The sequence below is a fragment of the Cherax quadricarinatus genome, chromosome 44, assembly GCF_038502225.1.
Source record: "Cherax quadricarinatus isolate ZL_2023a chromosome 44, ASM3850222v1, whole genome shotgun sequence".
NCBI classification, from domain to species: Eukaryota; Metazoa; Arthropoda; class Malacostraca; order Decapoda; family Parastacidae; genus Cherax; species Cherax quadricarinatus.
Window position 1 is genome coordinate 13,823,522 of NC_091335.1, and position 68,888 is coordinate 13,892,409.

Genomic DNA, 68,888 nt, shown 5'->3' on the forward strand with positions numbered 1-68,888 from the left:
TCAAGGGTGATGGACTGATTACATCGTCTTCAAGTCTATTCTATCAACTTTTCTGTACTCGACTGAAGAAGCCTACTGTGTAGGCGAAACGTTTCGAACTAAAGATACCTAACTGCTGCATATGTGTCTTATCTAACAATGCTGGGTTTATACTGTTATATATACAGTCCTGCGTGGAAATTAGCAGTTTCTTTTACTTACTAAAACAATTCAAATGCAAATAAGTAGAAATAGCAATTTAGAGAAAATCATCAACTTTTTATGATAATCTTGTACAGGCAGCACACTCCACCAATATTCAATACACTCAACCTACTCACCATACAAAACATCCATACTTATTACTGCACCTATTACATACATAGAACACTCAACTCTGATATTAACCCTCCCCTCAAACATCTCCTTGCCAACCTCAACAGAACACATGACCATAACACAAGGCACAGATCACTCTTTGATATTCCTCGTGTCCATCTCACGCTATGCAAAAACTCAATGCACATAAAAGGCCCTAAAATCTGGAATTCATTACCTGTAAATATAAAAGAAACACTACCTGTTTATAAATTCAAGTCTCTTCTCAAAGATCACTTACTCACCCAAAACCAAATAAATACTGAATAACTGAACCTTATAAATTGTATATCTTAAATGTTTCTCACAATTATATCACATAAATGTTAAACCTAAAACCCAATCTAACTTTATTATTTTTTAAATACACTACCTAACAGAATACTCCGTTCTACTGAATTTACAACAATGCATGCAACCATATGACCTGTCTTTGTAATACTCACTTGTGCTTTATAGTAATCTGTTTACATTAAAGTTTTTCACTGATTTCATCATTGCTTAGTTAATCTTAAGTTAATTTTAAGCCAGCCCGTAATGCTATGCATAGTATAAGTGGCTTTGGCATGCTGCTCTTATCTGTATTTTTTTGTACCTCTGTATGTGTGCTCAAATTATAAATAAATAAATAAATAAATAAATAAATAAATAAATAATAGGGACGAAAAAAAACAATAATTTGTGAGCACTGTACGATAATTTTAGTGAAACACTGAGAGCCGTCTGGCAGCCACACACGTGCAGGAGCTCCTCTACCTCGTAACAAACTGTTCCTCTCCTGAAGTAGAAGCAGGAGTTCTACCCTAGGACACTGCTGCCACAATATCCATATTATTTTAGGGTACAACGTTTGTTCGCTTAGATTTAATCAGTATATCAGCTGGACTACAGACGTAATGTCGTCACCTGCCATTATAGTGGACGCTGATAAAAAACTTGACTATTATTCTAGGTTAATTTACGTATGAGCTACTACTGTATATAAGAAAAAAAAGCTGAACTTGTGTAATGAACCTTAATATAAACTTAATTAAACCTTAAAAGTAGTGGTTGTATAAATATTCGTATAATTGTTGTACCACCCCTCCGGGTTTAGCGTTTGATTATAATAATGAGAAGTATATTATGATTATTGATAATATTTTAGCTAAATGGATGCTAATTATAAGTTCATGGTAAGGCTAATCAATATACTTTGCATAATAAGAGGCTTTATATAAAGTTGTTATGCATGTTAACTTAATATCACTTGTATACAATTCTTCATGTTATAGAAATAGTTGTTTGTTATAGTGAAACGGCCATAATAAATGCGTCATTAGTTATTCTTGTGTCCATTTACTTAAAGAGGTTCAAGTAGGTATTGCCAGGTATCAGGTGAAGTCACCGACACTCACTTATCCCAGCAATAAGTTCGGTAACTTGGTAAAATATAATTGTGTTACCCAACAACAAAATTTAGGCTTATTTTTAGGTTAGATTATGTTAGAGTAAGATAATGGTTTGCAACTGCTGCTTGGTCCACTGGATATTAATTATTGTTTGAATTTTAAAAAATTAAGTTGATTTTGCAGTTGAGATAGTTTTATATTATACTATAATAATAAAAAAAAACCGAACCAAACCAAACTTACCAAACTTAACCATTTGCAGTATTATTGACTTTCAATAGAGCCTTACAGTGTATCAAATAATATCTGTATTAAAAGATCAAACTTAAAATGTAATCACTTTGAATGCATAACTACTGTATTTGTATGAGTTCTAAGGAATAATTTTGATTATAATCTAACCTGGACCATCAGAGTGACTGGTGTTTGCTCACATTCAGCCAGTGCATGATCCTACTCACCATGAAGCATTGGTTGGCTCGGCTGTGATGTGCAACGAAAATTAATAGTATACTATTTTTACTAATCTCTCACTAAAATTCTGCACATGAAATACTGTACCTATTCTGTGGTGTTAATAGGTTGTATGTGTTTTAAAATGTAAACTGATACTCAACTTATGGCAAGTTGTAGTTGATAAAATTAGCATAAGTTAATGCTTGAGGAAGAGGCTGTAAAACTGACAAGCTGTTGAAAAGATACAGTTGGTATTGCTGTCATAGAGCAAAATGATGGCTCTTAACTAGAGGTTAGAACCAGCATAAATAAATGAGTTACTACTCTCCAAGCTGAATTGTTTTGTTTAGCTCTTAACTCTTTCTGATACACCCTGCCGTAATCTCATTTATTGTCCTTGGTGAAACTCTCTTACCCCCTTCAGCTTCGTTTTGCTTAGAGCACGATGTCCAACTTCTTTTTATTCGTTACATTGACAATTGTCTCTTTCATGTATGTACTACATGTACATTCAAACATTGAAACTTAAAATTTTTCTCCTTATTTTAAGTAATTTATAGAGGAGAAAGGGTTATTAGTCTCTAACTCTCAGCATTTTAGTTGCCTTTTATGGCACATATGCCTTATGGAGGAGTAATTTTTTTTTTTCACTTTCCCATGGCAGGTATACTAAGTATATTTACATAAGAATAAACTTTGAATTGATTTTGTGTGGAGGAATTTCTTACTAATATCTTGTACTTCTTTTCAGGTTTCAATACATCATTTGTAAGATGGGCAAGAAGGGAAAGTTTAAACCAAAAATTGCTAAGGATAGAAAGCAGTCAGAAGAAAAAATGCTGAACCCTTTCGAAATCCATATTAACCGAGTAAAACATGAAGTTGTTGGTCATAAAACTAAAGATCGTGGATTGCCCGGAATTTCCAGAGCAAAAGCACTGAAGAAGGTACTACTATAGAACCAATAATTTTTATACTTCATTATATTATTGTGGTTACATATATTTTTTATTAATATCACAGCATACAATATTGTACTACTATACATAATTTTTTTTGATGGGAAACAGCTGACATATTAATATGTAAATAAAAAAAAAAATTTTTTAATGCACTGGCAGTCTCCCACCGAGCCAGGATGACCTGAAAAAGAAGAAACGTAAGTTTTTCTTTATATATTTATTAATTTATACAAAAGAAGGGGTTACTAACCCTTTGCTCCTGACATTTAAGCTGCCTCTTACGACACATGGATTATGGAAGAAGGATTCTTCTCCACTTCCCTATGGAGTATATAATATATAGTACCATATCTATAACAGAATTAGACACAGTAATATACTATAAATAAATTAAAGAAAGAATGCAAAATCAATCGCAAGAAGGTGTATGTTCTTATTTTGTTAAAACACCATGTGTATTAATTTATTTTAAGCCAGTAGAAAGTTTAAGAAAGTACTATAGTATTGACCAGGCCGCGGGGGCGTTGACCCCCGGAACTCTCTCCAGGTAAACTCCAGGTATTGAAGGGTTACTAGTGATCTGATGATCAAATATGAAGACACAGGTGGATGCTGCAGAACAATCTTTTATTGGGAGAACATTTTACTTCATATACAACTTTATCAAATACAGTGGACCCCCGAGTTTTGTGATTAATCTGTTCCAGAGAGTCTGCCGAATGTTGAAATTGCCGATTGGCGAAACCATTTTCCCCATAAGAAATAATGGAAATAAAATTAATTCGTTCTCAACACCCAAAAATATTAAAATAAAATATATTTTTTAAATTAAATAAAGATTTACATACTGAAAACAATGAGAAATCAAGTACACCTACCATCCGACTTACGACCTGCTCGACTTACGACCACTCGACTTACGACCGTGTTTTTTATGCCAAATTTCTGGGAAATAAACAACTATTTGTGTTGTACACAGTGTTTATCCTAAACCTTACAGTATAAAATACAGTACTAACAACATAAAAGTAAAGTAAAACATGAAATACCAAAATAAAGTAATAAAATAGTCATTACAAAAATGTTTTGATATTCAGTAGTAAAGTTCGACTTATGACCATTTCGACTTAGGACTGGTTTCTCGGAACTGAACTCAGTCGTAAGTCGGATGGTAGGTGTACATACATATAAAAAATAATAATAGCATTACACTTACCTTTACTGGAGACTTCTGGGTGGATGGAAGACGGGCAGAGGGGATAGGAGGAAGGTGTACACTATTGTTTGGAAGGAGAATCTCCTTCCATTAGGACTTCAGGTATGAAGTCCTTATCTGGGGTTACTTCCCTTCTTTGTTTTTTAAAGACACTGGGAACAACTTGAGAGTCACTGGTCCCCTGTCGCACAAAATATCTGTCCAGAGAGCTCTGTTTCTGGCGTTTCTTTAAGATTTGTCCGAAGTGGGACACAACACTGTCATTGTACATGTTGCCAATACGGCCTGCAACAGCTTTGTCAGGGTGAGTTCATTTACAAATGTTTGCACTTAAGTCCACTTTGCACAAATGTCCTTAATCTTTGAAGAAGGCACCTTCCTCCATCTCTCTTCCTCCTCCTCTGCAGCAATATCCTGAGCTGTGATCTCTTGCTGTTGCAGATGAAGCTCTTGCAGCTCTGCAGTGGTTAGCTCTTCCCTGTGGTTCCCCACCAACTCTTCCACATCCTCGCCACTCACCTCCAACCCCAGGGACATCCCCAATGCCACAATAGATTCCACAACTGGCATAGGCTCCTTAGGGTAATCCCCAAACCCTTCAAAATCCCACTCTTGTATACATTCTGGCCACAATTTTCTCCAAGCAGAGTTCAAAGTCCTGGAAGTCACTCCCTCCCTCACTTTCTTTACCAAAGGGCTTGCACTAGCTTTCCTTGGGCCCATGGTGACTTATTTAGCAGTTACAATAAAAAAAAAATGGAATTTTACGAAATGTATTGTTTGAACCCGCGGGGTGATGGTCATGTGCTGGTAAACAATGGCACACTGAGTGTGAATGGTGCGGGAGACTGACTTCGTGTACGTGGTGACGGGCGGACAGATACCGGACGGTTGCCGAATCACAAGTCCAGTCACGAACCGCGAGGCTAAATTTTGCCGAAAAAACTTGCCGAAAGTCGGATTTCACGAAACTCGATGCCGATGAAACTCGGGGATCCACTGTACAGGTGTTCCTCGACTTAAGATATGGTTACGTTCTGACAAACCCATTGCAAGTCAAAAATATCGTAAATCAAATGTAAATGTGATTTTTTTTTTTAACAAGTCGGCCGTCTCCCACCGAGGCAGGGTGACCCAAAAAGAAAGAAAATCCCCCAAAAGAAAATACTTTAATCATCATTCAACACTTTCACCTCACTCACACATAATCACTGTTTTTGCAGAGGTGCCCAGAATACAACAGTTTAGAAGCATATACGTATAAAGATACACAATGTATCCCTCCAAACCACCAATATCCCGAACCCCTCCTTTAGAGTGCAGGCATTGTACTTCCCATTTCCAGGACTCAAGTCCAGCTATGTAAAAATAACCAGTTTCCCTGAATCCCTTCACTAAATATTACCCTGCTCATGCTCCAACCATTCGTTTCCATTCACTCCTATCGAACACACTCAGGCATGCTTGCTGGAAGTCCAAGCCTTTTGCCCACAAAACCTCCTTTACCCCTTCCTTCCAACCTTTTCGAGGACAACCCCTACCCCGCCTTCCTTCCCCTACAGATTTATACGCTCTCCATGTCATTCTACTTTGATCCATTCTCTCTAAATGACCAGACCACCTCAACAACCCCTCTTCAGCCCTCTGACTAATACTTTTATTAACTCCACACCTTCTCCTAATTTCTGCACTTTGAATTCTCTGCATAATATTTACACCACACATTGCCCTTAGACAGGACATCTCCACTGCCCCCAACCGCCTCCTTGCTGCAGCATTTACAACCCAAGCTTTACACCCATATAAGAGTGTTGGTACTACTATACTTTCATACATTCCCTTCTTTGCCTCCATAGATAACGTTTTTTGTCTTCACATATACCTGAACGCACCACTCACCATTTTTCCCTCATCAATTCTATGATTACCCTCATCCTTCATAAATCCATCCACCGAGATGTCAACTTCCAAATATCTGAAAACATTCACTTCTTCCATACTCCTTCCCAATTTGATATCCAATTTTTCTTCATCTAAATCATTTGATACTCTCATCACCTTACTCTTTTCTATGTTCACTTTCAACTTTCTACCTTTACACACACTCCCACACTCGTCCACTAACCTTTGCAGTTTCTCTTTAGAATCTCCCATAAGCACAGTATCATCAGCAAAAAGTAACTGTGTCAATTCCCATTTTGTATTTGATTCCCCATAATTTAATCCTACCTGTCTCCCGATCACCCTAGCATTTACTTCTTTTACATCCCCATATATAAATATATTAAACAACCATGGTGACATTACACATCCCTGTCTAAGACCTACTTTTACCGGGAGGTAATCTCCCTCTCTTCTACACACCCTAACCTGAGCCTCACTATCCTCATAAAAACTCATTACAGCATTTATTAACTTACCACCTATTCCATATACTTTCAACATCTGCCACATTGCTCTCCTATCCACTCTATCATATGCCTTTTCTAAATCCATAAATACAATAAAACTTCCCTTCTTCTTTCAACGTATCAGCCGTATCCCACCAAGGTGGGGCGGCCGAAAAGGAAAAACTAAAGTTTCTCCTTTCAAATTTAGTAATATATACAGGAGAAGGGGTTACTAGCCCTTGCTCCCGGCATTTTAGTCGCCTATTACAACATGCATGGCTTACGGAGGAAGAATTCTCTTCCACTTCTCCGTGGAGATAACAGGAAATAAACAAGAACAAGAACTCGTAAGAAAATCGAAGAAAACCCAGAGGGGTGTGTGTGTATACGTATACTATATGCTTGTACATGTATGTGCAGTGTGACCTAAGTGTAAGAAGTAGTAAGACATACCTGAAATCTTGCATGTCTATGAGACAGAAAAAAGACACCAGCTATCCTACCATCATGTAAAACAATTACAGGTTTCCGTTTTACTCTCACTTGGCAGGACGGTAGTACCTCCCTGGGCGGTTGCTATCTACCAACCTACTACCTTGGAAAAACTTCCCTTCCTTTATCTAAATACTGTTCACATATATGCTTCAATGTAAACACTTGATCTACACATCCCCTACCCATTCTAAAACCTCCTTGCTCATCCACAATCCTACATTGTCTTACCTCTAATTCTTTCAATAATAACCCTACCGTACACTTTTCATGGTATACTCGGTAAACTTATTCCTCTATAATTTTTACAATCTCTTTTGTCCCCCTTCCCTTTATATGAAAGGATTATACATGCTCTCTGCCAGTCCCTCTTTCATACATTTATTAAACAAAAATATTATATGCTAAATAAATAACTACTACCACTGATTAAGTAAATAAACAAATAATTAATATAACTTAATGTCAGTATTGAAAAATAAGTGAATGCAGATTATGGACTTGCTGTCTTCATGCTGGGCATTTATCTTATGTTTCATTTCCAAAGTAATTGCTTTTGCACCATCGTAGAATTAAAATATTGTAAGTCGAATTGTCATAAATCGAGGAGCACCTGTACATAATGACAAAAGCTCGACACAGAGTGAAACATTGTTCCAGCTTGGCTTGAATCTAATTGCCACCCATTCCCGATGCCACAGTATAGTCCCTGTGGGTTTAATTCACGCCCATGAAATAAATAAAATTGCAACTTTACTGAATAAACACATCCTTCACTACTTTGTGTTTGGTTTTTCTGGCGTCTAAAAAAATTTACTGTATATCTTCACTTGTATGGTGGCAGCTTCACGATTTCCATACACTTATGGGTGGCCATCTGATTGTTTTTTTTTTTTATTAACACCCTGGCCGATTCCCACCAAGGCAGGGTGGCCCGAAAAAGAAAAACTTTCACCATCATTCACTCCATCACTGTCTTGCCAGAAGGGTGCTTTACACTACAGTTTTTAAACTGCAACATTAACACCCCTCCTTCAGAGTGCAGACACTGTACTTCCCATCTCCAGGACTCAAGTCTGGGCTGCCAGTTTCCCTGAATCCCTTCATAAATGTTACTTTGCTCACACTCCAACAGCACATCAAGTATTAAAAACCATTTGTCTCCATTCACTCCTATCAAACACGCTCACGCATGCCCGCTGGAAGTCCAAGCCCCTCGCACACAAAACCTGCTTTACCCCCTCCCTCCAACCTTTCCTAGGCCTACCCCTACCCCACCTTCCTTCCACTACAGACTGATACACTCTTGAAGTCATTCTGTTTCGCTCCATTCTCTCTACATGTCCGAACCACCTCAACAACGCTTCCTCAGCCCTCTGGACAACAGTTTTGGTAATCCCGCACCTCCTCCTAACTTCCAAACTACGAATTCTCTGCATTATATTCACACCACACATTGCCCTCAGACATGACATCTCCACTGCCTCCAGCCTTCTCCTCGCTGCAACATTCATCACCCATGCTTCACACCCATACAGGAGCATTGGTAAAACTATACTCTCATACATTCCCCTCTTTGCTTCCAAGAACAAAGTTCTTTGTCTCCACAGACTCCTAAGTGCATCACTCGCCCTTTTCCCCTCATCAATTCTATGATTCACCTCATCTTTCATAGACCCATCCGCTGACACGTCCACTCCCAAATATCTGAATACATTCACCTCCTCCATACTCTCTCCCTCCAATGTGATATCCAATCTTTCATCACCTAATCTTTTTGTTATCCTCATGACCTTACTCTTTCCTGTATTCACTTTCAATTTTCTTCTTTTACACACCCTACCAAATTCATCCACCAACCTCTGCAACTTCTCTTCAGAATCACCCAAGAGCACAGTGTCATCAGCAAAGAGCAACTGTGACAACTTCCACTTTACGTGTGATTCTTTATCTTTTAATTCCACACCTCTTGCCAAGACCCTCGCATTTACTTCTCTTACAACCCCATCTATAAATATACCTATTGAACAACCATGGTGACATCCTTGTCTAAGGCCTACTTTTACTGGGAAATAATCTCCCTCTTTCCTACACACTCTAACTTGAGCCTCACTATCCTTGTAAAAGCTCTTCACTGCTTTCAGTAACCTACCTCCTATACCATACATCTGCAACATCTGCCACATTGCCCCCCTATCCACCCTGTCATACGCCTTTTCCAAATCCATAAATGCCACAAAAACCTCTTTAGCCTTATCTAAATACTGTTCACTTATATGTTTCACTGTAAACACCTGGTCCACACACCCCTACCTTTCCTAAAGCCTCCTTGTTCATCTGCTATCCTATTCTCCGTCTTACTCTTAATTCTTTCAATAACAACTCTGCCATACACTTTACCAGGTATACTAAACAGACTTATCCCCCTATAATTTTTGCACTCTCTTTTGTCCCCTTTGCCTTTATACAAATTAGCCCATCTATCCTCCATTAGCTGTTTATATCTTACCCTAACTGCCTCCTCTTTTAGTTTATAAACCTTCACCTCTCTCTTCCCTGATGCTTCTATTCTCCTTGTATCCCATCTACCTTTTACTCTCAGTGTAGCTACAACTAGAAAGTGATCTGATATATCTGTGGCCCCTCTATAAACATGTACATCCTGAAGTCTACTCAACAGTCTTTTATCTACCAATACATAATCCAACATAATTCGTGTATATTTTATTCATATATTGGGAGTGTTGTTATTCTTTATAATATGTATTGGCAAGATTATCCTTTGTTAAAATGATAAAAAAACATAATGCTGCTAAGAGCCAAAGCTGCTGAAGAATAGACAGTAACTAAATCTTATGGTATTTAATCCACAGAAATCACTATTCAACTTGAATGACGAGGAAGAACTTACGCATGGTGGCTTCTCGCTGAGTGACTCCAACCTGAACGACAAGCTGAGTATCAGTGATGATGAGGATGACATGCTTGATGGTAAGGATTTACTGTCTACCTGAGGTAGTCACCTGAGTTCATGATGTGATTCAGCTAAACACTTACAAATGATAAACTGGCATAAGCACTTTAGCGGGTACCTGTTCCTTGTTCTACATTTCCCAGACCATCTACCAGTAAGCCTGAGCCATCTCTATCTCCCTCACCATATACCTGTCTGTCTCCCACATGATCTGCAAGGTTACTGCTGGAGCCTTGCAGCTCCACTGACTCAGAATAAGTGAATAATTTAGATTTACCTCTCTGTAACCTGTGTATAGTTTTAAGTAGAGTGTAAGCATTAGAAGTAGTCTGCCTGAAATGCTTGGACATGCTAATGGCTTACTTTGTAATATGTAAATCACACATTGTAAACTATACAAAGCAATAAAAATTTGAATTCTGTGTCACCACTAGACCACATGGGAATGTTGTACTGTATTGTACATCTTTAAGCTCATTTACTGCACTGTACTCTGTTGTATTGCACTGTGCTGTACTTTTAATCTGTTTTCTTTTCAGGTACTTGAGGTACCTTTACAAGTAATACTGTATTGTACTCTAGTTTATTCTTAGTATGTCCTGTAGGCCATCAATACAGCAGACTAAGTATGTTTTGTTGGGCATTTATCTATGCCTGACAGTCAGTTGATTAAGCAGACTACATGCACTTAATTGAAATGTTTATTATAATGGAATTTTCAGTTAATCAGACACCCCCCCTTCCCCCTCTCCCTATTTTTCTGTTTAATTAAACATTTACTGTATTTTGTTTATTGGGAGTTTACTGCCTTGTTTATCACCAGTGGGGGTTCCAATCATTGTATGTTTGTGTGTCAGAGACTCCTCAAACCAGACCCAGCATCTTAAGTTCAAGAAATTCATAACTTTCAAGGCAATTTTAGACCATAAGGCACTGGCAATTTTGCTTTGGTCCCTCCACCACAAGACAGATGCAAACATGTAACAGAATACTATTTCTTCCAGTGTGGTTCTTACACCCATTTATTTGCCAGCACTGCATATTTCTGTGGCAAAAATTGGATTGAAGATCCTGAATAAAAAAAATTGAGTTTTGCCAAGCTGACTCTTTTAATTTTATAATTTCCAAATTAAAATACACTTGCTAAATTAAGTTTTCTCAAATTATAAATGATGCATAATTTTTTTCATGACTCATTTATTCTCCCCAAATATTAATTTCTTCTTTCAACACACCGGCCGTATCCCACCGAGGTGGGGTGGCCCAAAAGGAAAAACGAAAGTTTCTCCCTTTACATTTAGTAATACAGTGGACCCCCGGTTAACGATCACCTCCAAATGCGACCAATTATGTAAGTGTATTTATGTAAGTGCGTTTGTACGTGTATGTTTGGGGGTCTGAAATGGACTAATCTACTTCACAATATTCCTTATGGGAAAAAATTCGGTCAGTGCTGGCACCTGAACATACTTCTGGAGTGAAAAAATATCGTTAACCGGGGGTCCACTGTATATAGAAGGGGTTACTAACCCCTTGTTCCAGGCATTTTAGTCGCCTCTTACGACACGCATGGCTTACGGAGGAAGAATTCTGTTCCACTTCCCCATGGAGATTTATTAATTTAAAGTTTTAATTTGATGGTTTTCTTACAATGTTATACAGTGTAAATTATAATACATTCTATTTAAATTTAGTAAGTTGTGTAATTTACTTATACAGTGCTGGCAATCCCCACTTTACAGCTCTTCACTTTATGGCATTTCACTAATACAGTGGTTTTCAATTGCATATACCCATTCTTCATTTTCTCAGACCACTTACAATAAATATATTCACTATAAGCTATTTTCACTATAAACTAAGGATGAAAATATTTTAAAGTAAGTAATGTGTGTACTGTATATGCATTTTTTGGGCCAAGCTATATTGCTTACTTAACCTTGTGGGGGTTGGTCCCATTGTACTACGACTTTGAAGCCAAGGTTGGTCCTATAGTTCTACTCCGTAAGCTCAGCTCACTCAGATAAGCTGTGAGCAGTAAATTTGGGCCTAGAGATGAGAGAATGGATCTTTGCAGGAAGTGTGCACCATGTAAAAAAAAATCCTGCAGGAAAAGTTCATAATGGGGGGAAAAACTGCAACCGTGTTTTTGGTTTAAAACGGTGACTTTTTGGTGTATTTTCGTATGGTTTTTATAATTGTATTCTCAATTTCTTGGTCTCATTTGATAGAATGGAAGATATATTACAAAAATAGAGATGATTTTAACTGGTTTTGGGACTGAAATTAGCTTGAAATTGAGCTTAAAGTAGCAGAAGTGTTTGATTTTTGCTGATATTCTAGCACACACAAACGATGTCACTCATTCCATACGTGTCCAACTGGCCAGTTTAATACACATTTAGGAATGCTCTGACATTATATATACAGTTATTACAATATTGCAGTAGTCTGTATAACGATAAATTTATTTTGTGTGTAACTAAAAATTCGAAATGGAATCAAGTGTAATATAAGAATGGCCTGGGGACATAACTAATGAATAGAGGAAATGTTTTTCTAGTACCATGAATGTCTACATTGTTGATTCTGAACCCTATTTTTAAATTGGCAGTTTCTTAATTGTGTGAAATTGGCCAAATTACTGATTTCTGATCACTTTATTGAGTTGTTGAAATAGGTAAATGGGCAGTTCCTTTTACTCAGTTGATAGAATAGAAGGAATACTAGCAAAATAACTGAGTTTGGTGAACTGGAACAATGGAATTGGTTGAAAATAGGGCTCAAAGTAGGTGAAATTACCGACGTGTAAATATTGCCAAGACCGTTAACTTTGTAAGAGTGTAAATCTGTAAGATTTCCATCAATTTTCGTACTTTTGGTGTCATTACCTTTGGAAAAGAATTTTTTTTTAAATTCTTGAATCCTCAGAGCAAGTTTGAGATCAGGGGTCTTGACCCTGAAAGGGTTAATATGTGAAAGTGAAAGAAGGCTATGGTTCACTTTACAGCGATTTTTGCTTTACAGCTGTAGCTCGGAACCTAGTTTTCTGTATAAGCAGGGGTCACCTGTATACTGTAATTAATTATAATGCACACACAAACTGTAAAATGGGAAAATGTATTTTAGGGTTATTATGCAATTTTATATTAGCAAAACTTTTCAGATAATGTCCTTTTATTCTTTGTTTTTACATAGCTCAGTTTGTCAAAGAGAAACATTTTGGTGGTGGTGGACTTTTGACAAAGAGAGAGGACCAGGAAGTAGATGGCAAACCAAAGAGTAGAAAGGATTGGATTGATGAAATTATAGCAGAATCAAAAAAGAAGAAAGCTGAATCCAAGAAAGAGAAAGAGGAGCAGTACGAAGCTGTCACTAAACTAGACTCGGAACTTCAATCTTTTATGAAGATTATGGCAAATCACACACTTACAGATGAAGATAAAGACGAGGTAAACTATACCTTACTAGTATTACTGAAAGGAACAGAATTTGAGGTAGGAGTTGTCCTCGAAAAGGTTGGAGGGGGAGGGTAAAGGAGGTTTTGTGGGCAAGAGGCTTGGACTTCCAGCAACTGTGTGTGAGCATGTTAGATAGGAGTGAATGGAGATGAATGGTTTTTGGGACCTGACGAACTGTTGGAGTGTGAGCAGGTAATATTTTGTGAAGGAATTTAGGAAAACCGGTTATCTGGACTTGAGTCCTTGAAATGGGCAGTACAGTGCCTGCTCTTTAAAGGAGAGGTTTGGGATATTGGCAATTTGGAGGGGTATCTAAGCTGTCATATCTGAGCGCCTCTGCAAAGACTGATTATGTATGAGTGATGGTGAAAGTGTTGAATGATGATGAAAGTTTTTTCTTTCTTTTTGGGTCACCCTGCCTTGGTGGGAAACGGCTGACACGGTTAAAAAAAAAAAAAAAGATATATATATTTCTCAGCACTAAGTAAAGAGGTTGTGTCTGTGGGCTGAAATTTGAGAATTATGACTATGCTGATTTCAAGGTTTCTTTTTTCCAGTGCTTCTATATTAGTTCGTGCTTTCCACACATCTTTTGTTAAAATACAGTGAATGCTGTGCCTCAAAAAACTGAAATGGAGGTAGCATCCAAAGCAAAGAGAACTAAAGGTATACACAGTCAGTCAGTTTACCTGGAGTAGAAGAAGACAACAGATGTTTTAATAAGCAATGAAAAAACTTTGGTACAGAGCAAGCTTTTATTATGACAGCACTTTGTTCTGTGTATAACTATGTTATTTTCATTGTGATCTCGACAAAGTGCAATACAGGTCCATATTCTTTTATCCGAAACCCTTGGGGCCATTAGTGTTTCAAATTTCAGAATTTTTCAAATTTCAAAATGAAGGTGGGGTCTAGGGCAGCACCCCATAATCAAACATTAACACTGCAGCAAAAATTGTATGAATACTCATACTGAGCGGGATAAATAGAGACTACAAATACTGCTACGGTTTATTTATAGAGTAATATATTGATAAATAAAAAATTGGGATAATTATAGACCAGGAACATCCTTTTCAAGACGATTGACTGTCACTATAATACAGTGGTACCCCGAGTTTCGAACTTTCTTCGTTTCAGAAGGCTGTTCAAGTGCCGTTACCAAACTAATTTTTTCCCATAAGGAATACAGTGGACCCCCGCATAACGATATTATTTCAATCCAGAAGTCTGTTTGGGTGCCGTTATAGACCAAATTTGTTCCCATAAGAAATATTGTGAATTAGATTAGTCCATTTCAGACCCCTAAAAATACACCTACAAAAGCACTTAGAAAAATAAACTTACATAATTGGTCGAGTTGGGAGCTGATCGTTATCCGGGGGTCCACTGTAATGTAAATTAGATTAGTCCGTTTCAGACCCCCAAAAATACACTTACAAAAGCACTTACAATAATACACTTACATAATTGGTAGAGTTGAGAGCAGTTCGAAACTCGGGGTTCCATTGTACTTCAGTAACTTGTCTTTGTTTCTTTAAATCATAGAGTGGTAGTTCCAACACCATATTCTTCAGTAAGATGCTGCACTGACACACCACGATCAAGCTTCTGCAGTAACTCTACTTTCTGTGTTGTTGATAACGTCAGATACTTCCTATTCTTTTTCTTACTGTTACCCATAGGGGTATCTGCAGCTCTTTGACATTTTCACTGTGAAATTAAACAGTCACAAAATAAAAATAATAATAAAAAAAATCAGCGAACAGCAGACACTTGTGTCAACACTGCAAGCGCTGAGACACAACTGTCGGCGTTGGAGTTATGTAGAGATGACCGACGGTTCACACTCCATGAAAAAACTTCTGTTTTTGGAACTTTTCAAATTTCAGAATTTTGAATAAAGGAATGTGGACCTGTATTATCACAAAAGCTTGCTCTGCACCTGTCTTCTGAATTGTGATGTCAGCACACTTTTGACAAGACAACAGTTGAATGATTGATGATGAATGATTTTCCTTTTTGTTGGGTAACCTCCACCATGGTGGGACAAGGCCATTAAGGAAAAAACTAAGAAAATCAAGGGAAATGACAAGGAAGCAGGCAGTGAGCTCAAGAGAAGACTACAGATTGTTTACAAATAAGAATGGGCCAGTATTAGGTAGGATAGGGTGGATTTGAAAGGCATATCACTGACTGGCATGTGGACAAAGGTGCAGATATGCAGAACTAGCCTCTTTGGACATTGTTTTGCTCTAAGTAGAACTTTTTGAAGTCATGCAGAACATTTGATACTTATAAATACTCCTAGCAGAAGAGGTGGAAGTAGGTATAAGTTTTATTCATATCAAGGTAAAGGTCATGTTGATGGCTGTAAGCCAGAATGTCACCGGATTGAAAAATCAGTTCAGTGCAACATAAATATGAATTATCCTGGTGATTAATATGGTTGGAGCTGCTGAGGTGTGTTTGGATCTTGCCTGCTTACAAACCAGTAGCTGTCCATGTAAAATGTGTTCTAAAGATTTTGCTATACTGAAAGCATTTTTTCTATGGTATTATGAGTATAAACAATTAGTGTTACTTCTAGGCATTTCCTTCCTTCACTTCACTCTTTGGCCAAGACTTTTTTTCCTCCTTTTCTCTCGTCAAGTTTAAAACTGAAGAGGCTCAGGTAGTAATCATTTTAGAATTTTGGAGTCACAATTTTTTATTGGTCAGTTTTTTTTATAATTGGCAGCTCTTTTTTATGCCTAATATTCATGTAGTGTTCTGATGTAGTCATTTTTCAGTTTCACGTTACACAATTTTTATTATTTGAAAAAACCTTGTAAAGTGTACATTGGAGTTTTATTAAATAATTTACTAATTTTTCAGGCCAAGAAATCTTGTGAGTTCAGAGATTATGACACCTTAGTTAAAGAGCTGTTCTTTGACCGTAGTGGTAAAGCTAAGGCCGTAGAGAAACTTAAGACCCCAGAAGCGTTGATCAAAGAAGAGCAAAAGCGTCTACTTGCACTTGAAGCAGATAGGGTACAGCGTATGAAAGGAGAGGAGGCCAAAAAGAATTCTGGATTGAAGAGTGCAGATGACCTTGATGATGGGTAAGGTAATGAATCTTTCAGTAATATTGCAAAGATGAACATGAACTTGTACATTTAAAAATTCCCTTCACAAAATGTTACCCTGCTTACACTCCAACAGCTCGTCAGGTCCCAAAAACCATTCTTCTCCATTCACTCCTATCTAACATGCTCAGCAAACTTGTGTGAGATTGTTAGATAGGACTGAATGGAGACCAATGGTTTTTGGGACTTGATGAGCTGTTGGAGTATGAGCAGGGTGATATTTTGTGAAGGGACTCAGGGAAACCAGTTAGCTGGACTTGAGTCCTGGAAATGGGAAGTACATTGCCTGCACTTTGAAGGAGGGGTTTGGGATATTGGCAGTTTGGAGGGACTTCTAAACTGTCATATCTGAGCTCCTCTACAAAGACAGTGATTATGTATGAGTGATGGTTTGAGTGCTGAATGATGATGAAAGCATTTTTCTTTCTTTTTGGGTGTTTCTTCTTGGGTCACCCTGCCTTGATGGGAAATGGCTGATGTGTTAAAAAAAAATTCTAAAGAAGTTATTAATAAGCATGGACTTAAAACATCAAGTGGGCATATGTGAGTATGTTAGATGAGAATGGAGAAGAATGCCAAAAGTCGAATCAGCAAAAAAGTACTGGTTTAAAATTTTGAATGACAATTGATAGAGACTGGGAATGTACAAGAGTATAGTGGTGACAGCATTTATTTTTTAGATCAATTTGTGGTGTGAATATTATGCTGAGAATAAAAAGTGTAAAAATTAGAATATGGCATTTTGGTATGAAACGTTTCAGTCAGAGGGAGGAAGAGAGGAGATTAATTAGCCGTTGAGAAAGGATAGAACAGAATAGGTTGACCAAGAGTGTGTATAAATCTGAGGTTGATGGAAGATGTTGGGGACATCCCAGTAAATTTTAGGAGAGTGGTGGTGTCAGGCTGCGGTCAGAGGTCACGTGTGGTCGCTGTCCTAAGCTGTCTGGGAATTAGCGTGGGGTGTTAACTGAGCACCATGGCCTGCTGTAGTGTTTTGGAATCTCAGGTTCAAGTGTTGAAGAAGGAAGTTCTACTTGTTCAGGAGAAAAATAGGAGGCTGAAGCTTTGCCTAGAAGGTTTTGGGAGTGAGTGTGAGATGGTGGGAGCTGGTGAGGAAAAGGATACCAGCAGTGAGCTAAAGAGTTGCAGCTGCTTTAAGTGGTAAGTGGTTCAGAGTTTAGGAAGAAGGAAGATAAGGAAGGTTAATAGAGAAGATGTGAAGGTAGGAAAGAGATTCTCTGTTCTCTAAGATGAGTGTACTTCAGTGGTTAGTGAGGTTAAAGGCACCACTGACTCCCCTGCTAATCGAGGTAAGAATATTCTAATTGTAGGAGATTCTCGGGTAAGATATATGGACTGTGCTTTTTGTAACAGAGCTAGGAAGGTCAGACAGTGGTGTGCTTCCCAGGAGCTAGTGTTGGTGACATAGTCAGCAGGTTGGATGATAATGTCAGGTAATGGGATCAAGCCCATTATCTGTCTTAGTACTGATAGAAATGACATCAGGAAGGGCAGGAGACAGGAGCTGCTGAATAAGTACAGGTCAACCATAGATGTTGTTAGGTCTAAGGGAGGGATCCCAATCATATGTAGCATCTTGCCTAGAAGGGGAGTGGGCAATGAATGGATGTCTAGGGCAATTGGTATAATTGCTGGCTAGACAGGTACTGCAAGGAACTTGCAATCCCATTCATTGATAACTGGGCAATTTCTATGGCAAGCATGATAGGTATGCAAGAGATGGGCTTCATGTCTCTGGGGTTGGAGTGGTTGCATTAGCCAATTCGATTGAGGGGGTCATTGATGACTTGTCTAGGAATTTAAACTGATAGATTTTAGAGGTATGGGTGTTTGTGAAAGACAATCAGGCTGCATCATTAGGGTTGAAAACAGCAGATATTACCAGGATACCCCAGGAATATGTTTAAAAGGCAATATTCAAAATAAAATTGCTAGTAAAGGCAAAGCAATTGCTCAACAAACTAAGAGATAATAGAGGGCAACGAGTGACTAGCTCCCTTAAGGTTTACTATACAAATAGTAGGAATCTAAGAAACAAGATAGATGAACTAAGATTACTTGCAAGTGCAGGTAATATAGATATTATTCCTATAACAGAGACCTGGTTCAGCTGGAATGATAGAGAAATGCCTTCTGAATGCAACATACAGAGTTATAAACTATTCCACACTCATAGGGTCAACAGGAAGGGTGGTGGAGTGGCAATGTATGTCAGAGATAATTTAAATTGTTGTGTTAGACAAGATGTAAGATTAGAAACATTGGACACAGAATCTGTTTTAGCTACAGTTTCTTGAAGGTCATGAAAAATTTTATTTTGGGTGTGATTTATAGGCCCCCCCAAACCTTGATAGGGACTGCGGTAGGCTGCTATGGGACGAAACTCATAAGGCATCTAGATATGAAAATGTGTTAATGGGAGATATATAACTTTATACAAATTGATTGGAACAGTGTTACAGGAAATCTAGAGTCTAGTGACTTTCTTAATACGGTTCAAGACTGCCTTTCAAAACAGTTTGTGACAGAACCAACTAGAGGAAACAGTCTACTTGACTTGGTGCTTGCCAACATAGAATCACTAGTTAATAATCTTGAAGTAAGTGATGAGCTACGGGAAAGTGATCACAAATTACTTAGTTTCAATATTTTTTTTTTTCAACAAGTTGGCCGTCTCCCACCGAGGCAGGGTGACCCAAAAAGAAAGAAAATCCCCCAAAAGAAAATACTTTCATCATCATTCAACAATTTCTTCTCACTCACACATAATCACTGATTTTGCAGAGGTGCTCAGTAGACAACAGTTTAGAAGCATATACGTATAAAGATACACAACATATCCCTCCAAACTGCTAATATCCCGAAACCCCTCCTTTAAAGTGCAGGCATTGTACTTCCCATTTCCAGGACTCAAGCCCGGCTATATAAAAATAACTGGTTTCCCTGAATCCCTTCACTAAATATTACCCTGCTCACACTCCAACAGATCGTCAGGTCCCAAATAACATTCGTCTCCATTCACTCCTATCGAACACGCTCATACATGCCTGCTGGAAGTCTAAGCCCCTCGCCCACAAAACCTCCCTTACCCCTTCCTTCCAACCTTTTCGAGGACGACCCCTACCCCGCCTTCCTTCTCCTACAGATTTAAATGCTCTCCATGTCATTCTACTTTGATCCATTCTCTCTAAATGACCAAACCACCTCAACAACCCCTCTTCAGCCCTCTGACTAATACTTTTATTAACTCCACACCTTCTCCTAATTTCCACACTCCGAATTTTCTGCATAATATTTACACCACACATTGCCCTTAGACAGGACATCTCCACTGCCTCCAACCGCCTCCTCGCTGCTGCATTCACAACCCAAGCTTCACACCCATATAAGAGTGTTGGTACTACTATACTTTCATACATTCCCTTCTTTGCCTCCATAGATAACATTTTTTGACTCCACATATGCCTCAACGCACCACTCGCCTTTTTTCCCTCATCAGTTCTATGATTAACCTCATCCTTCATAAATCCATCCGCCGACACGTCAACTCCCAAGTATCTGAAAACATTCACTTCTTCCATACTCCTTCTCCCCAATTTGATATCCAGTTTTTCTTTATCTAAATCATTTGATACCTTCATCACCTTACTCTTTTCTATGTTCACTTTCAACTTTCTACATTTACACACACTCCCAAACTCATCCACAAACCTTTGCAGTTTTTCTTTAGAATCTCCCATAAGCACAGTATCATCAGCAAAACGTAACTGTGTCAATTCCCATTTTGTATTTGATTCCCTATAATTTAATCACGACCCTCTCCCGAACACCCTAGCATTTACTTCTTTTACAACCCCATCTATAAATATATTAAACAGCCATGGTGACATTACACATCCCTGTCTAAGACCTACTTTTACCGGGAAGTAGTCTCCCTCTCTTCTACACACCCTAACCTGAGCCTCACTATCCTCATAAAAACTCTTTACAGCATTTAGTAACTTACCACCTATTCCATATACTTGCAACATCTGCCACATTGCTCCCCTATCCACTCTGTCATATGCCTTTTCTAAATCCATAAATGCAATAAAAACTTCCCTACCTTTATCTAAATACTGTTCACATATATGCTCCAACGTAAACACTTGATCTACACATCCCCTACCCACTCTGAAACCTCCTTGCTCATCCTCAGTCCTACATTCTGTTTTACCTCTAATTCTTTCAGTTATAACCCTACCATACACTTTTCCTGGTATACTCAGTAAACTTATTCCTCTATATTTTTTACAATCTCTTTTGTCCCCCTTCCCTTTATATGAAAGGACTATACATGCTGTCTGCCAATCCCTAGGTACCTTCCCCTCTTTCATATATTTATTAAACAAAAATACCAACAACTCCAACACTATATCACCCCCTGCTTTTAACATTTCTGTCATGATCCCATCAGTTCCAGCTGCTTTACCCCCTTTCATTCTACATAATGCCTCGCGCACCTCCCCGCACACTCACATCCTGTTCTTCTTCACTCCTAAAAGATGGTATACCTCTCTGGCCAGTGCATGAAATTACCGCTTCCCTTTCTTTGTCGACATTTAAAAGTTCCTTAAAATATTCTCGCCATCTACCCAAAACCTCCAACTCCCCATCTACTAATTCCCCTACTCTGTTTTTAACTGACAAATCCATTCATTCTCTAGGCTTTCTCAGCTTGTTTAACTCGCTCCAAAATTTTTTCTTATTTTCATTAAAATTTCTTGACAGTGCCTCTCCTACTCTATCATCTGCTCTCCTTTTGCACTCTCTCACCACTCTCTTTACCTTTCTTTTACTCTCCATATACTCTACTCTTCTTATAACATTTCTGCTTTGTAAGAACCTCTCATGAGCTAACTTTTTCTCTTTTATCACACTCTTTACTTCATCATTCCACCAGTCACTGATTAGTCGCTGTTCCAGATTTCCTCTTGGCCGACTTTATGGGTATGAGAAATTACCTGGGTGGGCTAAATTGGGATGACTTTGCTATGTGTCAAGTAGGTTGGGTTGGTTGCCAATATGATGTATTTCAGAGCATAGTGCTGGCTGCCCAGATGACTTTTTGTCCTGAGTAGGGAAATTAGATCTAACAAAAATGATCCCAAATGGATAAACAATAGATTAAAACAAATCATTGCTCACTAGAGAGGCATATATAAGCATATCAAAAGAGGGGAAGGGCAGTTAAGAATTCAGTATATTCAATTAAAGAGAGAAATAAAAAAAGAAATAAGAAAAGCGAAAAGGGAGTATGAGGCTAAAGTCGCAAGGGATTCGAAGACTAACCCAAAAGGGTTCTTTCCGGTATACAGAAGTAAGATTAGGGTGAGATATGCAGAAGTAAGATCAGGTCAGATCACTGACAGTGATAAGGTAATGTGTGAACTTTTCAATACCTACTTCCTCTCAGTTTTTACTCAGGAAGATACTGGCAAAATTTTAGAAATAAATTATTGTTGAGGTGGTTTGGTCATTTAGAGAGAATGGATCAAAGTGAATGACATGGAGAGCGTTTAAACCTTACCTTTGTGGGAAGCAGCCGATGTTATAAAAAAGTATTTGTTCTTGACATTCCTCTCTATTTTCAGGTTTATTATAAATAAGGATGATAGATTTCATGTTAGCTACAAAGATGGTGTAATGATAACAGAAACAGTTGAATCTGAAGACAAGGAGGAAAAAGATGAGGAAGATAAGAATCAAGATGAAATAAATAATAGTGCAGGTACAGTAATAATTTGTTTAGCAAGGTTTTAACCTCATAGAAGTAATGACTTTTAAAGTCTCTTTGATGAAAAGTTTGTTCTCTTTGTCCTTTTTTTTCACATTAATTCAATTAAGTGTATCGGGTAAAATTAAACAAACTAATTAAAAAGTTTATTTATTCTTACATACTTAATTTTTACAAAAATGCAAAATGACATTACGTATCTCCCCCCCCCCCCCCAAAATACTAACGCTAAGCATTATGTAAATTAAGCTTAGGTTAGGCTAAGTTGAAATAAGTTGAAGTTCATCTCTTAATTGATGTGAGTCTCCTAAGTTCAAGGTACATTTTCTGTTGTATTGAAAGTTTTATTCCTCATCTGGTTCTTACATCTTTGTAAAGTGCAAAATATTAAGTTAATGTGCTTAAAGTGATAAAGAGAATGACATTTGAGGAAAAAAATTCTCTTTACATATGCACTATATTGTGTATCAGTGCATGATTTATGTTGTTCTGTATAACAAATCTTTGTTTATACACGGCAACGCATGCTAACCGACTAAAAAAAAATTAGCACGTCACACTATATAGGTGCCTTTATAACAGGAGCCTTGAGCATGGTAAATCCTGAATGACTGGTGAGTTGTCTGGCAAACTGGCTTAAAAACACTGCTTTATAGTGCTGTGTATCATTCATGTGACAGTCACAGAGACATGACAATGTTGATGGAAACATTATTTTTCTTTTCTGATGAATATCCTTTCAAGAGGATGCTTTAATGCTGGGGAAGAGCTCTTGTTCCAGGAGATTGGAGCTGCTCTCTCCTTCCTCAGATCAAACCTAATTATCCCTTTCCCTCTCATTCCCCAAGGGCTGTATGGTCGTTATGGGTTTAGCACTTCCCTATGTACGTATATAATAAATATGAATGTACAAAATCATGAACAGTAAATTTATTTGAGAGCATTTCATATATTAATTTTCCACGTTAATTTTAATGTTTAATTTCTAGCTTTTGTTATAATTTCTGTGACTGTCATTAGCTTCCTTGTTACATACATTTTCCACTGTCAGTTTTCAGACCTTGTCTAGTTTCTTCAAAAATTATTTTAAGAATGAATATTATTTAATATGAGCTAATTTGACTAATTTATGTTTTATTTCAGAAGAAGATGGAGAGGAAGAAGAAAGAGAAGAGGACAGTGAAAATGATGAAGAAAAAGAAGAGAGTTCAGATAATGAGAGTGATAAATATTCAGATATCCTTGAAGAGAGTGATAGTGAAGTGGATGAAGAACTACCAAAGGAAAAGGAAGTTAAAAAAGTTACCAATCAGAAGAGAGAGATGATGGAAGCAGCTAAAAAAGAAATACCTTATACATTTGAAGGTAAAGCATTAAGTAACAATGAACTACTGTATTAGTTTTTTCAGGCATGTTATAAAAATATGCTACAGTATAGATATCTTCATTTTGGACATTGATAGGGAATATTGTTCAGCACATTTTCTACTTTTACCACTACATTAATTATATACAGTGCTGACCAGTTGAAAAGACACATTCAACATCTGGGTGTCTTTATTGGTGAGATGTTTAGCCAACCACTGACTCTTTGTAATCCATTATACAGAATATATACTGGAGACAGTGAAAGAAGTGGTGGCAATTTTCTGCTTATATATTTTCTACTTTTTTTTTTTTTTTAAGTCGGCCGTCTCCCACCGAGGCAGGGTGACCCAAAAAGAAAGAAAATCCCCAAAATTAAAATACTTTTATCATCATTCAACACTTTCACCTCACTCACTCACTTATTTTCTGTTTATTTATTGTATTAATATTAATTTTTAAAGCTGTTACGTGTAACTAGTTTTTAAAGGGATAGTGTATTATGATTTATGTATCTGGTATCCCATTAGACATATTTAAATTTATGAACTTAAAAAAAAAATCCTGGGATTTTCTTGGGAATCTCCCATATATTGGTATATAGGGAAATTAACATGTCTTGCAAAAGGTGGACTTATGATGTAGCACCAAATTTATTTAATATTTCCTCACAATGTGCAGAACTTTACCCAGTATTGTGTATTTGTGTTTCACTTAATGTTTCATGAAATACATGTATAAGCAGTGTAGACAAATGCAGTGCTCACCATTTGGATGCAAAGACAGATTGTAGAGCAAACTTTTATTGGGACAGTGTCTTGCTCTGTGTAGACCTTTGTCAAGTCATATGCAAGGTGACTTGATAAAACTGTGCTGTAAAACCTTGTCCCAATAAAAGCTTATACTGCAACATGTCTGTCTTCTTCACTGCTGTTGTTAGTCTGCCATTTGAATCTAATGTTCATTGTGTTGTTGAACTTGCAGTGTTTTGTTTCCTGCTATAGTTTGCCTTACACCCATGAAAGTGAATATTATTATAGTGAGCTATTAGTTGTGTTAGTAGACTGCACAAGCATCATCATGGCTCATAATGTGTGTCAAAAGTAGCAAAGAGGAGTCTACTTACAAGAGAAAGAAAACTCTGATGGGGTAAATAAAAAAGGGAGTTATTAGATATGCTCACTGTGATGAGAGAGCAGCAAGTTGGGAGACCATGCCTTAGTCACCATCACAGCACTATAGGCACTGTCTCCAGTTGTCATTCTGGTTTCCCATCCAGTATTAGAAATAGTGGGGGGGGGGGGGGGGGTTCCTTTCCTGGTAACCAATTTTTTTTTTTTTTTTTTCCAACAAGTCGGTCGTCTCTCACCGAGGCAGGGTGACCCAAAAAAGAAAGAAAATCCCCAAAAAGAAAATACTTTCATCATCATTCAACACTTTCACCACACTCACACATTATCACTGCTTTTGCAGAGGTGCTCAGAATACAACAGTTTAGAAGCATATACGTATAAAGATACACAACATATCCCTCCAATTGCATACACTAAATTTTTTTAGCTTTCTTTCAACGTACCAGCCGTATCCCACTGAGGTGGGGTGGCCCAAAAGAAAAAACTAAAGTTTCTTTTTTTAAATTTAGTAATATATACAGGAGAAGGGGTTACTAGCCCCTTGCTCCCGGCATTTTAGTCGCCTCTTACAACACGCATGGCTTAGAGGAAGAATTCTGTTCCACTTCCCCATGGAGGTAAGAGGAAATAAACAAGAACAAGAACTAGAAAGAAAATAGAAGAAAACCCAGAAGGGTGTGTGTGTATATATATGCTTGTACATGTATGTGTAGTGTGACCTAAATGCAAGTAGAAGTAGCAAGACATACCTGAAATCTTGCATGTTTATGAGACAGACAAAAGACACCAGCAATCCTACCATCATGCAAAACAATTACAGGCTTTCGTTGTACACTCACTTGGCAGGACGGTAGTACCTCCCTGGGCGGTTGCTGTTTATCAACCTACTACCTAGTTTTTTAGGAGCTATCTTACCAAAAAATAAAAAGGTAAATGCAAAGGGGCAGTCATAAATCAGGCTCATCTGTATGTGTATTACTATATAGTCTTATAGACAGATATTTGCAGTGTCTAGACTAACTGGGATTTACAGGAATGCATCCCTGTGAATCTAGAGTGACTACTACATCTTTTTATAAATGTTGCTTCATTTCTGGATGTTAAAAGAATGTCGCTTCTCATTAACTCGGAAAGTATAATAGAGTGCTCAGTGTATACTCGGAACATAAATTTTCTAATAGGTGTAAAGATTACTGTACATGCAGAACAAGGTTTTATTGTGACTACATTTTGTTCAGGGTAGCACTTATCCTGCATATCATCTTTATACCCATACCTGTCAGTATTATGACCATACATTACATCCACTAAACTTCCTATTGTGATTAGGTAGTGGAGCTCCTTGGTGGCTGTCCATAGAAGTTATACCATCCTGTTATACGAGTGTAAAATAAAAGCCTGTTGAACATTTTGCACTCTCGCAGGATTGCTGATCTCTCTTTGTGTCTCATGAACATGTAATATGATAAGTGAAACTCACAAACTTTTATTTACATTCAGTACACACTTCCATGTATTCTAATGGAATTAAATATCTTTATCTTTTGTAACTGGGAAATATTTACCTCTATAAGGGGGGCTCCTTGGCGTGGTGAAGAGGCTCTTGGTCTGAGGAATTAGACCTGTCGGTCTCCTTCCTCAGACCGAACCTAATTACCCCCCAATCCCCCCTTCCCTATCCCATCCTCCCCTTTTCCCTCTCCTCCTCCCCCTCTTCACCCCCCCCCCTTTTGCCCTTCCTCTTTTTGGCCTTTGGGATTTTTCCCACAGACCCGCTAGTTCCTAGGTAAGGGGAAAGGGTACCGGGGTCCATCCCATTCCGTTGAGGTTCTTGGCGGTGATGTAGTTTGCCGTGGAATCTGGATCGCCTGGGGATGTCCCGATCCCTCTCCGGTATCCCGGAGGGTGGCTTTGGGTGTCTTTCGGGCGACGGGTGTATCTCTGGAAGCCACCTTTCGGATTCCGGGGGTGGTGGGCGAAGGAGGTATGCTTTGTGGCGGATATCCGGCCGCCCTCTCTTTTGTCCACCGAGGTAGCTTGGCAGATGTGAGGTTGCTATCCCGGATTGCTGGTTTACTGGCATGATGGGTAGGGTATGGCACGGGTTCCATGCTGCATCTACGCTACTTGCGGTGCTGAAGTCCTCTTGGGCGCAGAGGGAGATTTCTGGCCCTTTCATTCCTCCTGGGAACTATCCCTCCCCAGTCCCCCATTTTTTCTTTCTTTCAACACACCGGCTGTATCCCACCAAGGCGGGGTGGCCCAAAAGGAAAAATGAAAGTTTCTCCTTTTACATTTAGTAATATGTACAGGAGAAGAGGTTACTAGCCCCTTGCTCCCGGCATTTTAGTCGCCTCTTACAACACGCATGGCTTACGGAGGAAGAATTCTGTTCCACTTCCCCATGGAGATAAGAGGAAATAAACAAGAATAAGAACTAGAAAGAAAATAGAAGAAAACCCAGAGGGGTGTGTATATATGTGCTTGTACATGTATGTGTAGTGTGACCTAGGTGTAAGTAGAAGTAGCAAGATGTACCTGAAATCTTGCATGTTCATGAGACAGAAAAAAGGACACCAGCAATCCTACCATCATGTAAAACAATTACAGGCTTTCGTTTTACACTCACTTGGCAGGACGGTAGTACCTCCCAGGGCGGCTGCTGTCTACCAACCTACTACCTATATCCCCCATTTTTTATTCTTTTTTTATTTTTATTTTCTTTTCTTTCTTTTTTTTTCTTAAAAACAAAAAGAAAGAAGTAACCTAACCATTGAGAACCCAATCCATGAACCTGGTACCCCAGGGCCCCTTCTTGATACCACACCCCGTTCTGACCCTGCCTCGTCTTTGGACCACTCTTCGGACACTCCTCATGCCTCTGTACCTCTTGCCGGTGCTGTTTCCTCACCCGCTTCAGGTACTGAGGTCTCGACTGACTTCTTTGATTTATCTGACCTCCGCTCTCCTTTGACTATGCTTCCGGCCTCTCCCTCTACGGTGCGGCAATTTTCGAATCGCCGGCCCATTCCACGTCGGACCAACTCTGGTCCCACGCCTAAACGCCAATGACAATTACCTGCTGATAATACTTCTCCACCTTCTCGTTCTTCTCAGAAAAAATCGACACGTCCTGCACTCCCTTTCCACGCTCAGTTTCAGACTGCACAATGGACTAAATTCTTCACTTTACGACCGACTTCCTCTACCGCCTATCTTTCCGACCACAGTATTGGCAAGGCACTCCTACACCATGTTGGTAAAGATATTTCTTTTCATGCTCTTAAGAGCAGTACGTGCACCATCACGGTACAGAAGCTACCCAAGCTCATGATCTTTCTCTTCTTTCCCATATAGATACTGTTCCTGTCACTATTGAAAAACATCATTCACTCAATTCTTGTAGTGGTACCGTCATTCTGCCCCATACCATAGTTCAACAAAATTTCCAGACATGTGGCAATGACATTCTTGAACAGCTGGAACTCCAAGATCTCCCAATCCTCAAGGTAGACACTTATGTTCTTCCTGCCCGCGGGCAGAGACGATACCCTAGCAATGTGGCTCGTTTAACTTTTGACAGCTGTGAACTCCCATCCTCAGTTTATGTAGCAGGACATCGGTTACAAGTTCGAAAGGTGATCCCTACACCGCAACAGTGTAGAAATTGCTGGCGATTTGGCCATCCAGCGAAATATTGCAGATCCATAGCCGAATGCCCAGTCTGTGGTGCCGATGACCATTCTAATACGTCTTGCAATCGACCTCCCTCTTGCCTTAATTGTCATGAGGCTCACCCTTCGTACTCTCGCCGTTGCCAAGTCTACTTAAATGAGCGGGAAATCCGTTACCTCAAAGAGGCAGAAGGTCTCCCTTATGCCATGGCAGTTCCTCATCTCTGCCTCCAAGGGAGACTACCTCGTGTTTCAAAGCGTCCCCCCACTTCTGGGGTCCCATCTTCTGCAACCTCCTCTGTGGTTACCTCTCCAATAGTCACTCCTGTATCTAATTCTTTTGCTGTCCTAGGCTCAGACGTCCCTACTTCAACGCCTCAGTCTGTTCTCGCTTCTTCGTGTTCTCCCTCACAAGCCTCAGTATCGACGAGACCTCGTACGACACCTCCCAATCGTCCCTATACTTCTCAGAAGTCAAAAAAAGGTCCTTTAACTCCTCCTTCCCTTCTTCCACCTCCTCATTTTACCTTCCCTGTCTCTGTACCGGGTTCTTCCCCTCTCACTGGCTCTGTTACAAGGTTCGCCCTCCTCCTCGTACTAATCCTACCTCCCCTGTTCCCTAACAAGTTTCTTCCTCTTCTGCCACCTCCCAGGTTTCTGCCTCTTCTGTCCCCTTCCACGCTTCTTCTCTAGTTCCCTCTACCCTTTTGCCCCCCCCCCTACCTTGGTACAGTCCATTACAGTTCCAATCTTTACTCATCCTCCCCCTACCATCTCCAATATTGTCTCCCATACGACGTCTCTGAATTCCGAAACATTTGAAGCAATCTCTGAATATATTGCAGAGACCAAACCATCAATGGACACTGATCCACCCTCTGTTCCTTCTCTCTCCTCTCCTCCATCTGCGCAACTCCTTTCTTCACAGCGCACCATTCCTTTGCTGCTTGAACATTTTTCGTTGCCTCCGTATGTGGACTTTTCTAACCCCTCTAGTCTGCAGGAGCCCTTACCTGCGGATTTCAAGTATCTTTATCATCGCCAATCATGGCCTATTTACAGTGGAATATACGCGGCCTCAGGGGTAATCGGGGTGAGTTTCAGATGTTACTTTCCCAGTTTTCCCCTGTTGGTGTTTGCTTACAGGAACCAAAATTACACAATGCTGTTATCTCTCCTATCTCAGGCTATAATTTATCGTATTCTTCAGATCCTTTTCCTGATGGGACCTTTAATGAAAGTGCCCTTCTTCTACGCACTGATATTCCGTACCATCAGCTATTTGTTCGTACTTCGCTACATTACACAGCAGCCTGTATCCACTTGCATAGGTGGTATACGCTCTGTTCTTTATATCTCTCTCCTTCTCGGGCATTATCTATTCCGGATATTGCCTTTCTTGTTTCGTCATTACCACCACCGATTTTGTTAATTGGCGATTTTAATGCCCATCATTTCCTCTGGGGGGGGTCTCACTGTGATTCCCGTGGCATTCAGTTAGAGGCTTTTCTTGCCACCCACCCCCTCCATGTTTTAAATACAGGTACTCACACCCATTTTGATCCTCGGACTCACACTCTCTCTTGCATCGATCTCTCAGTCTGCTCTTCCTCCGCCGCATTAGACTTCACCTGGTCTGTTCTCCCAGACTTGCATGACAGCAATCATTTCCCAATCATTCTTACTTCCCCTTGATATTCACCACCTGTTCGTAACCCACGCTGGCAATTTGATCAGGCAAATTGGAACCTTTACAACTAACTGTTTTTAGTGAGGCTCCTTCTTCGTCCTCCATTGATGAGCTTTTACAACTCTTCTCGTCCTCCGTTTTAACCGCAGCTTCTCATTCTATACCCCAAACTTCGGGAAGGCATTCTCAGAAATGCGTGCCTTGGTGGTCTCCTGCTTGTGCTCGTGCAGTACGTTTGAAATGCGCTGCATGGGGCAGGTTCCGGTACAATAGAACCACGGACAGACTTCTTGATTTTAAGCAGAAGCGTGCGATCGCTCGCCGTGTCATCCGTGACGCTAAACGCACTTGCTGGCGAGATTGTCTCCACCATCACCTCTGCTTCCTCTATGAGTGCAGTCTGGAGAAAAGTACGAAAACTGAGTGGTAAATATTCTCCTGACCCGGCTCCTGTTCTGCGGGTTGCCGGTGTTGATATAGCAAACCCACTAGATGTTGCCAATGAAATTGGCAATCATCTGGTCCGTATTTCTCAGGGGCTCCATCTATGCCCCTCGTTTCTTTCCTCAAAGTCTGCCAGAGAGTTAGCACCCTTGGACTTTTCTTCTCTCAGAGAAGAACAGTATAATGTGCCTTTTACACTTCAAGAACTGGAGGGAACACTCTCAGCTTGCCGATCATCGGCAGCTGGGCCCGACGACATTCATATTCGTATGCTACAACATTTACATCAGTCAGTCCTTGCAGTCCTAGTACGCATTTTCAATCTTATTGGGTCACAAGGAGTTCTTCCACAGCTGTGGAAATCTGCCATTGTTCTCCCTTTCCGCAAACCAGGCATTACGGGACATGAAGCCCCCACTATCGTCCCATTGCTCTTACCAGTGCAGTTTGCAAAGTGATGGAACGCCTGGTAAATAGATGTTTAGTGTGGTATTTAGAGACACAACAGTCTCTCCACTTGTCAATATGGCTTTCGTAAGGGATGGTCTACCATAGACCCCTTACTATGCTTGGATACGTATGTTCATAATGCCTTTGCAAATAACCACTCAGTTATTGCCATATTTTTTGACCTTGAGAAGGCATATGACACAACTTGGAGGTATAATATTTTGGCCCAAGCCCACTCCTTAGGCCTCCGAGGCAATCTACCATCCTTCCTTAAGAACTTTTTAACTGATAGACATTTCCATGTTCGGGTTAATAATGTGCTCTCCCCGGACTTTATCCAAGCTGAAGGTGTCCCCCAGGGATGTTTTCTGAGCACAGCACTTTTTCTCCTTGCTATTAATGATTTGGCCTCTAGTCTTCCATCAAATATTTGGTCATCACTCTATGTTGATGACTTCGCTATTGCCTGTGCAGGCGCTGATTGTCACCTCATTACAGTTTCTCTCCAGCATGCGGTCGACCGTGTTTCCAATTGGGCCACCACACATGGGTTTAAATTTTCCAGCACTAAAACCCACCAAATTACTTTCACTAGATGCTCTGTCATCTCCAATCATCCTTTGTACCTCTATGGCTCCCGTATCCCTGAATGTGATACAGTCAAGTTTCTGGACCTCCTCTTTGACCGTAGGTTATCCTGGAAACCTCACATTACCTCTCTGAAGGCAACTTGTCACAGCCGGCTGAACCTTCTTAAAACCCTTGCTCATCTTTCATGGGGAGCTGATCGTCGAACCCTCCTTTGCCTACATTCCACCCTCATTTTATCGAAACTTGATTATGGTGACCAGATCTATTCAGCAGCATCTCCTGCTACTCTCTCTAGCCGTAACCCCATTCATCACCAAGGATTACGTTTATGCCTCGGTGCTTTTCGCTCTTCCCCTGTTGAGAGCCTCTATGCAGAAACGAACGTTCCATCCTTATCCGATCGCCGTGATGCCCATTGCCTTCGCTACTATGTACACTCATGATCTCAGCAATCCTTCCATTTATAGAATGGTCACTGATATTAGTAGACATTCTTTATTTGTTCGCCGCCCCTGTTTACTCCGTCCCTTCTCTCTTTGCCTTCATTCGCTCATGTCTTCTCTTCAATTACCACCTTTCTATGTTCATGTAGCATCTCACTTTTCCCTACCCCCCTGGGAAGTTCCAGCTGTTCGAGTCTGTTCTTTCTCTCTCCCTTGCTCGAAAGCCCAACTGTCTACGGTCGCTTCCCGCTCTCTTTTTCTTGACCACTTCCACTCTCATTCTCATGCCATTGCTGTGTACACAGATGGCTCTAAGTCTTCTGACGGCGTAGGATTCGCAGCAGTGTTTCCAGATAGCGTCGTATGAGGGCATTTACTATCTTCGGCTAGTATTTTTACTGCTGAATTGTATGCCATCCTTGCAGCACTTATCCGTATTGCATCTATGCCTGTGTCATCATTTGTGGTTGTCTCAGACTCCCTTAGTGCTTTACAGGCTATACAGAAATTAGATACACCTCACCCCTTAGTCCTCCGTATCCAACTTTGGCTACGCCGCATCTTTACCAAGCATAAAGATATTGTTTTTTGTTGGGTCCCTGGTAATGTTGACGTACAGGGCAATGAACAGGCAGACACTGCTGCGCAGTCAGCAGTACATGACCTACCAGTTTCATATAGAGGTATTCCATTTACGGACTATTTTGCTGCAATATCTTCCCACCTTCACACCCGTTGGCAACAACGTTGGTCTACTATGCTCGGTAACAAACTTAAATCCATTAAACCGAGTATAGGTTACTGGCCGTCTTCTTATCACCAGTGTCGAGGTTGGGAGACTACTCTCTCCCGTCTTCGCATTGGCCATACTCGTCTTACTCATGGATATCTCATGGAGAGGCGCCCTGCTCCTCTCTGTGAGAATTGCCAGGCTCCATTATCAGTCAGCCACATTCTGTTGGACTGCTCACTTTATCAACAAGCACACAGAATTTACCTCTGTCATCATCTTCGCTCCGCTGCTCTCTCTCTTTACCTTCCCTTCTCGCTGATGGACCCACCTTTCATCCGGACTCTCATTGACTTTTTGACAACAACTGACTTACTTCACAAATTCTGATACCTTCAGCCCTTTCTACCGCAATCTCTTGCTACCCTCTACCCCTGCACTATCCCCTGCCCCGCTGTTTTCTGTAACCTACTGATCATCCCTCCCCGTTTCTGCCGCCCAATACCCTCGCTTCCTTCCCTACCCTGCAGCGCTGTATAGCCCTTGTGGCCTAGCGCTTCTTTTTGATCATAATAATAATAATGGGAAATATTTATTCTTGAATCTTGTGGAACACTCTACTTGCTGATCATGAGGAAAAAGCCTATTTCTATATAAAAAAAAGTTTATAGGGTACATTAGGGAGCAACAAAAGTTAGTTGTGAAAGGGTTAAAAACTAGTTCATAATTTTTTTAAATTTTTCCTCTCTTACAGTACCCCAGGATTATGAAGCATTTTGGGCTTTGCTTGATGATCATTCTCCAAAAGAAGTAGGCCTTATCTTGGAGCGAATGATAACATGTAATCATCCAAGTTTAGGTACCAATAATAAGGAGAAATGTGATGATATTTTTGCCTATCTCCTACAGGTAAGTGCTAATCTTTAATGTGTTCTGTCTTCATTTATATGGTGTAAAATGTTAAGAATGCACTTAATTTTTGTATAACATAGATTCTTATAAGAACATAAGAAAGAAGGAACATTGCAACAGGCCTACTGACCCATGCAGAGCAGGTCCATGGCCCCCCCCCCCCAGGATTAGCCTAATGACCCACCCAGTCTGGTCACCTCCATTCAAGGAAGGAGCATGGCACCAGACCCAGCAGCACAAGCTAGTCGGATCCAACTCACACCCACCCACACCTGCTCATGTATTTATCTAACCTATTTTTAAAACTACACAACGTTTTAGCCTCAATAACTGTACTCGGGAGTTTGTTCCACTCATCCACAACTCTATTACCAAACCAGTGCTTTCCTATATCCTTCATGAATCTGAATTTTTCCAACTTGAAACCATTGCTGCGAGTCCCGTCTTGGCTGGAAATTTTCAGCACGCTATTTACATAACCTTTGTTTATTCCTGTTTTCCATTTATACACCTCGATCATATCCCCCTTAATTCTACACCTTTCGAGAGAGTGCAGATTCAGGGCCCTCAGTCTATCCTCACAGGGAAGATTTCTGATACATGGGATCATCTTTGTCATCCTCCTCTGTACGTTTTCCAGAGCATTTATATCCATTCTGTAATACGGTGACCAGAACTGAGCAGCATAGTCTAAATGAGGCCTAACCAAGGATATATAGAGTTGAAGAACAACCTGAGGACTTCTGTTATTTATACTTCTAGATATGAATTATTATTATAATAAAGGGGAAGCACTAAACCCGTAGGATTATACAGCGCCTGGGGGGGGGATGTGGAAGGCATTCAGGCTTAATTCAGGGAACTGGAGCACAGATCCAATTCCCTAAATCAACAGCCCCTCACCAACATCAAGGAACCTTCCCTGAGGGGACTCGAGATATGAAGCCAAGAATTCTGTTAGCTTTATTGCGAACACTAATGCACTGTTGTCTTGGTTTTAGATTACTGCTAACCAGAACTCCTAAATCCTTTTCGCAATCAGTAGTATTAAGATCTACATTATTTAGTTTATATGTGGCATGGTTATTTTCCTGTCCAACATTTAGAACTTTGCATTTGTCAATATTAAACTGCATCTGCCACTTCTCCGACCATTGCATCAGTCTATTCAAATCATCCTGGAGTGCTCTAGTGTCCTCATTAGAATGAATTGGACGGCCTATTTTGGTGTCATCAGCAAATTTGCTTATGTCGCTATTTATTCCCTCATCTATGTCGTTTATGTAAATTGTGAACAACAACGGGCCAACACTGACCCCTGAGGAACACCGCTTGTGACGTGCCCCCATTCTGATTTCTCCCCATTTATGCAAACTCTCTGCTGCCTATTTGTCAGCCATGCCTCTACCCAGGAAAAAATTTCTCCTCCTATTCTGTGTGCCTTAAGTTTCCTCAATAGCCTCTGGTGTGGAACTCTATCGAAAGCCTTACTGAAGTCCATATACACAATATCATATTCATTACCATGATCTACCTCCTCAAACACCTTAGTGAAAAATGTTAGTAAATTCGTAAGACAGGAACGCCCCTTTGTAAAACTGTGTTGAGATTCATTAATCAATCTGTGCCTATCAAGATGGCTACGAATTGCTTCGGCAATTATTGATTCCATAAATTTTCCCACTATGGAGGTAAGGCTTATTGGTCTATAGTTCGAAGCCAAGGACCTGTCACCTGCCTTGTAAATAGGTATTACATTTGCCGTTTTCCACTTATCAGGCACTATGCCAGTTTGTAGTGATATGTTAAAAAGATTAGCCAAAGGTATGCTAAGTTCCTCTTTACATTCATTTAACACCCTTGCAAACAGTTCATCAGGGCCTGGGGATTTGTTAGGTTTCAGTTTCTCTATTAGTCTGAGGACCATGTCACTAGTTACCACAATTGTACATAGTTTATCCTGTTCTACATAATCTGTTATTTCAGGAATATCGCCAGTGTTTTCCTGGGTGAAAACTGAGAGGAAGTAGGTATTGAGAATTTCACACGTATCCCTATCACTGTCAGTGATCTGACCAGAGTTACTCTTAAATGGGCCAATCTTGTTCCTAATCTTACTTCTGTATACCTGAAAGAACCCTTTTGGGTTAGTCTTTGAATCCCTTGTGCCCTTAGCCTAATAATCCCTTTTTGCTTTTCTTATTCCTTTCTTTATTTCTCTCTTTCATTGAATATATTGATTTCTTAACTGCCCATCCCCTCTTTTGATACACCTATATATGCCTTTCTATTGACCAGTGAAATGTTTTAATCTATTGTTCATCCATTTGGGATCATTTTTGTTAGATCTAATTTCCCTACTCAGGACAAAAGTTGTCTGGGCAGCTAGAACTATGCTCTGAAAAACGTCATATTGGCAACCAAGATCACCTACCTGACCCATAGTCAGGACATCCCAATTTAGCCCCACCCAAGTAATTTTTCAGTCACATGAAGTCGGCCAAGCGAAAATCTGGGACAGAGATTTGATTGTAGTTATCTGGGTAATTCCATGATATATTGAAACTAAGTGATTTGAGATCACTTTCCCGTAGCTCATCATTAACCTCAAGATTATTAATTAGTGAATCTTTGTTGGCAAGAACCAAGTCAAGCAGATTGTTTCCTCTAGTTGGTTCTGTCACAACCTGTTCTAAAAAACAATCCTGAACCATATCAAGAAAGTCATTACTCATGATTTCCTGTCATATTGTTCCAATCAATTTGTCTAAAGTTAAAATCATCCATTATCACATTTTCATATCTAGATGCCTTATGAATTTTGTCCCATAACAGCTTACTGCACTCCCTATCAAGGTTTGGGGGCCTATAAATCACACCCAAAATTAATTTGTCACAACCCTCAAGAAACTGTAGCCAAACAGATTCTGTGTTCGATGTTTCTAATCTTATATCATGTCTAAGACAATTTAAATTTTCTCTGACATACATTGCCACTCCACCACCCTTCCTGTTGACCCTATCAGTGTGGAATAGTTTATAACCCTGTATGTTGTATTCAGAAGGCATTTCTCTATCTTTCAGGTTGAACCAGGTCTCTGTTATACCAATAATATCTATATTACCTACACTTGCAAGTAATCTTAGCTCATCTACCTTATTTCTTAGACTCCTACTATTTGTATAGTAAAACTTAAGGGAGCTAGTCACTCATTGCCCTCTGCTATCTCTCTCTGTTTGTTGATCAATTGATTTGGTATTACTAGAAACTTTATCTAGGTAGTAGGTTGGTAAACAGCAACCGCCCAGGGAGGTACTACCGTCCTGCCAAGTGAATGTACAACAAAAACCTGTAATTGTTTTACATGATGGTAGGATTGCTGGTGTCTTTTGTCTCATAAACATGCAAGATTTCAGGTATGTCTTGCTACTTCTACTTGCACTTAGGTCACACTACACATACATGTACAAGCATATATATACACACCCCTCTGGGTATTCTTCTATTTTCTTTCTAGTTCTTGTTCTTGTTTATTTCCTCTTATCTACATGGGGAAGTGGAACAGAATTCTTCCTCCGTAAGCCATGCGTGTTGTAAGAGGCGACTAAAATGCCGGGAGCAAGGGGCTAGTAACCCCTTCTCCCGTATAAATTACTAAATTTAAGAGAAACTTTCGTTTTTCTTTTTGGGCCACCCTGCCTTGGTGGGATATGGCCGGTGTGTTGAAAGAAAGAAGAAACTTTATTTTGAATATTGTCTTTTAAACATATCCCTGAGGTATCCCAGTAATAACTGCTGTTTTTAACCCTAATACTGCAGCCTGATTGTTTCCCACAAACACCCATACTTCTGTAATCTATCAGTTTAAATTCCTTGACAAGTCATCAATTACCCTCTCAATCGAATTGGCTAATGCAACCACTCCATCCCCAGAGAAATGAACCCCATTTAATATACAGTGGTCCCCCTGATGATGGGCTTGAGTTGGGAAAATTTTGAGTTACAATTTGCCCTTGCAGAGGAATTTAGTTTTGAGTTTCAGTGAAGAATTTGAGATAAGACTGTTGTGGTTCACTTCCAGAGGAACAAGATTAACCTAAGTTGCCCAAAATGCTCTTCGTAACCAAGAGCTTTCTGTGTACACTAGTATGCCAGTGATGTCAGCTAGGTCAGTAATAGTCGTATTATGTACAAGTACCATCCGACTTACGACCGAGCTTGGTTCCGACCAACCTGTCGTAAGTCAAAATGGATGCAAGTCGAACCTTATGCTTTTAGTACTGTATCTTGTACTGTAAGGTTTAGGAGAAACACTGTGTACAACACAGTTTTCATGCATACAAAACATTTGTATACACGAAAACATACGAAAACATTTATATGCATGAACAGAAAAATACAAAATAACTTGAGCTAAACTGTAAACAGTACAGTTATAAGTACTAGTGGTCGTATGTCAAGCATGGTAGGCGTACTTGTAGAAATTTATTTTTTTTTTTCGACAAACCTGCTGTATCCCACTGAGGTAGGGTAGCCTGAGAAGAAAAATGAAATTTTTTCTTTTTAAATAGTAATTTATACAGGAGAAGGGGTTACTAGCCCCCTTGCTCCCAGCATTTTAGTCACCTCTTACAACACACTTAGATTATTATTGTATTTATTATTAATATTAATACTATTTTTTTTAACATGTCATGCCACGGGCGGGGATAGAACCCACAATCAGAGAGTCTCAAAACTCCAGACCGTCACGTTAGCCACTGGACCAGCTAGCCACAATAAGATTCGTGTCATGTTAACAGCTTTGAGGGGACTTGAGCTAGAGTTCGTCACCGCCACGCTAGCTGGAGATTCATCTGTAAAAACTTGCATTTGTGGTCACAGTGGTGCCTATGCTAACCTTCCTATGGTGTAGAAATATACCTAGTTGGAGGAATCTTATTGTGGCTAGCTGGTTCAGTGGCTAACGTGACGGTTTGGAGTTTTGAGACTCTCTGATCGCGGGTTCTATCCCCGCCGGTGGTATGGTTTGTTTGCAATAATGTCATTACGGTTTCGTGAGTCTTTTTAACATGTCGGCTGTCTTCCCACCAAGGCAGGGTGACCTATAATCACTGTCTTTGCAGAGGAGCTCAGATATGATAGTTTAGATGCCACTCCAAACAGCCAGTATCCCAAACCCCTTCTTGAAAGTGCAGGCATTGTACTTCCCACCTCCAGGACTCGAGTCCAGCTAACTGGTTTCCCTGAATCCCTTCTCAAAATATTACCCTGCTTGCACTCCAACAGCTCGTCAGGTCCCAAAAACCATTCGTCACCATTCACCCCTATTTAACACGCTCACACATGCTTGCTGCACGTCCAGGACCCTTGCACACAAAACCTTTTTATCCCCTCCCTCCATCCTTTCCTAGGTACTATTATTATTATTTTTTCAATGAACTGGTTGTATCCCACTGAGGCATGGTGACCTATATGTCGCCTCTTATGACACACATGGATTATTATTATTATTATTATTATTTATTATTTTTTTTTCTTTCAACAAACTGGCCGTATCCCACCAAGGCAGGGTGGCCCAAAAAGAAAAACGAAAGTTTTTCTTTTTAAATTTAGTAATTTATACAGAAGAAGGGGTTACTAGCCCCTTGCTCCCGGCATTTTAATCGCCTCTTACAACACGCATGGCTTATGGAGGAAGAATTCTGTTCCACTTTCCCATGGAGATAAGAGGAAATAAACAAGACAAGAGCTAGAAAGAAAATAGAAGAAAACCCAGAGGGGTGTGTGTATATATATGCTTGTACATGTATGTGTAGTGTGACCTAAATGTAAGTAGAAGCAGCAAGACGTACCTGAAATCTTGCGTGTTTATGAGACAGACAAAAGACACCAGCAATCCTACCATCATGTAAAACAATTACAGGCTATTGTTTTACTCGGCAGGACTTTAGTACCTCCCTGGGCGGGTTCTGTCTACCAACCTACTTCCTAGGATGTTATAGACTTCTGGTTTCTAAAACACAAACTGTACATAAACTTGAATAAAATGTGTTAATTTAATTTTCTAGTTTCACAAGACTTCTAGGAATGTAACTCCCTGCAGATTTGTAGGAACAACTGTACATTATTAAATACTTTACTCTTTAGGGATATATGAGGCCTAAAACTTGAATGTTTTAAAATAGATGTATTCCTTTTAACCCTTTTTATATTTACACAGACTCTGCATGTATTAACGGATCCAGAAGGAGAGAGTCCAGTCCCCAAGGTTTCACCAATGATCTATGTAGATACACTTATTCAGTACCTCTTCACAATCACTCAACTGTCCCCAGTAAACTCTGCAAAGGCTCTTTTACAGGTTAGGAGGAATGCATAGTTAATTTTGCTTAGATTATACTTTAGATGTTGCACAGCAGTTTCAGGAATTTTTTGACATAATTCAGTTTTTAGTTAAAAAATGTAAATTATCACACTTTTAATTAAAATTGCTGCTACAATTGCATGTTATGGGAAAAATTAAGCTAAATATTATTATTATAAAAAATCTTAGGCTATTTTGCAGCTGGATTTGCTTGTAAATAAATGAAAATGTTACTGTATTTTGAGAATGGTAGTTCTTTGACAAGCTGTGTTTTATGTTGTAGCTGACTGCTATAGTTCCAGTAAATATATAACAACTTATACAGCTGCAATATGTGACAGAATATAGAACTCAGGAGCCAGCTGTTGTATCTGACAAATAACAGTAACTTGCACTACAACCAGCTCCAGTATTTGACAGTAAACTTATTATAGCAGACAGCTAGATTAATCATACAATTTAGTCATGTTTTTAAAGCAAACTATTCTTATTGAAGTGCAGGTGATGCTGTGAGAATTTCACACCACAGTGTAAGTAACTGTGTGACCTATTTTATGTCTATTTGCAAGTCCCAGCTGCTTTATTGCTAGAACATTTAATTCCTAACAGTTGATCTGTATAGTTTTTCCTATAGCCCGTGTAAAATAAATTAATCTTTAATATAATAAGTTATAATTCCTTTTCCACAGGAATTGAGAAGAGTTAATGTACAGTAGCCTTTATCATATCTACTCTATATTACTGGTTGTAAGTCATGATTTTTTTACTGAATAAATAATACCCCTCTCATCTTACGAGTGCAGGCTACCCAAAACAAAAAGTATGGAAAATTATCAAAGTGATGAAAAGAATGGTGGAACACTACAGGAGGTCAATCAGCTCATACATCACAGGTCTCTCTCAAATCCAACCCATCATTCAAATGTTTATTCAATCTTTTCTTAAAGCTACCCAATGTTTAAGCTTCTGAATAGCACTGATAAGTTAACTCATTTATTTTAACTTATTTCTAAAGCTATCTAATTTAAGACTCAGTGACCCTAACTGGCAGATTGTTCCATCCATAAGACCATAAGAATAGAGGAGAGCTGCAGCAGCTCTACTGGCCCATGCTTGGCAAGTCCTTTTCAAACCCAGCTCTTTTCACTCGTATATCTGTCCAACATATTGTTTAAACAACCCCAGCTGTTAGTAGATTAACATAAACATGGAGGAGTATTGCAGCAGGCCTGCTAGACCATGCTTGTCAGGTCCTTCTCAACTCCAACCATTTTTACTCAGATATTTGTCCTACCTATTTTCAAAGCTGCCTACCATAAGGTTATAGCTGCAAGGATTGTAGGAGGCCTGCTGGTCCATACTTGGCGGAACCTTTCAAATTCAATCCTTCTCACTCCAATATCTGTCCAATCTATTCTTCAAGTAACCCTACTAACACATGCTATTATTATATTAATGGTTCAGAAAACTGACAAGTAGAAGAACAAGAGACATGTGCAACACTTGGGTGTTGTTATAGGGTTGGGGGGGGGGTGTCTTAATGATAGGGAACTGCCCTTGATCCAAGGAATTAGAGCTATCCTCCCTTCTTCCCAATCCCAAATCCCCAGGTGCTGTATGACCCCTTGGGTTTAGTGCTTTCTCATGAATATAGTAATACTCTAGTACAGTACATTAAGAAAGCAGATGGGAAATATTTTGAGTGATTTAGTAATGTTAACCCTTTGACTGTTTTCGACGTATAAATACGTCTTACGAGCCAATGTTTCTGACGTATATATACTCAATAATTCTAGCGGCTTCAAATCAAGTGGGAGAAAGCTGGTAGGCCCACATGTGAGAGAATGGGTCTGTGTGGTCAGTGTGCACCACATAAAAAAAATCCTGCAGCACACATTGCGTAATGAGAAAAAAAAAACTGATCGTTTTTTTGGAATAAAACGCCGACTTTGAGGTGTATTTTCGTATAGTATTTATCATTGTATTCGCGTTTTCATGGTCTTAGGTGATAAAATGGAAAACATATTACAGAAATAGAGATGATTTTCATTACTTTTACGATGAAAACGACCTTGAAACTAAGCTCAAAGTAGCGAAAATGTTCGATTTTTACCAATGTTGAAGAGTAAATAAATCACACCATACGTCCAATACACGTCAACTAGGGAGTCTAATATTCTTTCACTAGTGCACTGATATTATTTATACCATTTTTACAATAATGCAGTCGTCTGCATAACAGTAAATTTTGTATTTTTTGAATGAATAAAAAATCAAAATAGAAAACAATAATAATATAAGAGGGGCCTAGAGATGTGACTAATGAACAGAGCATATGTTATTTTAGTGCCACGAATGTCTACCTTGTTTATTCTGGACCCTATTTTGAAATTGGCATCTTTTTTATTTTGCGTGAAATTGGCCAAATTGCCAATTTCTGACCACCATATTGGGTAGTCCAAATTAGTAAATGGGAGGTTTCTTGTACTCAGCTGATAGATAAAATGGAGTTCTAAAGAAATAGCTATGAGTTTGGTCAACTGGAACAATGGAATTGCCTGAAAATTGGGCTCAAAGTCGGCGAAATCGCCGATACGCATATGTCGCCGAGACCGCTAACTTCGCGGGACCATAATTCCACGAGTTTTCGACCAAATTTCGAACTTTTGGTGTCATTACCATCGGGAAAAGATTCTCTATCATTTCATAAGAAAAAATAATTTTTTTTTTTTTCAAAAATTGAGCGACATAGAATGACAGTTTCAGAGAGGGGCCTGAAACAGTCAAAGGGTTAATATAAACATGTATGGAGCTCTCAAAGTTTTCTATACTTTGTATGTGAATAATTTTTTTTTTTATTTTAGGTACTAGAAGAGAAGTATGAGGAATGTGCGAAGTCCAAGTTTAAAAGATATCCCATGGCAAACACAGTGAGTACACTTCCTCTCTGTAATTGCTGCTTAACCTCAAAATAAAATAGCTGTATTTTATCTAAAGATATAGTACTACTATACACAAGTTAGCTACAACAATGTTTCTCCATGTCTATACATTCTTTTTACCCTTCATGGCACATATATCCATAGGGGTTGTTTTTAGAAGCCTCTGCAAATTTAGAACTAATGAATACAGTACCACTAAATTTTGTCTTAATGCAGGTGATTCCTGCACTGACAACTTTGTTGTTCCTGGAGAGCCATCATAAGTTGAGCCCTTATTTTCCATAGGCACATTATTATTTTTTTTTATTAACACATTGGCTGTCTTCCACCAAGGCAGGGTGGCCTGAAAAAGAAAAACTTTCATCATTCACTTCATTACTGTCTTGCCAGATGCACACTCACACAACAATTATAAAACTGCAACATTAACACCCCTCCTTCAGAGTGCAGGCACTGTATTTCCCATCTCCAAGACTCGAGTCTGGCCTGCCGGTTTCTCTGAATCCCTCTGTAAATGTTACCTTGCTCACACTGCAACAGCACGTTGAGTCCTAAAAACCATTTGTCTCCATTCGCTCCTATCTAACACACTCATGCATGCTTGCTGGAAGTCCAAGCCTCTTGCACACAAAACCTCCTTTACCCCCTCCCTCCAACATTTCCTAGGCCGACACCTACTACAGATTTATGTACTCTTGAAGCCATTCTATTTCGTTCCGTCCTCTCTACATGTCCGAACTACCTCAACAACCCCTCCTCAGCCCTCTGGATGATAGTTTTGGTAACCCCACACTTTTTCCTAATTTCCAAACTATGAATTCTCTGCATTATGTATATTCACACCACACATTGTCCTCGGACATATCTCCACTGCCTCCATCCTTCTCCTTGTTGCAACATTCACCACCCATGTTTCACACCTATATAAGAGCATTGGTATAACTGTACTCTCATACATTTCCCTCTTTGCTTCCATGGACAAAGTTCTTTGTCTAATAGTGCACGGATATTACAATTCCAGTGATCCACAGAACCTCAACATCACCCATCCTTCAAAAGCGCAGACATTGTACTACTTGTCCAACTAGATATCAGGCTTCCTTGTTGATTACTTAAGCAGGCTATTATTATTATTGGCTTTCTGGTCTGCATAGCCATCACAGCCTGGGTGATTTGGCATCTGGTGGAGGTAGCATTAGTTTCACGTTGAAAATTTCTTCGTTTGTACTAGCAGTTTTTCTGTAACCGCTTGTACCAAGTTGAAGAATCTGGGGCCATGGCTATTATATTTGCATGTTTCTTCCTAATCTTCAGGATCTGTTATTATATCAAGGAAATATGGCATAAATGTCATGACTTGTAGCCACTATATGAAAACAAAATATCTTATTAACTATGTATAATATTTTTAACTATTAATTAAATGGCTGGTACCCACAATATATTAAAACTTATTTTTCTTTCAGTTTGTGTTCCTGAAAATTGCTGGAATTCTTTTCCCATCTTCAGATTTTGTTCATCCAGTTATGACTCCTGTGATAACATTTCTGATTCATCTATTGGGCCAGGCAAAGATTTTAACACGAAGAGATGTCACAGCAGCTTTATTTTCAGCACATATTTTGCTGGAAGTAAGTTTTTTACAGTTTTTTCACTTATAGTATTGTACTGTAAAATAACCATCCAATAAAACAGACCCCCATAAAGTGAATGTCAGTTAAAAGGGTAAAAAAATCTGCCCAGACAGAGGCTCTATATATATGTTTATGGGGTGTCTGATTAACCCTTTGACTGTCGAAGGGCCCAATCCTGAAGTGTCTCCTGGTGTCGCAAAATATTCGAAAAAAAAAAAATTATTTTTTCTTATGAAAATGTTAAGATTATTTTTCTGATTGTTTTAGTCCCCCCAAAATAATTTTCCCATCAGTACTTACCGAGATATAGAGGCATGAAGTTTGCAGAAAATGAGCCGCCAACAGCGGCGACTGCCGCTCACCGGTAAACTTTAGTTTACTTGTATTTGAAGGTTTGTTGTTTTTTTCACTATTTTATTTTTTCACATAACTTATGTGGCCTGTGAGACCAAAGTAAGGTGCAATGTACATATATACACTCGTTGTATACAACACAATAAGCACACAAACATAATTATCAATATATTGTTTACAAAACTTGTTTACAAAAACAAACAATACAAAAAATTGTTTATTACTATTGTTCTATAATATATATACCAATATACAGTCACTGAACATATTCCTAGAAGTTCTGCAGCTTGTGGAACTCTTTGAAACATGGTGTCATACGCAGAATTTACCTCCGTCGTCGTCTTCGCTCGGCTGCTCTCTCTTTACCTTCCCTTCTCGCTGATGGACCCACCTTTCATCCCGACTGTCTCATTGACTTTTTGACAACAACTGACTTCACAAATTCTGATACCTTCAGCCCTTTCTACTTCAATCTCTTGCTACCCTCTACCCCCGTACTATCCCCTGCCCCGCTGTTTTCTGTAACCTACTGATCATCCCTCCTCCCTTCTGCCACCCAATACCCTCGCTTCCTTCCCTACCCTGCAGCGCTGTATAGCCCTTGTGGCTTAGCGGTTCTTTTTGATTATAATAATACTAATAATATTTCCCACCAAGGCAGGGTGACCCTAAAAGAAAGAAAAACCCAAAAAGAAAGGAAAAGATTTCATCATTCAACACTTTCACCATCACTCATGCATAATCACTGTCTTTGCAGAGGTGCTGATATCTAAAAAACCCTCCTTTAAAGTGCAGGCATTGTGCTTTACATTTCCAGGACTCGAGCCTAGCTAACCGGTTTCCCTGACTCTCTTCACAACATATTACCCTGCTCACACTCCAACAGCTCATCAGGTCCCAAAAAACATTCATCTCCATTCACTCCTATCTAACACACTCGTGCACACTTGCTGGAAGTCCAAGCCCCTCGCCCACAAAACCTTTATATAGCCTCTCCTCACTTAACGACGGAGTTCCGTTCCTAAGACCACATTGGTAAACGAATTTGTCGCTAAGTGAGGAGCACACTGTAATGGTAGTGGGTTTGTGTCAAATATATTTGATATTATTTTAATGTCACCGTACACTTTTCCTGGTATACTCAGTAAACTAATTCCTTTATAATTTTTACAATCTCTTTTGTCCCCCTTCCCTTTATATAAAGGAACTATACATGCTCTCTGCCAATCCCTAGGTACCTTCCCCTCTTTCATACATTTATTAAACAAAAATACCAACCACTCTAACACTATATCCCCCTCTGCTTTTAACATTTCTGTCATGATCCCGTCAGTTCCAGCTGCTTTACCCCCTTGCATTCTACGTAATGCCTCACACACCTTCCCCACACTCACATCCTGCTCTTCTTCACTCCTAAAAGATGGTGTACCTACCTGGTCAAAAAAAAAAAAAAAACTCAACTTGGATGATTCAGTCTCTTGGCAATAATTGTGGTTGCAGGGGTCAAGACTCAGCTCCTGGCCCCGCCTCTTCACTGATCGCTACTAGGTCCTCTCTCTCTCTTTTTTTTTTTTTTACACAGGGTTTGACAAGGTTAAGGATCCGTAGTTTTATTGACAAGCTATTTACAGGGTAAGGATTCCTAACTTTATTGGCAAGCTAAGAGCTTTTACCTACATCAGCTCATTTGAAAGCATTTTTATTGTTATGAGACATACAAGTAGGGAACAGGATGAAGTTGGAACCATCTGTGGGCCAGCATTTTCATTTGATCAACTGACTTTATCTCGTTGACATGATTATGCTGTACGAATGTGTTCCATACTCGAGTCATCCTGGGTATATATGATCTCAGATGTAGTGATGTTCTGGAGAAGGGTACAGCCAGAGTGAAGTTGCTGCTTTCTGCCCGTATTGTGGCATAAAAGCTTGTTTCACGCTGTCCTGGAAGTGGATCCAAGTGTGGTACTTTGACAATATTGGCCTTGTACATAACAGTAAGGCCACCCACATCCCTCCTGTGTTGAAGGCTCTGCTGAAATGACAGATCTATCCAGGATGGGTCCAGGCGAGAGATGAGACATTTTGCTCTGTTCTCTACTCTGTCAAGCAGTCGCAGATGAGAGGGGGGGGGGGGGCAGGCAAACCAAGAAAGTGGAGCATACTCAAAGTGTGAGCGTACTTGTGCCATGTACAGAATCTTGCAACCCCTACCGTCAAGCAGATGCAAGATACGGCGAAGTGCTGTAAGCTTCCTGGCTGCCTTGTTTGCAAGATTTACAACATGGTTCTTCATGGTTAGTTTGGAGTCAAATTTCACCCCAAGGATATCAACTTCTTCTCCAGGTGCCAACACCCTCCCATTCATCCTTACTACTGCACCAGCATTACCATCATGGTGCCTAGAGACGATCATCATTTGCATTTTCTCAGGTGCAAATGTTACTTGCCATCTATTTCCCCAAGCTGATATAGCTCTTAGCTGGTGATTGATGTAGCTTAGAGCAGCTGGCATTTCTTCTCTTGGATAAGTGAATGTCAGTGTACAGTCGTCTGCATATGCATGTGATTCTGGGATGAGATGAAGAAGGTCGTTGAAGTAGATATTCCATAACAATGGTCCCAGCACGCTTCCTTGTGGAACACTTGCCCCAATAGGATGTCCTGCTGATTCCGTTCCATTCAGAACTACACTTAGAGATCTACCATGAAGGTAATCACTGAGGAGACATGGCGTAGAGCCTGCAATTCCCAGTGCTTGAAGTTTTGCTAAGAGGCCCTGGTGCCACACCCGGTTGAAAGCACGAGCAATGTCCAGTGCAACCACACAGCTGACTTTGGATTCATCCAGTGACTGGTGCCACTTAGTGGAGAGGTTTAACAACAGATCAGCAGCAGAGTAACCTTTCCTGAAGCCATATTGACAATCACAAAGTAGTGAGTGGTAGTCAAAAAACTGTCATTTGTCTTGAGATTATTGTCTCAAGGATCTTACCAGTGATTGACAGGAGTGACACTGGTCTGTAGTTGCTGATTTCTGCTCTGCTCTTCTTCTTGTGAACAGGGACTACATTTGCCTCTTTCCACAGAGAGGGCCATTTACACTGTACTAGGCAGTGCTGAAAGATGCGAGTTAGAGGTGCTGCTAGCTGGTCTGCACATCTTCTCAGCAATCTTGGGCTCAACTTGTCTGGGCCCACAGCCTTTTCTTGGTCAAGCGATTTAAGAAGGAACTGCACCTCCACCTGCCTTATTGTCACCACTGACAGTTTTGACACAGTTCTTGCAGCTAGCCAAGGTGGGTCCCTTGCTGGATCAGGAACTTGCATTTTGGTAGCAAAGTGTTCAGCAAAGAGGTCCGCCTTCTCTTGACTACTAGTAGAGGTGGTCCCATCCTGTCGATTTAGAGGTGGAATGAGTTCATCAGGCAGATAACCTTGTCTGTCCTTGACCAGGGACCACCAGGTTTTGGAGCCTACCCTACCTGATGCTAGCTTTCTTTTTGTGTCCACCTCCCATTTAGCAATATCTATCTATCTCTCTCTTTGTGTGTGTGCTTCCTGAGCTTTGTCATACTTCGTCTTAAAGCTATGTATGGTTCCTGCCTCCACTACATCACTTGCTAGGCTATTCCACTTCCTGACGACTCTGTGACTTATGTTATCATGTCTCTCCTGTCCTCCAGTGTTGTCAGTCCGATTTCCCTCAACCTTTCTTCGTAGGACATTTCCCTGAGCTCCGGAACTAGCCTTGTTGCAAACCTTTGTACTTTCTCTAATTTCTTGATGTGCTTGACCAGGTGTGGGTTCCAAACTGGTGCTGCATACTCAAGTATGGACCTGACATACAGTGTACAGTGTCTTGAATGATTCCTTACTAAGGTATTGGAATGCTATTCTCAGGTTTGCAAGGCGCCCATATGCTGCAGCAGTTATCTGGTTGATGTGTGCCTCCGGAGATGTGCTCGGTGTTATGGTCACCCCAAGATCTTTCTCCTTGAGTGAGGTTTGCACCCTTTGTCCACCTAGCATATACTCTGTGGTCTTCTTTGCCCTTCCCCAATCTTCAAGACTTTGCATTTGGCAGGGTTGAATTCAAGAAGCCAGTTGCTGGACCACATGTCCAGCTGTCCAGGTCTCTTTGTCATTCACATATATCAAAAATAGCACTGGTCCTAGGACTGACCCCTGTGGGACCCCGCTTGTCACAGGCGCCCACTGTGATACCTCATCACGTACCATGACTCGTTGTTGCCTCCCTGTCAGGTATTATCTGATACCATTGTGCTGGCATGCAGGTACACATTAAAATCACTAAGAATCTGTCTGCTCTTGATGCCATATAATAATCTCTTGGGTGCGTTAAATGTTGTATATGACTCTTAATACGATATTTTTTCATTCCAGAAGTATGTTCAGGTGCTAGTACTGACCGAATTGGTTCCCATAAGGAATATTGTGAAGTAGATTAGTCCATTTCAGACCCCCAAACATACACATACAAACGCACTTACATAAATACACTTACATAATTGGTCGCATTGGGAGGTGATCGTTAAGCGGGGGTGCACTGTATAGACATTTCCATTAATCCATCCATGATATTTTTTTCAAAATTATATAATAAACATGATACACCCACAGTATAAAAATTGACATAAATATGAGATGTGTTTACCAAGCGGTTTGTAGGAGTGTCAGAAGAATTACGTTTTCTTTAGTCAAAGACCAATTACTGGGAATAACTAGAAAAATATTCCTTTTGTATGCCTTCACACTATCTATAGCTATTCATGACCCTTGTGGGTTTAGCGCTTCTTTTTTATGATTACTATAATAATAATAATATCATCATAATTCACTAAAAATGGTGTTGCATTAGAATGGGAGTGTTGCTGTTTATTTATGATTCTGTGCTAACTTGTCAGAGCATCATTCCTTCTAAAAATGATGTTACATGAGAATGTAAGTGTTGCTCCTTATTTATTCTACTGTACCACTGTGGAGACAACTTGTATACAATGTAAGGCGTTTGTGTGAACGTGTACCAACCATAACCAGACGTGTTTGTTCGTTTGTTTGTTTTCATAAGTACTTTGCGGCTCTGTCCTCTTATTCATTCTCTCTCTCGTTTATTTGTTTTTATTTCGCTTACTCACCTCTCGCCGTACATTAAGACCACAAATATTTTAACGTAAGTAATGAGTGTACTGTGTGTGCATTTTATCACTCTAGGGTGCTATAAATATCATAGTAGGTGGGATGGCCAGGCGGGCTATCATACCTCCTACACCTGACTTTCTACAAATAAATACAGTGGAGCCTTGGTTTTCGTTTGCCCTGGTTTTCGTCGAATTTGGTTTTCAATGACTCTCTTTCGTCAAAATATTGTTCCAGTTTTTGTTAGTCACCCTGGTTTTGTCCGTCGTATGGAATGTGTCCGTGTGCCCACGTCCACAAAGTATCCCATGCACACATTCTGAATCAGTCTGGCTGTGTTTCTTGTCGAGTGAACATTACCCTGCGTGTTCATATGAAGCATTTCGTGATAATTGCTTTTTGTGTTTATTGAATGCGACTGCTAAATAAGCCACCATGGGGCCAAAGAAAGCTCTGAGTGCCAGCCCTTTGATAAAGAAGGTGAGAAACACGGTAGAATTCAAGAAAGAACTCGTAGAATGAGTTGCAAAGTTTTGTGGAGAAATATCACTACCATCCTCTACAAAGGTAGAGGGTGGTAGTGATGTTAAATAATCGAAGATGTTGAGAAGTTGTTGTTGGTGTGGATCAACGAAAAACAGTTAGTTGGATTATTATTATAATAAAAAAAAAGAAGCGCTAAGCCACAAGGAATATACAGAACACAGTTAGTTGGAGATAGTGTTGTGGAGACGATAATTTGCAATAAGGCAAGGCAGTTGCTTGCGGATCTTGTAAAAAATATGCCAACAAGAGTCTTCAATAAAAGTAAAACTGATTTAAATGTTCATTTATCCATTAAAATTAGTGCTTTATATTTATTTATCATTGGTTTCTATATGTAAGACATTAGTTATTCTCTATAAAAAAATTTTTTTGTTAATATTTTTGGGTGTGTGGAATGGATTAATTGGATTTACATTATTTCTTGTGGGAAATATTGCTTTAGTTTTCATTGAATTTGGTTTTCATCAGTCTGGAACGAATTAAAAATGAAAACCGAGGTTCCTCTGTACTTTTCACCTCTCATCCTACATTAAGACTACAAATATTTTAAGGTAAGTAATGAGTGTACTGTATATGCATTTTATCACCCTAGGGCACTTTAAATGTCTCAGTATATTGTGTAGGTGGGGTGGCCAGGAGGGCTACCATGCCTACCACACCTGACTTCTTACAATAAATACATACTACTCACCTTTTGCCCTACATTAAGAGTATAAATATTTTGAGGTAAATAATGAATGTACTGCGTGTGTACAGGTCTCCCTCAACATTCACGTTTTCAGCTTTCGCGGGCTTCACACATTCGCGAATTCCCAACCGCCAAATTCACAGCCACCAAATTCCCAGCCGCCAAATCATATTCAAGTTTCCCGCCACCTGCGAGTCCCTACTACCCTCCCTCCGATCCCCGCAACTGGCAGCCAGCCCTCCCACCACTCGGTGTGGTGAGTGTTTTTTTTTGTTCATTATTTGCTATTAAACTTCAGTATAAATAATGTAAACCCATTCATGACTGCATATTGGAATGGCTATTCGGACAGGTATTGGACGGTGACATCATGTGTTTACTCTTGAACACAGCAAAGAATCAAACATTTCTGCTACTGCTAATAATAACAATAGTAATAATAATAATAATAATTAATAATAATAATAATAAATACGATATAATTGAAGAAGGAAGTTGTACAAAAATACGAGGGAGTGGTTGACACATCGTCAGTGTGGCTTTGTTTATGCTGGAGTGAACATTAGTCTCCCTGCTCTTCCAAACATTTCACAATAATTCATTGTGTTTGGTTCTTGTAGATTGAGTGCGACTGGAGTGGTTGAGGCAGTGGTTGAGGCAGTGGTTGAGGCAGTGGGTGAGGCAGCTGTTGAGGCAGTGGTTGAGGCACCGATTGAGGCAGCGACTGAGGCAGCTGTTGAGGCAGCGATTGAGGCAGTGGGTGAGGCAGCGGGTGAGGCAGCGGGTGAGGCAGCGATTGAGGCAGTGGGTGAGGCAGCTGTTGAGGCAGCGATTGAGGCAGTGGTATTTAATAACATACATGTTATTAATAATAATAATACATGTTATTAATAATATGTACTATTATTATTTATAACATATATGTTATTAAATACCACTGCCTCAACTGCTGAATTATTGTGAAATGTTTGGAAGAGCACGGAGACTAATGCTCACTCCAGCATAAACAAAGCCACACTGACGATGTGTCAACTACTCCCTCATATTTTTGTACAATTTCCTTCTTCAATTATATCGTATTATTATTATTGTTATTATTATTATTAGCAGTAGCAGAAATGTTTGATTCTTTGCTGTGTTCAAGAGTAAACACATGATGTCACCGTCCAATACCTGTCCGAATAGCCATTCCAATATGTAGTCATGAATGGGTTTACATTATTTATACTGTAGTTTAATAGCAAATAATGAACAAACAAAACACTCACCACACCGAATGGTGGGAGGGCTGGCTGCCAGTTGCGGGGATCGGAGGGAGGGTAGTAGGGACTCTCAGTGGTTGAGGAAATGGTGGAGTCTGTGGTATTTAATAACATACATGTTATTAAAGCATAACGTGTATATATTTAGTACAATTTACGACGTTTTCATGTATTTTATGATTGTTCATGGTTCAACAAGTTAAGGAAGCAGTATTGTATTATATTTCCCTACAATATATTGGGCACCAAACATTCACAGTTTAACATTCGCGAGGCTCTTGATCCCCTAACCCTCGCGAATGTTGAGGGAGACCTGTATTTTACTTTTTTTTTAATGCCTAGTTCTATAGCTAACTTAATATATGTTAGTGTAAACTTGTTATCTGGCATTTATAAGTGGAAAAAATGGTGTTCTGCTTTCTGATAATGTCTGCTTTGTGGCGGTAGCCTGGACTCTAACCTTCCGTATAAGTGGGGCCCTTACTGCACTTTCAAAACTGGTCACAGATGTATCAGAGGTAACGTCCTCTGAGGTATGGAAATATAACAGCCTGTCAACCGGGGAATTCATTTTGAACTCTACAGTACAATTTCTTACAAGCCTTCTAAGTTCTGAGAATGCAGGCATTTGTCTTAGTTTTTACAACAGTTTTAAATTAAATTTTTTTAAAAAGATTTCATAACATTTTGAAAACATTTTGTAGTGCAAGTTTTGTATACAGTGTGCTTGTTTGTTTTCCTTTACTTGAGACTGACACTTTTAGATCATAATTAAAACCATTTTCCTTGCAGTATTTAAGCCTTTCCAAAAGGTTTGTGACAGAATTAGCCAACCTATTAAATGGTCTTCTCTTCATGGCAATTGAAGACAGACAGAAAATGCATCTTCCACTGACACCACCATTTAGCCCTGTTGGTGCAACAGCTTCTCTTCTTGTATTGGAGAAGACCATAACAGAGTGAGTAATTTTTTTTAATTTTGACATGGGCAAATTGTGCATCTGTTTGTATAGGAAATCCTTTTATTTAATTGTATGACCCTTTCAGGTTTAGTGTTTGATTTGATTGTTATTTCCTGTTTAATAAGATTGCATCTTACGGATGGCGATATGACATAAGATTTTTATTTGTATTCGTATAGATTAAAAGTTTTAAATGTAACCCAGTGCTGTATGACCCTTATGGGTTAAGCACTTATTCATAATAATAATTTAAATGTAACAGAAAAGGCATACTTTATAGCATGCAATTACTCTATTATTTCTGTAAATGGTTAAAAAAATATAATTAATTTTATAAACTTCATTAAATTTTCCATAATTTATGACTAGAAACATTAATTTAATTGCAGGTATAAAGAATCTAGACTAACTTTAGCCAATATCAATAAGGACGAAGAGCTGACTGATGACTTTAAAATTAATATATTGTGCAAAACAGCAAAGCTGCTTCATCAGGTGTGCAAGTGCTGGTCACAGACGCCATCAATACGTACTGTAATGATACCTACTGGCAAGCTTTTGCAGTCCCTTTCCCTAAACAAATATCCTGAATGTGTGAAAAAATCTATAGAAGAATTATCAACTACAATTCGGTCCTTACCAGCTCAGGGATGTGCACTTGTTCGGGAAGAAAGCAAACCTACATCCATCAGGATGTATGAACCAGCTATTGAAAAGATGTAAGTCATGAATGTAGTTTTTATTTCACTTATCACAATATATATGCCATGGAAATACCTCTTGCATATATTAAATAGGTTATGTAATTGTATAATTTTTTCTTTTTAAAAGAGCTGAATGTGGAATATGAGATCAGTGCTTTTAGTGATTATTATAATGTATTATATATGACTAAATGCTGAAGATGGTGTTTTCTTGTGAATGATCAACACTTACTTTTTTCTCTTCAATGCAATTTTCTTTGTTTTAAGAATTGAAGGGGTGAAGAAACATCATGGAACAAAGGCTTATCTTGAAAAGCAGAAACTCTTGTACAAATTGAAACGTGAAAGAAAGGGAGCTAGAAGAGAGATCCAGAGAGATACTGCTTTCTTGGCCAGACAGCAGTTGATTGAAACACTTCAGAGGTAAGCAGTAATTAATATTTTAGCTATTTCTTAGAGCTACCCTTTTTTGTTATCTCTAAACATTATTCCATTTTAAACTTCAAATCCACCAGCTATCCAAGATGGTAAGTAATAGTCTCATGTGGGGGTGAAACAAGCTTAGTAAATGTTTTTCACTAACAAGATTGCTGGTCTCTTCTTTGTTTCATGAACATGTAAAATGGCAGTTAAAGCTTACACACTTCTACTTAATGGAATATACATTATGATTCTAAAGTAGTTCTTTAGCCTGATCTGACAGTAGGGGTAGCAGGATCCACCATTAGTATACAAGAGGCAATAGCAGTGTATTGCATCATGCACTACATTAAGCTTCTCCATTCTTGCCTTTATGTAAGTTTAGTGAAAAAAAAAAAAAAATAATATTGATTTAAAGGCTCATGGGCAAACACTAGGATGTATTAGAAAACTTTTCAGTCCTGGGACAGTTATCACTTATACACCCCTCAGGGAAGGTTCCTTGATGTTGGTGAGGGGCTCTTGGTTTAGGGAATTGGATCTGTGCTCCAGTTCCCCAAATTAAGCCTGAATGCCTTCCACATCCCACCCCAGGCGCTGTATAATCCTACAGATTTAGCGCTTCCCCCTTGATTATAATAATATCACTTATACAGAGGGTCAAGAATAACACTGTCTTGCCAGAGGCACATTGGTACTATAGTTCAGATGCCCCTCCAGACTGCAGATATTCCCACCCCTCCTTTAGGGTGCAGGCACTCTACTTTCTACCTCTAGAACTCAAGTCTGGCTAATTGGTTTCCTCAAATGCCTTCATAAATGTTGCATTGCTCACACTCCAGCACAGTCAAAAAAAATCACTTTCTTCCACTCCTAACACACCTGCTGGATGCCCAAGCCTCCCACATACAAAACCTCCTTTACTCCCCTCCCTTAGTATAACCCCCACCTTCCCTCCACTTCAAATTTATACACCCTCTACATCCTCTTTTACTCTGATCTCTCTAAATGCCAAGCCCACCTCAACAGCCCTCTGGATAATGCTTTTGGTATCCCCTGCACCTCCTTATCTCCAAGAATTTAATGCATATTTACACCACACATTGCCCTCAGACTCGTCTCCACTGCCTCCAGCCCCTACCCCCCACACACACTCTTACTATTGACCTGTATGTAGAAGGAATCATTCCCAAGACAAATGTTTTGTAATATGTCCTAGAGTTTGCTCATGTAGCTTTTTAAACCACTTGCTGGTATCCACTAATATTGTTTTAATTCATAGGTTATGATTACAGTATTGGAAATTCTTTGTTTCAGTGATGCTGAGCGCAAGAGAAAGATTGGACAGATCATGGGTGGATTGCAAGTGCAAGAGGGAGAATTCAAGAAGCTGAAAAAGAAAAAATAAAGCCTACATGTTGACAGTGTTGTTTATAATACTCCTTAACAATCTTTTTCTTTTAACACACTAGTCATCTCCCACCACGGTAGGGTGATCTGAAGAAACATTCATCACCAATCACTCCACTATCTTGCCAGAGGAGCACTGACATCACAGCTCTGATGCCCCTTCAGTGTGTAGGCACTGTACTTCCCGCCTCCAGTTCCCCTGAATCCTTCATAAATATTAGCATACTGGTTGGTAGGTAAGACACATAGGCAACAGTTAGGCAGCTTTATTCCAAAACACTTCGCCTACACGGTAGGCTTCTTCAGTCGAGTGCAAGAAGTAGGCAGGAGCAGTAGAGATGCGAAGACGATGTAATCAGTCCACCCTTGAAGTCGTAGATTTGAAGTTGTCAGTCCTTTAGCCTGGAGAAGACTTCTGTTCCATAGTCTGAAACAATCTGAAGATCAAGTGACAGCGTGGAGACTTGATCTTCAGATTAGACTATGGAACAGAATTCTTCTCCAGGCTGAGGGACTGACAGCCTCAAATCTATGACTTCAAGGGTGATGGACTGATTACTTCATCTTTACATCTCTACTGCTCCTGCCTACCTCCTGTACTCAACTGAAGAAGCCTACTGTGTAGGCGAAACATTTCGGAATAAAGTTGCCTATGTCTTACCTACCAACCTGTCAGTATTGTACACCATTTTGATATTCACTCTGTTACTGTGCTCACACTCCAACAGTACGTCGAGTCATATAATCACTTGCCCCTATTCATTCCTCTTTCACATTTGCACATGCTATGCTTGTTGGATGTCCAAGCCCCTTGCATACAAAAATCTTAACCCGTCCCTCCAACCTTTTCTAGGATGACCCCTACCTAGCCTTCCCTCCAGTTATATACCCTCCACTTATAATCAAAACCAAGCTCTAAAACCACTAGGGTTATACACTGCATATACACCCTCCAAGTCATTCTATTTTGCTCCATTCTCTAAATATTCAGACTACCTCATTATTGCCTCTTCAGCCCTCTGGGTAATACTCTTAGTAATACACGAATAATGCTCTCATGTAATGAAACTGATGATGAGGTTCAGGCCAACTTGAATCATTAACTAGTCACACACAAGTGTGAAGGGAAGAGCCAGTACATGTATATATACGAGAGGAGGGTGGAGCCAGGAGTAGAATGAGAGGAGGTAGTAGTATAATGGAGAAGTAATGGTGGTGGTAGTAAGTGCAATAATGGTCAAAAGAAAGGAGTGGTAGTGTAAGCAAAGTAATAATAGTAGTAGTGGAGATAGTCTAAGAACAAAAAAAGAAGCACTACAGGAGAGAGAATGGCCCACAAGGGTAGGACAAAAACTTGTAGGACAGAACCCACCTAGGCAGAAGGAAAAGAGAGGAGGTAATGGAAGATAAAGATCAGGTCAAGTCATAAGTGTTCTGAAGTTTGGAGCATTGGACAATGTAATGAATGGCATGTACATTTACTATTCTTACCACGTGGCTTTTGTCAGGACATGTCCTTATTTCTCTCTTCCTCTGCACCCTCCCCATTTATGACCAGTTTTTTTTTTTTTTTTTTTTTTTACTTAAATTTCCACTCTTTGGAATTCATCAGTGCTGTATAGCCCTTGTGGCTTAGCGCTTCTTTTTGATTATAATAATAATTTGGAATTCATTCTCTCGTCTTGGATACCTTTCTGATTTCGCAAAATCTGCTACTCACATGCTAAATGGATTTCCATCTCTCTCAAACTCTCCTGTCATGTGAAAATTCAAGTTCTTTGTCTTCTGCATATTTCCAGTCTCCCATATCTTAACTCCATCTGTTCCTTAGACATCAAACTTACTTTTTTCCAAACTAATGCTCTTCTTAATACATTATTATTATTAGGGGAGTGCTAAACCCATAGAGATTATACAGAACCTGTGGGGGTGAAGGGAAAGACATTCAGGCTTAATTCAGGGAAATGGAGCATAGACTCTATTCCCTTGAGGGGTTCTTAGTACATAATCTAGTTCGTCACGCTCCTGCTACTGTTGCTTCCAGAGTCTACTCCATTTTCTGCTCCTACTGTCTTCTTCAATACCTTGGAGAAACTGGCCACTCTCTTTTCTGACAGACTTAAAAGAGCACAAATTAGTGTTAGATTTGCTGACAATAATGTTTTTTTTCTGTTAGAGATCAGTCATCCTATTAACTGGTCCTCTCTAAAACTGTCTAGCCTTTACAGATGCCATCTTGCTGAAGCATTCCTTATACATAACATTCCTAATATTAATCTTGGTCCTGGCTTTGTCTCTGTAGATGCCTGCCTTTCTCATTACACTGTCAAATGCTCCAGACTTTCAGAACTCACATGACTTTACCTGATCTTTATCTTCCCCTTACCTCTTCTCCTTTCCTATAGTTTCTCTGTCTTTCTTTTGCCTAGGTGGGTTCTGTCCTACGAGTTTTGCTTTACCTACACTCACTCTAATCTTGTGTCACTGCCACTACTACTTTCTTTTAGCCACTATTGCACTACTTACTACTACCACTACTTCTCCATTATACTATCTTCTCTCATTCTACTCCCAGTCCAGCCTCCCCATCTCATGCATATACTGGCTCTCTTCCCTTTACGCTTCTGTGTGAATGACCCTTTCACTGTCCATACCCCCAAAATTAACATTATTCTCAGTGTGCACTTTTTTTTTTAAAAAGTTATTTTTTCTTCTGAAATGGTAGAGAATCTTTTTCTGAAGGTGATAGAACTAAAAGTACAAAATTTTAAGAAAAACTTATGGAATTATGCAGGTGCAAAATTAGCGGTCTTGGCGCAATTTATGCAGCGGTGATTTTGCCCACAGTTCTATTGTAAGCCAATTCCATTGCTCAATTTGTCCAATCTTGGCAATTTTGCTAGTATGTTCATTCGACTATCAGAACTACCCTGAAAAGTGTATTCGAGCAACTAAAGCAACCTATCCTCCTTTCATTAACCCTTTGACTGTCGCAGGCCCCTTTCTGAAACAGTCATTCTATGTCGATAAATTTTTGGAAAAAAAAAAAAAAACTATTTTTTGTTATGAAATTATAGAGAATCTTTTCCCGATGATAATGACACCAAAAGTACGAAATTTGGTCGAAAACTCACGGAATTACGCTCCCGCGAAGTTAGCGGTCTCAGCGACATACACATATTCTCATTATCCATCCTATCATTCTTCTGGCATGAGTGACAGATACATTGTTGTGATCTTTGAAAATGAGATCCTCAGATATTATCACTCCCAGGTCCTTCACATTAATTTTCTGCTCTATTGTGTGGTTGGAATTTGTTCTATGCTCTGATGTATGTAGTTTTAATTTCCTTGAGTTTTCAGTACTGGAGTAATTGAAATTTCTCTTCAGTGAACTTCATATTGTTTTCTGTGGTCCATCTGAAGATTTGGTTGATGTTCAAATGTGTCCAATGTGTCAACTAACAATAAAGATAGGAGGGTGCCATTCTTGCAAACCATAACTATTGGCACTATGAACTTGCTGGCCAGTATAAATTTAAGTCTGCCTTGACACCACTGAAGGGCTCTTGATCAAAGGAACTGGGCTTATCTTCCCCTTCCTTGGACTAAACCTGAATGCCTCCCATTTCTCAGGCACTATATGACCGGTGCATGTTGAGCAATTCCTCTTGAATAAAATGAAATGTTGGCCAATTAATTAACACCTCCAAAACAATTATTGGTAACTTGTAATATTAATCAACCAACCAGACTGGCTTTCCCTAAATAAGTTTTGGTATATGCAATGTTGTATATCCATACTCAATTTCCTCACACACTGTTTTAATACCTATGGGAAAAATCTTACACTGTCACATCACTTCTCATTAACCCTTTGACTGTTTCGGTCGTATATATACGTCTTACGAGGTACCGTGTTTGACGTATATATACTCATAAATTCTAGCGGCTTCAAATCAAGAAGGAGAAAGCTGGTAGGCCCACATGTGAGAGAATGGGTCTGTGTGGTCAGTGTGCACCATATAAAAAAAATCCTGGAGCACGCAGTGCATAATGAGAAAAAAAACTCCGACCATTTTTTTAATTAAAATGCCGAGTTTGTGATGTATTTTCGTATAGTAATTATGGTTGTATTCTCGTTTTCTTGGTCTCATTTGATAGAATGGAAAACATATTATAGAAATAGAGGTGATTGGTTTTACTATAAAAAGAACCTGGAAATGGAGCTCAAATTAGGGGAAATGTTTGATTTTTGCCGATGTTCAAAAGTAAACAAATGATGTCATTGTCCAATAAATGTCCAACTAGCCATTCTAATATGCAGTCATGAATGAGTTGACATTATTTGTACAATTATTACAGTATTGCAGTTGTCTGCATAACAGTAAATATTCTATTTTTTGTTTGAAAAAAAATTCAAAATAAAAAGCAAGAGTAATATCAGCTGGGCCTGGAGACATGACTGATGAACACAGAAAATGTTATTTTAGAGCTGGGAATGTCTGCATTGTTCATTCTGGACCTGATTTGAAATTGTCATATTTTTTAATTTTCGTGAAATTGGCCAAATTGCAAATTTCCGACCATGTCATTGGGTAGTTGAAATCAGTAAATGGGCTGTTTCTTGTACTCAATTGATAGAAAAAATGGAGTTCTAAAGAAACAGCTATGAGTTTGATCGACTGGAACAATGGAATTAGCCAAAAATAGGGCTTAAAGTGGGCGAAATCGCCGATTTGTAAATATCGCTGAGGTCGCTAAATTCGCGAGAGCGTAATTCCATCAGTTTTCCATCAAATTTAGTTTTTTTTGGTGTCTTTACAATCGGGAAAAGATTCTCTATCATTTCATATGAAAAAATATTTTTTTTTCCTTTTTTTAAATTTTGCTACACCAGGAGACACCTCAGGATTGGGGGTTGCAACAGTCATGGGGTTAAGAATAACTTAATACTAATTTCTATCATACAGAATCCCATTATTATTACATAAATACCCCTTAAGGGAGGTTCCTTGACGCCAGTGAGGGGCTCTTGATCTAGGGAACTGGATCTGTGCTCCAGTTCCCTTAACCCTTTGACTGTCGCGGTCGTATATGTACGTCATAGGAGATACCGTGTTTGATGTATCTATACACATAAATTCTAGCGGCTTCAAATCAAGCAGGAGAAAGCTGGTAGGCCCACATGTGAGAGAATGGGTCTCCATGGTCAGTGTGCACCATATAAAAAAAATCGGGGAGCCAGTGGTGCATTGTGGGAATACCATTTCAGTCGTCCTTTTTCAGCATGTCTAGCGGTAAGAAATATCTGGGACTCTTCTCTTCCCAAGTGATGCTCTAACACAGATGGAAGTGTCAATGAAGATCAATTTCATGATTTCGAGGAGTTTGAGACCAAAAGCAATGGAGGAGGTGGAGGAGGAGGAGGAGGAAGAGGAGGAGGAAGAAGAGGAGGAGGAAGGAAGGAAGGAGGAAGAGGAAGGAAGGAGGGAGGAGGAGGAAGGAGGGAGGAGGAAGAAGGAGGGAGGAGGAAGAAGGAGGGAGGAGAAAGAAGGAGGGAGGAGGAGGAAGGAGGGAGGGAGGAAGAAGGAGGGAGGAGGAGGAAGAAGGGAGGGAGGAGGAGGAAGGTGGAAGGAGGAGGAAGAAGAAGAATAAGAAGAAGAATAAGAATAATAATAATACCTAATACCTAATAATAATAATATGTAATAATATGTTCCCTTGAGGCATGAAAACAGTTCACCCCATGACAGTGACAAGATAAGGGGAGATAACATCTGATAAGAGCTGACCTTTGATGAGCGTAAACGAGGGTGGAGGGAGGGGGGCAGCTGTCCATCTGTCAAGAGCCAGGAGGAGGAGGAGAAGGAGAAGAAGGAGGAGGAGGAGGAGGAGAAGGAGGAGGAGGAGGAGGAGGAGGAGGAGGAGAAGGAGGAGGAGGAGGAGGAGGAGGAGATGACGACGAACAAACATTTGTCTGTCTATTTGTCTGTCTGCCAAACTCCCTGTCTATCCGTCTAGCTCTGTCTCAGAGAGAGCCACAAGACTGTCATCATCACGTTTACTCACATCTTCAAGCAGAGTATAGCACTTTGTCTGGATTTTTTGGGTTATCCTAGGTAATTTACACTATGTATAGTTGTATTTATGTGTACCTGTACCAGAGATAGACAGAAAGAGAGACAGATTGAAAGAGATAGAATGAGGGAGAAAGATAATTAGATAGAATGGAGGGGGAAGCAGCATCCGACCCCATTGTTTTGACAGGCGGTAGGGGGAGTGACTAATGAGACAATATGTCACTTTGACAGCTGCCGACTCCTGACTCAAAACAATTATAAGCCACACACTCGCACACAAGACAAGCTTGCTGAAGGGTGATAATAGGAGTTTTATGAAAGTATCTAGTGACTATATATGTGTATATATATTATAGAAACCAGAAGCAAGAAGGGAAGGCAGGAATGAAGGAAGGACTAGATGAAAGGAAGGAAAAAAGTAATGAAGGACAGATGAAGGAATGTAGGAAGAGAGGTGGAATGCCCTCCAGGTAGCCTCCAGGTAGGAAAGGAATGAAGGAAATTAGGAAGGAATGATGACACACGACCATTTACCTAGGATAACTACATAACACAACTGCCTGCTAATACTTTGAGTGTAAAACACCACTGTGTATGACACCATGTTTTATGTGTGAGAGTGTAAAACACCACTGTGTATGACACCATGTTTTATGTGTGAGGAGTGTAAAACACCACTGTGTATGACACCATGTTTTATGTGTGAGGAGTGTAAAACACCACTGTGTATGACACCATGTTTTATGTGTGAGGAGTGTAAAACACCACTGTGTATGACACCATGTTTCACAGAGTTCCACAAGCTGCAGAACTTCTAGGAGTATGTTCAGTGACTGTATATTGGTATATATATTATAGAACAATAGTAATAAAAATTTTTTTGTATTGTTTGTTTTTGTAAACAAGTTTTGTAAACAATATATTGATAATTATGTTTGTGTGCTTATTGTGTTGTATACAACGAGTGTATATATGTACATTGCACCTTACTTTGGTCTCACAGGCCACATAAGTTATGTGAAAAAATAAAATAGTGAAAAAAACAACAAACCTTCAAATACAAGTAAACTAAAGTTTACCGGGTGAGCGGCAGTCGCCGCTGTTGCCATACGTGGCTCATTTTCTGCAAACTTCATGCCTCTATATCTCGTTAAGTACTGATGGGAAAATTTTTTTTTTTGGGACTAAAACAATCAGAAAAATAATCTTAACATTTTCATAAGAAAAATTTTTTTTTTTTTTTTCGAATATTTTGCGACACCAGGAGACACTTCAGGATTGGGCCCTTCGACAGTCAAAGGGTTAATTGAGCTTGAATACCTTCCATATCCCCCCACAGGTGCTGTATAATTCCTATGGGTTCAGTGCTCCCTCATGAATTATAATAATAATATTACCTAAATAAAGTGGAACCTCGGTTTTTGTTTGTCCTGGTTTTCGTTGAATTCGGTTTTCGATGACTTTTTTCGTTAAAATTTTATCCAAGTTTTCGTTCATCACCTCAGTTTTTGTCGAGTTGACAGTGGTCCATCATACCGAACGTGTTCGCCCGCGCCCACACAAAGCATCCCATGCATTCTGAGTCAGTCTGGCTTTGTTTCTCGTCGGCAGAGGGTGGTAGTGATGGTGGTAGAGATAACCTCTCCTCCCTCTCCCCTCCTCGCCATCTTTCATACGCCAACAAGAGTCTTCAATAAAGGTAAAAGTGATGTTAAATGTTCATTTATCCATTTCATTAGTCATTTATATTTATTTCTCATTTTTTCTGTATGTAAAAGTATAGTTATTCTTTATAAAATGTATTTTTTGTTAATGCTTTTGGGTATTAACAAAAAATAAGGATTAATTGGATTTACATTATTTCTTATGGGAAATATTGCTTCAGTTTTCGTTGAATTTGGTTTTCGTCAGATTTTCTCGAACAAATTAATGATGAAAACCGAGGCTCCACTGTAAATTAAAGAAATATAGTAATTGTGCAGATTGTACCACCTGATGCTAAATGAGCACTGAACAGATACTCTGCAACATTGGCCAATACCAGTCTGATTAAAAACAACCCAATAAACCTACTTTTCTGCAACATATTTAATGAAACAAGAGGATACGTAAAAAACTTGGAATCTAATAATAAAAAAATAAATACTCACCAGACTATGAAACTTCACTCTCAGATACTAGCACAAACTAGACAGCTGCTTCACATCCATTGTGACTAATTTAGCAAACAATTTTCCAGAGACCCAAACCATTGTAAGTAACAATGTGCTCAGCAACATACCATGACTCTTTATACTTCTCTCTGACCATACACTCTGAAATGAACTCTGCAATAAAACTGCTCAAAAATTTTGGCTGAAATATTTACCATTACATATAAGAAAGCTACTTAAGTATCATCTCCACCCATTTGCTACACTTTTTCAATAAACTACAATACATTAATCTTATACCTTCCTATATTTTTCCAAATTGGCCAGAATCACCCGTCCACAAAGATGGAGTCTTCGGACTCCGGTTTGTTTAAAAAAAAAAAAAATATACTGTATATACCTACTAGAAAAATATTTGTGAAAAATCTAGAACCAACTTTATATGTATATAATCAAACATAATATATTTAATCATCAATACGAATTTAGACCCAGTTCAATGGGGCCATACTGAATCTGTATAGGAAAAATGTATGATGCAAGTGTAATTCTTTGATTTTTGCTGAAGTAGCAGAATCAACTTTGCTTTTAGGCAAAATTTTCATTTCCTTTAACCCCTAAACGGTCCAAACGTATATATACGTTCTTACAGCTAGCGCCCCAAACGTATATACGTTTTAATTTTCCTGCCTCCAAATTTGGCACTACTGGCCTGAGATGCCTGGTCACCATAGAATGGGCCTTAACACTCAGTGTGCACCATATTAAAAAAATCTGGGACCACTTAGTACCTTGTGGGAGTGCCAGTTAAACTGAGCACCAGCTCGAGCAAACAGTGGCAAACACCAAGGATTCACTGATGTAATGTCATATTAACACTCCCCTTTGAAAAGAAAAGTGATGTTAACCCCAAGTTTAGGGTCTGTCTTTCTCTATGTCTGTCTGTCTCTATCTGTCTCTGTCTATCTGTCTCTATCTCTTTTTATCTATCTCACAGGTACACACAAATACAATTATACATAGTGTAAATTACCTAGGATAACCTAAAAAATCCAAAGTGCTATACTGTGCTTGTAGATATAATGCATAAGAATACCTGTTGGTTTACAGTGGTTCTCTCTGAGACAGACAGAACAGAGACAAGCAGAGAGACGGAAAGAGACAAGCAGACAGAGAGATAATCAGAGATAGAGATACGAGCTCATCAAATGTCATCCCTTATCTCTGCACCCTCGCTGGCGTCCATCAAATGTCATAGCTTATCTCATCTTATCTCTGCACTATCACCTCTTATCTCTGCACCCTCGCTGGCACCCATCAAATGTCGTCCCATATCTCATCTTATCACTGCCCTCCTTCTTCCTCCTCCTTCCTTCTTCTTCTATACTCCCGTGTATACAAAACATTGTTGGGACCTATAAATACTTTGTATATATTCCTAGACAATAGTAAATGACCAAGGCATGTGTAAATGTCCACCTGTCAATGTGTTTGTGACAATTTGAGTACAATTTCAGCACCTAATATTAGTATCAGAACAAAGATTGGTTATGAAATGCCAAAAACTACAATAAACTGTAATTATAAGAACATAAAAACTATATAATATAATATATAGAAATGAGAAAAAATGGTATATCAGCAACATTTTAAGCAGCAGGAGTTGATGTTGCCATCAGGTGAGCATTAAGTGCAAACTTAGCAGCCTCATATCTCAGTAAGTACTGACCCTAATTTTTTTTATTTTAATCCTATAACACTTAGAAAATTTGTCTCTATTTCAATGAAAAAAAAAAGCGATTTTTTTATTTTTCAAAATATTCGGGGCACTGGGGGAGAGAACGTATATATACATTTGGAGCGTTTAGGGGTTAATGCTCCAACCCATTCCTCTTAAATATTACTACTACTGGTGCCCCATGGCCTGGTGGCAAAAACTCTCACTTCACATGGTGAGGGTCTGGGTTCGATTCCCAGCAAAGGGGTGGAAACACTGGACGTGTTTCCTTACACCGGTTGTCTATGTTCACCCATCAGTAAAGTGGGTATCTGGGTGTGGGTCACATCCTAGGACACAACTGACCTAATCTGCCCAAAATGCTCAGCATAACAAGGGAATTTCTATACAGTAGATGCCAGCTAGGCTTGTATGCCTTGTACATTTTTTTTTTCCTTAACAAGTCGGTCGTCTCCCACAGAGGCAGGGTGACCCAAAAAGAAAGAAAATCCCCAAAAGGAAAATACTTTCATCATTCAACACTTTCACCTCACTCACACATAATTACTGTTTTTGCAGAGGTGCTCAGAACACTACAGTTTAGAAGCATATACATATAAAGATACACAACATATTCCTCCAAACTGCTAATATCCCGAAACCCCTCCTTTAGAGTGCAGGCATTGTACTTCCCATTTCCAGGACTCAAGTCCGGCTATATAAAAATAACCGGTTTCCCTGAATCCCTTCACTAAATATTACCCTGCTCACACTCCAACAGATCGTCAGGTCCCAAATGCCATTCGTCTCCATTCACTCCTATCGAACACGCTCATGCACGCCTGCTGGAAGTCCAAGCTCCTCACCAACAAAACCTCCCTTACCCCTTTTTTCCAACCTTTTTGAGGATGACCCCTACCCCGCCTTCCTTCCCCTACAGATTTAAATGCTCTCCATGTCATTCTACTTTGATCCATTCTCTCTAAATGACCAAACCACCTCAACAACCCCTCTTCAGCCCTCTGACTAATACTTTTATTAACTCCACACCTCCTAATTTCCACATTCCGAATTTTCTGCATAATATTTACACCACACATTACCCTTAGACAGGACATCTCCACTGCCTCCAACCGCCTCCTCCCTGCTGCATTCACAACCCATGCTTCACACCCATATAAGAGTGTTGGTACTACTATACTTTCATACATTCCCTTCTTTGCCTCCAGAGATAACGTTGTCTCCACATATACCTCAACGCACCACTCACATTTTTTCCCTCATCAATTCTATGATTAACCTCATCCTTCATAAATCCATCCGCCGACACGTCAACTCCCAAGTATCTGAAAACATTCACTTCTTCCATACTCCTCCTCCCCAATCTGATATCCAATTTTTCTTTATCTAAATCATTTGATACCCTCATCACCTTACTCTTCACTTTCAACTTTCTACCTTTACACACACTCCCAAACTCATCCACTAACCTTTCCAATTTTTCTTTAGAATCTCCCATAAGCACAGTATCATCAGCAAAAAGCAACCGTTTCAATTCCCATTTTGTATTTGATTCCCCATAATTTAATCCCACCCCTCTCCCGAACACCCTAGCATTTACTTCTTTTACAACCCCATCTATAAATATATTAAACAACCATGGTGACATTACACATCCCTGTCTAAGACCTACTTTTACCGGGAAGTAGTCTCCCTCTCTTCTACACACCCTAACCTGAGCCTCACTATCCTCATCAAAACTCTTTACAGCATTTAGTAACTTACCACCTATTCCATATACATGTACTTGCAACATCTGCCACATTGATCCTCTATCCACTCTATCATATGCCTTTTCTAAATCAATAAATGCAATAAAAACTTCCCTACCTTTATCTAAATACTGTTCACATATATGCTTCAATGTAAACACTTGATCTACACATCCCCTACCCACTCTGAAACCTCCTTGCTCATCCGCAATCCTACATTCTGTCTTACCTCTAATTCTTTCAATTATAACCCTACCGTACACGTTTCCTGGTATACTCAGTAAACTTATTCCTCTATAATTTTTACAATCTCTTTTATCCCCCTTCCCTGCCAATCCCTAGGTACCTTCCCCTCTTTCATACATTTCTTTCTTTCAACACACTGGCTGTATCCCACCAAGGTGGGGTGGCCCAAAAGGAAAAACAAAAGTTTCTCCTTTCAAATTTAGTAATACAGTGGACCCCCGGTTAACGATATTTCTTCACTCCAGAAGTATGTTCAGGTGCCAGTACTGACCGAATATTGTGAAGTAGATTAGTCCATTTCAGACCCCCAAACATACACGTACAAACGCACTTACATAAATACACTTACATAATTGGTCACATTCGGAGGTAATCGTTATGCGGGGGTCCACTGTATATACAGGAGAAGGGG

At 39.4% G+C, this 68,888-nt stretch overlaps 1 protein-coding gene across 1 annotated transcript; it reads left to right on the forward strand.

Annotated features, from left to right (window-relative positions):
- Nucleotides 1–9,944: 9,944 nt before the first annotated feature.
- On the forward strand, nucleotides 9,945–56,517 carry l(3)07882 (Nucleolar protein 14 homolog l(3)07882). The gene is made up of 13 exons (XM_070094103.1): nucleotides 9,945–10,255; nucleotides 13,437–13,690; nucleotides 16,577–16,803; nucleotides 22,482–22,618; nucleotides 23,768–23,989; nucleotides 33,899–34,053; nucleotides 40,281–40,421; nucleotides 43,289–43,354; nucleotides 44,833–44,997; nucleotides 53,802–53,968; nucleotides 54,361–54,690; nucleotides 54,943–55,098; nucleotides 56,413–56,517. Exons 1-13 carry the CDS (start codon nucleotides 10,120–10,122, stop codon nucleotides 56,501–56,503), a joined length of 2,247 nt encoding a protein of 748 aa, XP_069950204.1. The 5' UTR covers nucleotides 9,945–10,119; the 3' UTR covers nucleotides 56,504–56,517.
- The last annotated feature ends 12,371 nt before the right edge of the window (nucleotides 56,518–68,888 follow it).